The sequence below is a fragment of the Leiobunum rupestre genome, chromosome 1, assembly GCF_980474605.1.
Source record: "Leiobunum rupestre chromosome 1, qqLeiRupe1.1.hap1, whole genome shotgun sequence".
Classification (NCBI taxonomy): Eukaryota; Metazoa; Arthropoda; class Arachnida; order Opiliones; family Sclerosomatidae; genus Leiobunum; species Leiobunum rupestre.
In genome coordinates, this window is record NC_143384.1 from 51,812,717 (window position 1) to 51,884,805 (window position 72,089).

The 72,089-nt window shown below is 31.9% G+C and overlaps 2 protein-coding genes across 5 annotated transcripts; both read left to right on the forward strand.

Annotated features, from left to right (window-relative positions):
* The first annotated feature begins 2,831 nt into the window (after positions 1-2,831).
* On the forward strand, positions 2,832-25,350 carry LOC149963213 (uncharacterized). Its single transcript, XM_090180421.1, has 2 exons — positions 2,832-3,761; positions 20,985-25,350. Exons 1-2 carry the CDS (start codon positions 3,026-3,028, stop codon positions 25,184-25,186), a joined length of 4,938 nt encoding a protein of 1,645 aa, XP_090036547.1. The 5' UTR covers positions 2,832-3,025; the 3' UTR covers positions 25,187-25,350.
* A 2,506-nt stretch (positions 25,351-27,856) lies between these two features.
* LOC149963214 (cyclin-dependent kinases regulatory subunit-like) lies at positions 27,857-30,458 on the forward strand. Of its 4 annotated transcripts, XM_090170512.1 has the most exons (5): positions 28,142-28,226; positions 28,610-28,667; positions 28,765-28,845; positions 29,734-29,861; positions 30,342-30,458. In XM_090170512.1, the coding sequence occupies exons 3-5, from the start codon at positions 28,787-28,789 to the stop codon at positions 30,386-30,388; spliced, it is 234 nt and encodes a 77-aa protein (XP_090026638.1). In that variant the 5' UTR covers positions 28,142-28,226; positions 28,610-28,667; positions 28,765-28,786; the 3' UTR covers positions 30,389-30,458. The 4 variants fall into 4 exon arrangements, with proteins under 4 accessions (XP_090026639.1, XP_090026638.1, XP_090026636.1 ...); XM_090170513.1 differs by lacking the exons at positions 28,142-28,226; positions 28,610-28,667 and adding an exon at positions 27,857-27,884; XM_090170510.1 differs by lacking the exon at positions 28,610-28,667 and having other exon boundaries at positions 28,159-28,273.
* The last annotated feature ends 41,631 nt before the right edge of the window (positions 30,459-72,089 follow it).

Genomic DNA, 72,089 nt, shown 5'->3' on the forward strand with positions numbered 1-72,089 from the left:
ACTAGGTGAAATTTTAATTAACATTATTTTCCCGAATCAGTACTTCGTCATTTCTAAAATAACGGGTCTTTTTCTTCTAGCAGTTTCGATGAAGGTTAAATAATCTTCTTCTTTTCAAGCTACAAAATTAAACTTTCTCGGGCCTTATCTCGGGTCACTTCTCTTGAAAATGAAAGCTTCATTTATTTTTGCCTCGAAAGAGTTCGAATAATGGTGGAGCCTCTTTTTTCTCAACTCTGTCCAAATACTTAAAAATATAACCTCTAATTAAAGATCTCTAGATTCTTTATTTAATCAACTGTATCTAATTTCGCTAAACGACTTCAATTTAGGAGGAAAACTGCTTATTGGCATCCCTGATTAGGTATGCATTTGTTCTCAAAATGTTTCCTTTAACGGCTTCCAAAATTTACATGTTAGTCAAAATTGAAATTTTAAACGTTTTAGCTGCCGTTTATTTTTACAGATAGTATTTAAGTTGCCGACCTGGTTTCTTAGTCAGCACAACCATAAATTTTATCGGATCGTTAAATATTGACTTTCACGAAATTTGCATAGTGAAATATGGACAGTAGTGTAAGAAGTCCGTAATTTCTTTTTGCAAACTGGCCATTGCCCAAAATATTTGTTAACTTACAAGAAAACTCATCTCAAAGATGGTTCATTTATTTGGAAATATTAATAGAAATCACCTAAAATATATTTACCAATCAAGTTTACTGAAAAGCACAGAGCAGCAACAAAAACAAATTTTGTAATAACAAACATTTCGCAATAGTTTCGTGTCGACGAATCTTTTACGATAAAGTTCTTCATATAGCCATTGCACTTTATATAGTACTTCAATTTACGTTTAAATTTATCATTAATAAGGTTATAATATAAGTTTATCTTATCTTCGCATTTAATGAAGCGGCTATAGCCCTGATACTTGATTTTAAAGCATTCCACTTTTGGCAGGTATCAGAGGAATCTCTATCTTGGGAGCCAATGAAGTTTGACTACTTCCGTTATTTCCAGCCATAATTTGAGCTTTTGGGTGTTAAGAGCACCTTGATAAAATATTTAAATTGACGCGAGAGCTTTATAAATTCTCCCCCAGCATGCTTCGTTAACCGAAGTTTTGTGAATTGATAAGAACATTTAGATATGTAATGCACCTTAATGTTTTCGAAGTTCTGGACATTTTCGTTACTTCATCTTTGATACCAGAATATCGGTTTATTTATCTGAAAAGAAATAATCAAAACAAAAAAAGAAGCATTTTCATTTTAAACATGGCTTTGTATAGACAAAATTATATCATAAAAACTCACAACATACTGCAAATCGATTATGTGTATTGTAATGGTGTTCTTTTTTGTTATTCTTTATTGTATACAATGATTTAATTGGATTAAATAAATGGCCAATTGGAAATAGTCGCACAATTATTACCTACTAATTCTACGTTTTTAAAAGAGGTTAAGTAAAACTTAAATGTCAGTTAGGAGGTTGCATTTACTATATATAACAATTTGTTTAAAATTAAATACATTTTTATAATAAAGAACCTTTTTAATTTTTATAATAAAGAACCTTTTTAATTTTTATAACAAAAATAACTATTTATGGTTATTTAACTTGATAATTATTTGTAAAAATAACAAATAGATGGCGAATAAAATTTTATTTATTTATTAGGGTTACAAATAGATGGCGAGCTAAATTTAAATGATTTGTGACGGACACAAAAAAATGGTAGGCCACTAAGCTGGGAACTAAAAATAAACAGACTATTAAGTCCAAGCCATATTAACTAGTTTATGGGTTAACTGCTCTAAACTTAAATGAACTCTCTTATCTATAAAATCTTTGCGGGATAGTAATGACGTACAATAAGCCAATAGAAGATCCAAAGCAAGAAGGCTTGAAAGCGGGGGGGGGGGGGGACTTTTTCCGGATGTTTTAACAATAGTACATTCATAGAGAAAACCACTCACATAGAGTAAACCACTCACATAGAGTAGAAGGACCTTTGGAAGCGCATGAAACATTAATCCTAACGGGCCAGCTTGTTTTCGAGGCGTTAATAAATATAGTCCAAAGAGCGATTATGTTGTGGTTATATTTTTTATAGTATAAACTTACTTACTCCTGCATTACCTTTAGGACAAATTGTTAATTTCACGGCTCGAAAACAAGACATTGCGTAGGAAAAGTGTTCACAATTTCCATGATAGCCTTCCCCTCTATGTGAGTGGGTTACTCTATGCGACCTTTGCAGCATCGAGAAAGATTTTATGACGTCATTCCTGGCAGCTTCTCGGAATGCATAAGCCAGCTTGAATCGAAAAAAGCAAAATTGAAGGCTAAAATTGATGATGACGTCGCCTCTTTCAATTATTGTTCTATTTCTTAAATGTGATGGTCGGAAAACCAAACTTAAGAAATCTTTGATTTTTAAAAAAAATAAAGTTTTATAAAAAAGGAGAAAACGCCAGAAAACAGATTTATCTGACATCGTTACCAAAGGCTAGACAAACATCGTTTTCCTTTGACCGTTTTTGAAGGTAATTTTTATTTCTAGTATAATAAAATTTCATTCACGGTTGCAAACCAATTTATTTCAATTTACCTCAAAACTATATAGTGGTGGTTGAAAAAAGTTACAAAAAATATATTTTTTATTATAACTATATAAGATTCTAAAGGCGGGAATTTTTAAAGATAAAATCTGCCTTTGTTTGCTCATTTAAAAAAATTTCATGTTTTATCGCACCCTTACGCGAAGGCGTACGATTCCGAAAACTTTTCTTTTCTAGTAAACACTTCAAGAGAAATTTTCTTTGGCTTGTCACGTCGTCTCTTAAACGAGATTTACTGACCTTCTTTAAAACCGAACTTTAAGAACTGTTTAAATTTCTTGGAAGTAGCAAAACAGTTCGATTACTTTAAAGAACGTTGTTTTTAGGTTCACACGTATTTCGTTTTCTACCGCAACGGTTGTAATTTTACGATTATTATGAACTAGTGTTGACAAAGAATGTGTGGGCCCAAAATGATATTCTTGACATTCATCTGTCAAGTGTTCTTATTTTACTTTTCCGTGGCGGCAAATGGAGACTGTTGGTGGTCTGGTTGCCAACCGTCTTCTTGGGCAATAAGAGGGTGTCCTGATGGTCTTTCTGAAGCCAAAAGTGAAAGTTGCGAAGAAAAGAATAGCTTGAAGTATTATTGTTGTCCACCTTCTAAGAAAGAAGAAATTGGCTTAACTATAGTGAGAAGTAATTGCTGGTGGTCAGGCTGTCAACCGTCTTCTTGGGCAGTACGAGGATGTCCCGCGAATACCGTACAGAACAAAGAGGAAATGTGTGATGACGGGGATTCTGTCAAATACAGTTGCTGTGATGTTGCTTCTGAAAAACCTGCTAACGATCAAATATCTGATAGTGAAAAAAACGTTTTCCTTTTAGACTTGTCGAACTGTTTTTGGTCCGAGTGTAGGCCAAAAGATAACGATGGTCAGGATCAGGAATGCCCAATAGGAACCGAAGCAATAGACAAGGATAGTTGCGTCGATGAAACGCGAGTAAAATATCATTGCTGTTCTTCTAATACGAATGAGGAAAAAGTCAGCGACGACAATTGTTGGTGGACAACGTGTAAGTCGAAAAATGATTCCTGGAATGGCTGTTATTACAAGGCCGTTGCAGTTAACGTTCGAGAGTGCGATGACGGGAAAAGTGACAAATTTCAGTGCTGCTTCAAAAATGAAAAAGGTAATTCAATTTGATTTAAATATTCGCGTATTCGTTGCCATTTGCATACGTAAATAAAAATATGTACCTATTTTAGTATGTCACGACCTTGGCAAAAATTAAAACAATCATCTAAAGAAAGACACCATAGAGAAAACCACTCACATAGAGTGGAATGCCATGGAAGCGCATGAAACATTTTTCCTAACGGGCCAACTTGTTTTCGAGGCGTTAATAAATATAGTCCGAAGAGCGATTATGTTGTTTGTACATTTTTTATAGTATAAACTTACTTTTGTATACAGATATTGTACACTCTGTTTAAGAAAGTCTTCGAAAGGTTAAAATTTTGCCCTCTTTTTAATTCTGCTAGAAAACTATAATAGATAGCTCGATGAAACCAATTGCAACTATTATATATTTTCCAATATCTTTCGTTATTTATCGGTTTCGTCCACCAAAAATTAATAGCTTTGGCGGGAACCGTCAAAAATCATTTTTGACAACTTCTTAAATATTGGTTCAACGGCACTGACTCACGCGTTTTTGAATTCACAATGAACGGTTCATTTTTAGAAAGTGGAAAAATTAACCCTTTACAACCAACGGTTGAGAAGTTATCGCGTTTACAAACTTTTGTCGAAACTAGGAAACACCTAAAATGCATCAAGCAATTATAAATAACGCAACTTCAACAGCGATCCAACAACATATATTTAATTAAATGCTGGTTTAAAATAGTGCTAACAATTATTATAAACAATTTATAACGCAAATAGCTTTTTAAAAGCTTTAGCGTATAAAAAATGATATTCTTAAAACCACTTGCCAAGTTGTCCTAGAGGTAGGAATTGGTTTTTTTAAACTGACCTTTAATTAAATATTTTTTAATGTTGTTGGATAGCTGTCGAAGTTGTGTTATTAATAATTGTTTGGTGCATTTTAGGTTTTTCCTAGTTGGTTGTAGAGGGATAATTTTTCCACTTTCTAAATATGAAGCGACCATTGTGAATTCAAAAACGCGCGAGTCAGTGCCGTAGAACCAATATTTAAAAAATTGTCAAAAATGGCTTTTGACGGTTTCCGCCAAACTATTAATTTTTGGCGGACGAAACTGATAAATAACGAAAGATATTGGAAAATAAATAATAGTTGCAATTGGTTTCATCGATCTATCTATTATAGTTTTCTAGCAGAACTAAAAAAAGGGCAAAACCTTGTAACCAACAAATTTTTGAAAAATTAGATTTTTACGCATCAGTATTACTAAGGCATGTCCAAAAGTGTTGTAAAAGTTTCAGGTAAAAGTCATAAATATTTTACTATTTATGACTTAAAAAATGGTTTTGGATTTTATAATTTTCGCATTAAAAACCACGTTAAAATCTTATAACTTAGGTTTTGAAAAAGTCAAATACCTCAAAATTACGTTCATGTTGGTTAAAAGGTTTTGCCATGGGACAGCCGCTATATTACCAACTTGCTAGTTTCATGCCTCGAAAACAAGATGTTGCGTAGGAAAAGTGTTAGCCTTCCACTCGATGTGAGTGGGTTACTCTATGGAATGACATTTTCATTAAAAATCTGCGGTATATATATTAAGTTTCAAGCTCCCTTCTTGATCGACTTTCCATTTCAGTCTTAACTATATTTATCGTTTTATTTTAACATCTAAAACGTTTTTACTTCAGTGATTTATTTTTCTTTGTTGATGAATAGATCTTTCACATCAAACAGACATATTACTCTAACAATATAATATGAAGCATTAAAACGTGGATACCACGAAGTAAATTTTACTACAAAGTTCTGCTGAAATGCATATATTTTAGTGTTGACTAAATTTTAAACATCATACTACGAGTGAATAATGAATAATCTTTGATTCCATTCCATTTTTAAATTGATATACATATACAAATTTCACGATTCTTTTTTAAATAATCTAAGAAAAATAATAATTTTATCTATTCAATGATAGTCTTGCTGAAATTAGATGAAAATAATTTTAACAGCCTACATATAAAAGCCGGTCATGCTTTCCAGACCAGGGTGACGGTCACAATTTGGCGCAAAATAAAGAGAATTAATTTGAAGCGCATAAAATTTAAAAAAAAATTATTTTCCTTCGTCTTCTGAAAAAAAAAAATCGTTTCTGTTGGAATGTCTAGTGATAAAATACTGTTTAAAAAGTATTTCCAGAATTTAGCTTTTGGTCTGTATTAACCATATCTCGAACAGGTTTAGAGAGAAGTTGAAAAAGAGTTTTGCGGTCTATTCAGACGCGAACCGCCCTCGAGTAATTTCTTAAAAAATAAGTGTAAAAAAAAAGGCAGAAATGTTGGTTCTTCTAACCGGCAAATTCACTACCGTACTTCTAAGACCAGATAACTGTATAAATATATAATTATGATACATATTTATAATATTAAATATTATGTTATATAATTGTAATATATTATGTTATATAATTGTAATATATTATGTTATATAATTGTAATATTTTATGTTATATAATTGTAATATTTTATGTTATATAATTGTAATATTTTATGTTATATAATTGTAATATTTTATGTTATATAATTGTAATATTTTATGTTATATAATTGTAATATTTTATGTTATATAATTGTAATATTTTATGTTATATAATTGTAATATTTTATGTTTTATAATTGTAATATTTTATGTTTTATAATTGTAATATTTTATGTTTTATAATTGTAATATTTTATGTTTTATTATTCTAATATTTAATATTGTATAATATAATTGTAATATTTAATATTATGTTATATAATTGTAATATTTAATATTATGTTATATAATTGTAATATGTTATATGTTATATAATTGTAATATGTTATATGTTATATAATTGTAATATGTTATATGTTATATAATTGTAATATGTTATATGTTATATAATTCTAATATTTAATGAAATGAAATGTTTTATTTAACGTGCACGTCAACAGTACATAGGTACCTTCTAGGACCTGCACGGGCAATTACATATATTGAAAGAGCATAGTTTAAGTTTTTTAGGAGTTTAAGTACATTGGTCGAAATCTTTGAGGTTTACATACATCAAAGTTACAGAATATTGGTTAAATATACAAGAGTTATAATACATTGGTCGATAAATATTTGTGTTTTACGTACATTAAAAGAACATGGGTTAAATTTAGAGGTCCAAATTATCGGAGGTTTAAGATATCAGAGTATTTACCGGAGAATATGTCAATTTTGTCACTAAATTCATTGCATGTTAACTGAAACCGTATCAAAGGAGATGATTCTTTGGAGTTTTGGAAGGTTATTTTTCGCCTAGCGTTAAATTGTGGTACATGAAAGTTAAGAGAGGGTGTTAGCTCACTTAGATTCGGTTTAAATAGAATCTTTTTTAAAAACAATAGTTCACGTTTGGACGCGTACAGTCGTATGGTTTCCAGACCTAAGTGGTGTAGTAGGAACTCGCGGTCATATGGCAGGCGATATAAGAAATGGGTATGCGCAAGCTCTAAAAATTTATTTTGGATATTTTCGATTTTCTGAATTAAATAACAAGCGCAGCCTCCCCAAGAAAGCATGTCGTACGTTATTTTCGATCTCACGAGACTTATGTATAGAGTTTTGAAACAAGTCATGGAATTTAGTTGCTTTGCTAGACGGAGGGTGGCAAATAGCGTGCGTTTGGCACGCCCAGCCACATTCACTACGTGTTCGCGAAAGTAGAGTCCGGCGTCCAATATTATCCCCAGATCTTTCAGGGTATCGGTACGCGGTATAATCTTGCCGTTGATAGCGTAATTGAACAAACATTTTGTAGTCTTCCTCGTGAATGTCACTAGTTGGCTTTTGGTTTCATTGATCAACAAGTTATTTTTGGCACACCAGGTTGATACTGCAGTAATGTCGCTTTGTAAATTTTCGCAATCTGTACGGGTTTTGATATTTTTGTATAATTTATTATCATCCGCAAATTGTTTGATTTTAGAGTGTTGGGCAACGTACGGTAGGTCGTTCGCGTAAATATTATATAATAAAGGGCCTAGGGAGCTTCCCTGAGGTACACCACAGGTAGTGGGAAAGGAAATGTCGGTGAGGTGACCATTGCATTTGATGATGTTGATGCGATTCTTCAGATAACCCTCTACCCACAGAGAAGCTTTGCCGACTAACCCATACCAATTTAATTTGTGCAATAGGAGCGGGTGTGAAACTCTATCAAAAGCCTTCGACAAGTCGATTGACAGCACGTCTACTTGGCCTTGGTTAAGAACGGGCGGAAATACATCGTTCAAGAACGTGACATGATTCGTTTCGACAGATCGTGACTGCAAAAACCCATGCTGCGTTTCAGAAAAGTTGGGTTTAAACCAATTATAGAGTATCGAATTCATAACCGAGTCAAAGATCTTTGCGAAGCAGCAGAGCAAGGATATGGGTCTATAGTTCTTGACATCTCCCGCGAAACCGTTCTTAAAAATCGGTGACACCGCCACAATCTTCCAAAGAGACGGGAACGTACCCGTTTCCAGGGACATGTTAAAGATGTGGCAAAGGATCGGGGTGAAGATATCAGAGCAGCCCTTTAATATAAATAGTGGGATATCGTCCACCCCAGTCGAATTGGTTAACTTGAGCTTTTTAATAGCGGTTTTTATGTGAGCTTCGGTTATATGCACATGTGATAGAGTGCTAGCTGGGACTATGCTATTAGGAAATTAATAATTAGTAGTATTCGTGATGGTGTCTGATGCAATGTTTTTAAAATTTTCCGAAAATTCTCTCGCTAGGGCAGCGGGGTCGGTCGTGATCTTTGAATTGATTTGAAGAGCGATTTGAGGTGTTTGATTTTTCAGTCTTTTGTTGACGAATGTCCAGAGGTGCTTTGGATTCTTTAAGGATTTCTCATAGGTCGAGTTAGCATGGTGGGTTTTAGCGTGTTGTAACAGTTGTTTTACGTCCTTTCGGAGTTTTTCGTACTCCACTTGGTCCTCCGACCTGCCTAATCGCTTGGATTTGCGGTGGTAATAGTCTTTCTTTTTTAGGGCTTTTATTAGTTCATCTGTAAACCAGTGTGGCAACTTAGTGGTAGCTCTTCCCCTCGTTTTGGGAATGTGAGTTGACATTGCCTTCTGGACTTGGAGTGTAGATCGGTGACCAATCCAGCGAGTTAAGTTCCTTATATAGGCTGAGATAGTCGCCTCGCCGAAATTTATAGGTCTTTTTCGGTTGAGAGCCAGAGTTGGGGATGTTGCTATGATAGGTAATCAATAGTGGAGGATGGGCAGTGTCAATCGGTACTAGATACGTATTGGCTTCCTCGGTGGTAACTAAAGAATTGTTTACCAGTACAAGATCTAGAATCTAATATTGTATAATATAATTGTAATATTTTATATGATATATAATTGTAATATTTTATATGTTATATAATATAATTGTAATATTTTATATGTTATATAATATAATTGTAATATTTAATGTTATATAATTTTAATATTTAATATGTTATATAATTGTAATATTTAACATTTTAATTTTTTACATTAATACAAGACAGTGTATACATTTCTAGATATTTAAACTCCTCAAATAACACATTGATATAATTGATATTTTTATGCCACTGTGTGTACAGCCTTGTTGGTTCGATAAGTAACGGTTGTTGTGCACGTTAAATAAAAGCATTTCATTTCATTGCATTTCATATAATTGTTATATTTAATATGTTATATAATTGTAATATTTAATATGTTATATAATTGTAATATTTAATATGTTATATAATTGTAATATTTAATATGTTATATAATTGTAATATTTAATATGTTATATAATTGTAATATTTAATATGTTATATAATTGTAATATTTAATATGTTATATAATTGTAATATTTAATATGTTATATAATTGTAATATTTAATATGTTATATAATTGTAATATTTAATATGTTATATAATTGTAATATTTAATATGTTATATAATTGTAATATTTAATATGTTATATAATTGTAATATTTAATATGTTATATAATTGTAATATTTAATATGTTATATAATTGTAATATTTAATATGTTATATAATTGTAATATTTAATATGTTATATAATTGTAATATTTTATATAATTGTTATATTTAATATGTTATATAATTGTTATATTTAATATGTTATATAATTGTAATATTTAATATGTTATATAATTGTAATATTTAATATGTTATATAATTGTAATATTTAATATGTTATATAATTGTAATATTTAATATGTTATATAATTGTAATATTTAATATGTTATATAATTGTAATATTTAATATGTTATATAATTGTAATATTTAATATGTTATATAATTGTAATATTTAATATGTTATATAATTGTAATATTTAATATGTTATATAATTGTAATATTTAATATGTTATATAATTGTAATATTTAATATGTTATATAATTGTAATATTTAATATGTTATACAATTGTAATATTTAATATGTTATATAATTGTAATATTTAATATTTTATATAATTGTAATATTTAATATGTTATATAATTGTAATATTTAATATGTTATATAATTGTAATATTTAATATGTTATATAATTGTAATATTTAATATGTTATATAATTGTAATATTTAATATGTTATATAATTGTAATATTTAATGTTATATAATTGTAATATTTAATGTTATATAATTGTAATATTTAATATGTTATATAATTGTAATATTTAATATGTTATATAATTGTAATATTTAATATGTTATATAATTGTAATATTTAATATGTTATATAATTGTAATATTTAATATGTTATATAATTGTAATATTTAATATGTTATATAATTGTAATATTTAATATGTTATATAATTGTAATATTTAATATGTTATATAATTGTAATATTTAATGTTATATAATTGTAATATTTAATATGTTATATAATTGTAATATTTAATATGTTATATAATTGTAATATTTAATGTTATATAATTGTAATATTTAATATGTTATATAATTGTAATATTTAATATGTTATATAATTGTAATATTTAATATGTTATATAATTGTAATATTTAATATGTTATATAATTGTAATATTTAATATGTTATATAATTGTAATATTTAATATGTTATATAATTGTAATATTTAATATGTTATATAATTGTAATATTTAATATGTTATATAATTGTAATATTTAATATGTTATATAATTGTAATATTTAATATGTTATATAATTGTAATATTTAATATGTTATATAATTGTAATATTTAATATGTTATATAATATAATTGTAATATTTTATATGTTATATAATATAATTGTAATATTTAATGTTATATAATTTTAATATTTAATATGTTATATAATTGTAATATTTAACATTTTAATTTTTTACATTAATACAAGACAGTGTATACATTTCTAGATATTTAAACTCCTCAAATAACACATTGATATAATTGATATTTTTATGCCACTGTGTGTACAGCCTTGTTGGTTCGATAAGTAACGGTTGTTGTGCACGTTAAATAAAAGCATTTCATTTCATTGCATTTCATATAATTGTTATATTTAATATGTTATATAATTGTAATATTTAATATGTTATATAATTGTAATATTTAATATGTTATATAATTGTAATATTTAATATGTTATATAATTGTAATATTTAATATGTTATATAATTGTAATATTTAATATGTTATATAATTGTAATATTTAATATGTTATATAATTGTAATATTTAATATGTTATATAATTGTAATATTTAATATGTTATATAATTGTAATATTTAATATGTTATATAATTGTAATATTTAATATGTTATATAATTGTAATATTTAATATGTTATATAATTGTAATATTTAATATTTTATATAATTGTTATATTTAATATGTTATATAATTGTTATATTTAATATGTTATATAATTGTAATATTTAATATGTTATATAATTGTAATATTTAATATGTTATATAATTGTAATATTTAATATGTTATATAATTGTAATATTTAATATGTTATATAATTGTAATATTTAATATGTTATATAATTGTAATATTTAATATGTTATATAATTGTAATATTTAATATGTTATACAATTGTAATATTTAATATGTTATATAATTGTAATATTTAATATGTTATATAATTGTAATATTTAATATGTTATATAATTGTAATATTTAATATGTTATATAATTGTAATATTTAATATGTTATATAATTGTAATATTTAATATGTTATACAATTGTAATATTTAATATGTTATATAATTGTAATATTTAATATTTTATATAATTGTAATATTTAATGTTATATAATTGTAATATTTAATGTTATATAATTGTAATATTTAATATGTTATATAATTGTAATATTTAATATGTTATATAATTGTAATATTTAATATGTTATATAATTGTAATATTTAATATGTTATATAATTGTAATATTTAATATGTTATATAATTGTAATATTTAATATGTTATATAATTGTAATATTTAATATGTTATATAATTGTAATATTTAATATGTTATATAATTGTAATATTTAATGTTATATAATTGTAATATTTAATATGTTATATAATTGTAATATTTAATATGTTATATAATTGTAATATTTAATGTTATATAATTGTAATATTTAATGTTATATAATTGTAATATTTAATATGTTATATAATTGTAATATTTAATATGTTATATAATTGTAATATTTAATATGTTATATAATTGTAATATTTAATATGTTATATAATTGTAATATTTAATATGTTATATAATTGTAATATTTAATATGTTATATAATTGTAATATTTAATATGTTATATAATTGTAATATTTAATATGTTATATAATTGTAATATTTAATATGTTATATAATTGTAATATTTAATATGTTATATAATTGTAATATTTAATATGTTATATAATTGTAATATTTAATATGTTATATAATTGTAATATTTAATATGTTATACAATTGTAATATTTAATATGTTATATAATTGTAATATTTAATATGTTATATAATTGTAATATTTAATATGTTATATAATTGTAATATTTAATATGTTATATAATTGTAATATTTAATATGTTATACAATTGTAATATTTAATATGTTATATAATTGTAATATTTAATATTTTATATAATTGTAATATTTAATGTTATATAATTGTAATATTTAATGTTATATAATTGTAATATTTAATATGTTATATAATTGTAATATTTAATATGTTATATAATTGTAATATTTAATATGTTATATAATTGTAATATTTAATATGTTATATAATTGTAATATTTAATATGTTATATAATTGTAATATTTAATATGTTATATAATTGTAATATTTAATATGTTATATAATTGTAATATTTAATATGTTATATAATTGTAATATTTAATGTTATATAATTGTAATATTTAATATGTTATATAATTGTAATATTTAATATGTTATATAATTGTAATATTTAATGTTATATAATTGTAATATTTAATATGTTATATAATTGTAATATTTAATATGTTATATAATTGTAATATTTAATATGTTATATAATTGTAATATTTAATATGTTATATAATTGTAATATTTAATATGTTATATAATTGTAATATTTAATATGTTATATAATTGTAATATTTAATATGTTATATAATTGTAATATTTAATATGTTATATAATTGTAATATTTAATATGTTATATAATTGTAATATTTAATATGTTATATAATTGTAATATTTAATATGTTATATAATTGTAATATTTAATATGTTATATAATTGTAATATTTAATATGTTATATAATTGTAATATTTAATATGTTATATAATTGTAATATTTAATATGTTATATAATTGTAATATTTAATATGTTATATAATTGTAATATTTAATATGTTATATAATTGTAATATTTAATATGTTATATAATTGTAATATTTAATATGTTATATAATTGTAATATTTAATATGTTATATAATTGTAATATTTAATATGTTATATAATTGTAATATTTAATATGTTATATAATTGTAATATTTAATATGTTATATAATTGTAATATTTAATATGTTATATAATTGTAATATTTAATATGTTATATAATTGTAATATTTAATATGTTATATAATTGTAATATTTAATATGTTATATAATTGTAATATTTAATATGTTATATAATTGTAATATTTAATATGTTATATAATTGTAATATTTAATGTTATATAATTGTAATATTTAATATGTTATATAATTGTAATATTTAATGTTATATAATTGTAATATTTAATATGTTATATAATTGTAATATTTAATATGTTATATAATATAATTGTAATATTTTATATGTTATATAATATAATTGTAATATTTAATGTTATATAATTTTAATATTTAATATGTTATATAATTGTAATATTTAACATTTTAATTTTTTACATTAATACAAGACAGTGTATACATTTCTAGATATTTAAACTCCTCAAATAACACATTGATATAATTGATATTTTTATGCCACTGTGTGTACAGCCTTGTTGGTTCGATAAGTAACGGTTGTTGTGCACGTTAAATAAAAGCATTTCATTTCATTGCATTTCATATAATTGTTATATTTAATATGTTATATAATTGTAATATTTAATATGTTATATAATTGTAATATTTAATATGTTATATAATTGTAATATTTAATATGTTATATAATTGTAATATTTAATATGTTATATAATTGTAATATTTAATATGTTATATAATTGTAATATTTAATATGTTATATAATTGTAATATTTAATATGTTATATAATTGTAATATTTAATATGTTATATAATTGTAATATTTAATATGTTATATAATTGTAATATTTAATATGTTATATAATTGTAATATTTAATATGTTATATAATTGTAATATTTAATATGTTATATAATTGTAATATTTAATATTTTATATAATTGTTATATTTAATATGTTATATAATTGTTATATTTAATATGTTATATAATTGTAATATTTAATATGTTATATAATTGTAATATTTAATATGTTATATAATTGTAATATTTAATATGTTATATAATTGTAATATTTAATATGTTATATAATTGTAATATTTAATATGTTATATAATTGTAATATTTAATATGTTATATAATTGTAATATTTAATATGTTATATAATTGTAATATTTAATATGTTATATAATTGTAATATTTAATATGTTATACAATTGTAATATTTAATATGTTATATAATTGTAATATTTAATATGTTATATAATTGTAATATTTAATATGTTATATAATTGTAATATTTAATATGTTATATAATTGTAATATTTAATATGTTATATAATTGTAATATTTAATATGTTATATAATTGTAATATTTAATATGTTATACAATTGTAATATTTAATATGTTATATAATTGTAATATTTAATATTTTATATAATTGTAATATTTAATGTTATATAATTGTAATATTTAATGTTATATAATTGTAATATTTAATATGTTATATAATTGTAATATTTAATATGTTATATAATTGTAATATTTAATATGTTATATAATTGTAATATTTAATATGTTATATAATTGTAATATTTAATATGTTATATAATTGTAATATTTAATATGTTATATAATTGTAATATTTAATGTTATATAATTGTAATATTTAATGTTATATAATTGTAATATTTAATATGTTATATAATTGTAATATTTAATATGTTATATAATTGTAATATTTAATGTTATATAATTGTAATATTTAATATGTTATATAATTGTAATATTTAATATGTTATATAATTGTAATATTTAATATGTTATATAATTGTAATATTTAATATGTTATATAATTGTAATATTTAATATGTTATATAATTGTAATATTTAATATGTTATATAATTGTAATATTTAATATGTTATATAATTGTAATATTTAATATGTTATATAATTGTAATATTTAATATGTTATATAATTGTAATATTTAATATGTTATATAATTGTAATATTTAATATGTTATATAATTGTAATATTTAATATGTTATATAATTGTAATATTTAATATGTTATATAATTGTAATATTTAATATGTTATATAATTGTAATATTTAATATGTTATATAATTGTAATATTTAATATTACAATTATATAACATATTAAATATTACAATTATATAACATATTAAATATTACAATTATATAACATATTAAATATTACAATTATATAACATATTAAATATTACAATTATATAACATATTAAATATTACAATTATATAACATATTAAATATTACAATTATATAACATTAAATATTACAATTATATAACATTAAATATTACAATTATATAACATTAAATATTACAATTATATAACATTAAATATTACAATTATATAACATATTAAATATTACAATTATATAACATATTAAATATTACAATTATATAACATTAAATATTACAATTATATAACATATTAAATATTACAATTATATAACATATTAAATATTACAATTATATAACATATTAAATATTACAATTATATAACATATTAAATATTACAATTATATAACATATTAAATATTACAATTATATAACATATTAAATATTACAATTATATAACATATTAAATATTACAATTATATAACATATTAAATATTACAATTATATAACATATTAAATATTACAATTATATAACATATTAAATATTACAATTATATAACATATTAAATATTACAATTATATAACATATTAAATATTACAATTATATAACATATTAAATATTACAATTATATAACATATTAAATATTACAATTATATAACATATTAAATATTACAATTATATAACATATTAAATATGTTATATAATTGTAATATTTAATGTTATATAATTGTAATATTTAATGTTATATAATTGTAATATTTAATATGTTATATAATTGTAATATTTAATATGTTATATAATTGTAATATTTAATATGTTATATAATTGTAATATTTAATATGTTATATAATTGTAATATTTAATATGTTATATAATTGTAATATTTAATATGTTATATAATTGTAATATTTAATATGTTATATAATTGTAATATTTAATATGTTATATAATTGTAATATTTAATATGTTATATAATTGTAATATTTAATATGTTATATAATTGTAATATTTAATATGTTATATAATTGTAATATTTAATATTTTATATAATTGTAATATTTAATATTTTATATAATTAATATGTTATATAATTGTAATATTTAATATGTTATATAATTGTAATATTTAATATGTTATATAATTGTAATATTTAATATGTTATATAATTGTAATATTTAATATGTTATATAATTGTAATATTTAATATGTTATATAATTGTAATATTTAATATGTTATATAATTGTAATATTTAATATGTTATATAATTGTAATATTTAATATGTTATATAATTGTAATATTTAATATGTTATATAATTGTAATATTTAATATGTTATATAATTGTAATATTTAATATGTTATATAATTGTAATATTTAATATGTTATATAATTGTAATATTTAATATGTTATATAATTGTAATATTTAATATGTTATATAATTGTAATATTTAATATTTTATATAATTGTAATATTTAATATTTTATATAATTAATATGTTATATAATTGTAATATTTAATATGTTATATAATTGTAATATTTAATATGTTATATAATTGTAATATTTAATATGTTATATAATTGTAATATTTAATATGTTATATAATTGTAATATTTAATATGTTATATAATTGTAATATTTAATATGTTATATAATTGTAATATTTAATATTTTATATAATTGTAATATTTAATATTTTATATAATTAATATGTTATATAATTGTAATATTTAATATGTTATATAATTGTAATATTTAATATGTTATATAATTGTAATATTTAATATGTTATATAATTGTAATATTTAATATGTTATATAATTGTAATATTTAATATGTTATATAATTGTAATATTTAATATGTTATATAATTGTAATATTTAATATGTTATATAATTGTAATATTTAATATGTTATATAATTGTAATATTTAATATGTTATATAATTGTAATATTTTATGTTTTATAATTGTAATATTTTATGTTTTATAATTGTAATATTTTGTTTTATAATTGTAATATTTTATGTTTTATTATTCTAATATTTAATATTGTATAATATAATTGTAATATTTAATATGTTATATAATTGTAATATTTAATATGTTATATAATTGTAATATTTAATATGTTATATAATTGTAATATTTAATATGTTATATAATTGTAATATTTAATATGTTATATAATTGTAATATTTAATGTTATATAATTGTAATATTTAATATGTTATATAATTGTAATATTTAATATGTTATATAATTGTAATATTTAATGTTATATAATTGTAATATTTAATGTTATATAATTGTAATATTAAATGAAATGAAATGATTTTATTTACATCAACAGTGCAGAGTGCGCCAACAAGGATATACACTTTGAAATGCGTAACAAAACATTTTGAGAACATAAAATATAAAATGGAATTTAAACAACACAGTATTGCAGGAGAGATAAACCACCCTACTTCAATTTTAAAATATCAGAATATTTACACGCGAAAATGTCTATAACATCATTGTACGAATTGCAAGTACTCTGCATACGTTGTAAGGGAGATTTAATATTACAATTATTTTTAAAGGTGGTTGGGTTTCTAGTACCATATTGTGGAACGTTAAGATTTAATTTTTCGGTTAAATTGATAAGTTTAAATTTTTTTATTGTGTTGCGTAGAAACAACAGTTCACGCTTATCGGAAAATAATTTCACAGTGTCGAAGTTTAAGTGGTTTAACAAAAAATCGTAATCGTATGGTTTGTTTTTGAGAAAGTACGTATGGGCTAATTCAATGAATTTCCTTTGCACACTTTCTACTTTATTAAAGAGGTAGTCAGCGCAACCTCCCCAGGAAAGAATATTGTACGTTAGTTTTGACCTAACGAGTCTAAGGTAAAGAAGCTTGAAACAACGTACAGAATTAAAGTCTCTTGATAGTTTAAGGACAGCGTATAGCTTTTGAAAAATTAAAGTCTATAGTGCTAAGTGGAGTATTTTTTTTCTAATATCGTAGAATAATTTATTAAAAATGGGATTCAGATAAAGACGTAATTTTAGTGGAATTAATATTTGTAAAGTGTTTCCATAACGGTTTTCAATGGTATTAATTTGTTGAAGATTACTGGCGTAACATAGATCGAAAATAAAATTAGCTTTTTTCTTTGTATAATATGAACAGCGAGAACTATCGTGACGCAGCCAGTCAACCCTTGGTAGATTGAAATCGCTCAAAAGTTTTATTTCATTCTGTAAATACGGTGCATTTTTTTGCTAATGGTTGTTAAATTCTTCAAATAGTTTTGTATCACATTCTGGTGAAAAACAAACGTTGCTAAGTATTAGTGTTTGTTACTGCGTTAATTTTCATATCCAAAAATATGCATTCCAGTATGATTTCTAAATCAGTGCGTCGAATAACAGTGAATGAATTTATAATAGCGATTAAAACTCCTCCTCCGATATTAATTATCAATACTAATATTTAATTTATCCGAACGAAAAATAGAGTAAGAACTCGGGAAATAATCTTGATTAAAATGGGTATTATTAAACCCGGTTTCAGTGATGCGTATAATGTCGAGGTTAGTTAAATTCTACGATAAGTTATTAGTAAGTTATTAGTAAGTTTTTTAATTTCTTCAAATTTGTTTAGGATTTAGATATATTATCCCTTTTAATTATGGACTAATCTACTTTTTCGCGTATTTTATCATCCTTAGTTAAATTCTTACTTGTTCAAAATAAGTCAGATTTAGTGCGAAGGCCTCGCGTATTTTGATATCCAATGCTCTGTTTTCTAGTTATCATTAGTATCCGGATGTTTGAAGTCAAATTTTTGGTCATCGTAGAATTTTTCTTGAAATTCCATAAGGCAATAACCTGGCTATATGTCAGGGTCGCTTAGTCCCAGAAATTCGACATCTTCACAACTGATATGGAATGAAGAGTAGCCCGAGAATTTAGTTTTCAACTTTACGCAACTGATGCTTTTCAAATTTGTTTCTTCAGAGAGGAATACATCTAGGTCGTAAATATCATTATGTTGTTCGCAAATTTAAATTTCGTGTCACTTTCGCCTCATAATTTTTAATCAAAAATTAAAAAAAAACCAGTCTAGACTAGTAGACTAGTATAGAGTAAAAACCCTTTAAAAGTAATGTTTCGATATTTTATTTTTCCGATTTGCGGAAAATTTTCCGCATTTAATTTTTCCAGGAAATTAACAACTCTAATAAAATAAAGTACTGATATTAAGTGAAAATACCGAGACAAGTGGCGTCTGGTTTCTTTTCTTTAGCAACCAAAAGCATCTTAAATTGTTTTTATAAAAGCAGCTTCCAAAAATGAATTTTTTATGTACTTAAAATAGACCCCCTTTTATAGTTGTCAAGAGTCTAAAGTATTCAACTTTACTCGTTACTATAAATTAAATGTCATCATTTTAAAGCATCAATTTCTGAAGTCAATTTACGTAAAACAACTCGGTTTTCGAATGTATTTCTTTAAATGAGTTTCGTTTACACCACAAATATTTCGGGGCTTTTATGTTAACCGACGATTTGAACGTCATTTCCTAATTCTTATAAATAATATTAATTGCTTAAGTTAATTCATATTTATATTTATAACTCTTGTTCAATCAAAAATCTTTTTAACTTAAAATATGGAACTTTCGAAACTAACCCCCAGGTAATAAACATCCGTTGTTTGAATCCTTACAAAACAATCGTCTTTTGTTTACAATTTATTGAAATTATTGAAATTTTTATTCCTACCACTTGAAGCAAGTCCACTTCTGACCCGTTCCTGCCATTAAAAATTTCCTGTCGTCTTAAGTATAAAAGCACTTGTTTGGTTTAGATAATGACGGTTTAGCTCTGGGTTTTTCGACTTCGTGTTCTAAGAATTATTACTCGTATAAAGAATATTTATTTGACTGATAAAAAGATTTTATTTTTAAAAGCGTTTAAATCTACAATTTTTTTTCCAGAAATTTCCTTTCATCCGGTCGACAACACTAAAAAGGACTACAAACAGTACGTTCAAAATTTGCTGAAACCGGACGAAGACCGAATAGTTAAATCAAGTCCTTTAAAATGCGAAGACATTGACAGAACGAGCTCTTTGGTCTTAACCACTGAAAACGAAAACATCGGTGTACCATTTTGCCATTTGTGCCCAAATTTACCATTCCGTAAAAAAATGGGCGTTTTCTTAAACAGAGTTCCATTGACTAGTCATACGAATTCTAATTTTGGGGACTGTTTCGGCGAATGCTTCAACGAAGTAAAATGCCTCGCGCTCAGTTTCGATCACCACTCTAAAATTTGCTATCTTTACAATAGTACGGTGGGACATTTCGTGAAGCAAAATCAATGGACCACGGTCATTAAAAACCAACCAACTGGTGTCATTGGTAAATGGTTATTCAGTCGTCATACCGTATTATCGGGAAAAATTAAAAACAACGTACAAGCAGGGACACTCTTAGAATGTTTACAGATATGCGATACTACAGTAGACTGTAAACACGTTTCGTACAACCTACTAATTGGTGAATGTACTTTACTTAGCAAAGGTGATACTGATTTAAGCTTCGATTATGAATATGGTAACGTGGTTGCCCTCGACCTGGAAAGTGTTCATGATAAATCAGATTTTGAATGGAGATTTAGCAAAGAAGAGGCGTTTAAGAACGAAAATACTGATTACATACCAAATTATCACTCTTCCTCAAATTGTTCCAAACCAAAAGAATATGGTTTAAAATCGTTTTATAACAACAAGTGTCTTACCTCTGGTGGGTTGGGATGTGATTATAAAACCGGATGTACCACTTGTTATTACCCAGAATTATTAAAAGGGTATAGGAGAGATTTACCAATTTGTCGTGATAGTAAAGTCCTGCGCAGAGAAACAGTTAAAGAGAAGTTGAAGGATTGTTTCAGAGATTGCTTGAAAACTAAATCATGTCTCGGTATTAATTTTAGAGAAACTAATTTGAAATGTGAAAAACTTACTGAAACTTTATCCAATATTAATCCGTTAGATCAACGTTATATTCTGCAGTATCCGTTATCATTTGATTCGAATAGAGACCAAATGGAACTCTATGGAACATTTAACTTGCAATATTTGAATAACCTTGACACATTTCAGTCACAAGATATTCTAAACTGTTTTTCGGGTGAAATAAAAAAAGTAGATTTGTCAAACGACGATGACTCGACAGACGTAGCAATGGACACGAATTTCAAGAGTAAATTGCTTAACACCGTAAAGCAAATTGGTCAGTTAATTTTCACGTACTATGTGACTGAAACCAATTCGAGTTACCATGGGATAAAGGGCGTCGTAGATATCATAGAAGAAAAAGCGTCGAATAATTATTTGGAAACAATACCAAATTTTCTTAATATTTCCACTGTTACTACAGCCGAGCTGCCAGAAGAAAATAAAATATATTTAATACCACATTTTTTTGAAAGGACCAATCCAACAACTCAAAGCTTATTGAGATCGATTGGTAAAACTAACGCTTCCCGTACCATGAAATTACAGATATCAAAAAACATCTTAGATAAATCTTTAAAAGATAATACTATCGATAAGCTATCGACAGATAATTGTAATGTTGCTGTAAAATACCAACGCATGGTTCCAGGTCAACATACTTGTTACCAAGAAGAATTGGCGCAACCTTGTTCAATCATGTCTCATTTGGGCTCTTCTGATGAAATTTTAGATTTGTTTAATTGTAAAAATAAAATTGAAAACCCAAGTTGTAATTTTGAATGTGACGTCGGTTTCGATGAACTTCCATTTGAAAACAATTGTAACGGAAGCGAATTCACGTTTTGTAAGAGGCAGGAATGTAAAGATGACTTGTTTCCTTTGATTCAAGTAAAAGTACCCAAGCAAAATATTTTTCCGTCGATAACAAATCTTAAAACTGCCTTTGTTATTAAATTCGACTTTCTTCGAGGGCTGCCCATATGGTCTTTATTTTACCCAAATCAAGTAAAAAGTGGCGAAGTTACTACAAGTAATACAATAACTGAGGTTAACAGTTTCCCTTGCGTATGTAATGAAACCAAATTCATAGAAATTGGTGGTTCGTCAATGCTGACGGTGAATATTGTCCATGGACATCTAATTCCACCAAATGCCGGGTTTAATAGCCAGAAAGCTAAAAAAGCAACTAAGAGCTGTCTCAATATTTTCCCCGAAGACTCGGCTTCAAATGTCATGTGGACTGCGATTGACCGACAAGTTCAATGTTTTGCAAATCGAATTGAATCTTTGGTCTTAACTGGTTTGTGCCACAAAGGCGAAGTAACTTTGAAGAGTAAAAGTATTCCCACTTGCCAATGGAAAATGGTGTGTTACCGCAAACCTGAAAACAAAACGGAGACTGTAGTTGTCGGATTCTTGAGCAACAACGATAACAGAAACACATTATTTGATAAAATGGAACGGTTGTCAACACCTGTTTCTCAGGCTCATATAGAAAGCTTTTTGCAAGTGGTACCAGGATATTCGAACCCATGGATTGAAGGAGGAAGGTACGTTCTCGTTGGGAAAGATTTAAATAAAGATTCGATAACACCGTTGGATTGTTCTTCCGTAAACATTTTGGATGAAACAGAAGCTTTACAATGGGAAAAAAGCATCAGAGGAGCTGAACAGAGTTTCGGGAATGAAGTCAGAGGATGCAGTAAAGTGGAAGCCGAACAAATTGCGCTAAAAGATCGAGTGCAATCGATATTAATGAAAGACCTGGTCAATATAAAAGACGAAGCTAATGTTCAGACAGCTACTAAATGCAGAAAGCGAATTGTTGGCTATTTTCCATCCTGGGGCGAAAGAGAATTTACTGCAACGCAAGCTCGAAGATTAACCCACGTTATTTTTGCATTTCTTAAAATGAACTCCAATGGTTACGTATCACTAGGAAATAATAACGCTTACGGTGACATTGAATCGCAAACGTCACTTAGACGTTTGAAACAAGTGATGACAATCGCCGCTGAAGCGCACCATTTGAAAGTGATGTTTTCAGTTGGAGGGTGGGCGAATTCTCAGTATTTTAGCGACGTATCGGCCTCGCCCACAAAACGACTTAATTTCGTTTCGTCAGTAATCGAGAACCTAGATACGTTTAAATTTGATGGGGTTGACATCGACTGGGAGTTTCCGTTCTACGGAGGATCCTCTCAAGGTGTTCCCGAAGACAAGGGCAATTATATCCTACTTCTAAAAGAACTTAGAACCGCCTTTGACATTCACGCTAAGTTTAATAACAGATTAGATTCTCCATATTTGTTATCCTTCGCCGGAACCGCCGCTCATTGGACGTTACAAAATGGATACGATGTGTTGGAAATGTTAAAATACGCCAATTGGGTTAACGTAATGGCCTACGACTTCTTCGGTCCATGGAGCATACACACCGGCCCCCCTGCACCGCTTTACTTCGCAATGCCTGACGGTTACCCTGGTAAAATCAACGTTGATTGGACAGTTAATAAATACGCTTGTCTTATTAAAGACCCCAGTCGAATGAATCTGGGGATTCCATTCTATGGACGTTATTGGAAAAATGTGGGGGAACCTTTTGACTCCAACTTAGATAGTAGCAAGATGTGGCGACATGCTTATCGCGTAAATGGTACCTTCGAAGGAGGACATGAAAGTTACCGAGATATTCTGAACAAGTACATTCGAAGTCCGAACTATCAAAAAATGTACGATGACAAAGTAGAGGCTCCGTTCGCGTGGAGTGAAACGGAGAAAATATTCTTGGGCTACGAAGACGAACGTTCCATTAAAGCCAAGGTTGATTACGCAGCTAAAAAGAATCTTGGTGGTTTAATGGTTTGGGCAATTGATCAAGACGATGAAGAACTTTCTTTGCTGAAGGCTGTTAGTAATGGTAATCTCTGCGAACGTACTGATTCTGATGACGTTAGTTTGAAGTGTTTAAATGTCACGGAAAAGATATGGTGGAATTCCGAAGACGGCGATGAATTTCACCTTTTATGCGGCCCAACTGCGCCATTATACAAAGGTGTTGCCCCAATCTGCGACCCAGAAGATCCCGGGTACAGTTGCTGTGGTGCTAACGGTATCTGTGGGAGCGGGAAAAAATACTGTAGTTGCGATACCTGTATTGATTTTTCTGCAAAATAGATGTAATTTTCTGTAATATTGATTGTATTTTTTTACATGTTTTGGTTTTAGGGTAAAGGTTTCATTTCGTAGACACGGGACACTTTTTTCAATTTGAAAATTTTCACGAATAATTACGAATGCTTTTTGAGAGTCATGACTTTATCATGAAAATAATAAAATACAATGAATATATAACATTTTCCATGTATTTATTATTTAAATATAAATTTACTTTCCTTTAACTGTAAAAGACACAGACATAAACACATTAACAAATCAGCATATCTTTTATTAAAACACGCTTAACAGTAGTCGTCGTGCTTATCAATTCTCCCTTGTGGAAACTTGTGCTACAGTAACACTATAAAAGGTTTTTAAAATATAGATGTATAAATCTTCCTTTGCGTTATCGTCGTCTAGTAACGTTAGCCAAAATATTTTCTAGCTTCGAAAAAATGTCCTTTTATGATGTCTTAAAACTTAATAGATCAGAAGTACCAATAGTTTGGTTGTACGTTTAACTTTTTATGACGTTAAATGAGCGCCCAAAAGTGGTTTAACACAAATATCCACGTTTCATTTCTTTGCCATCGATAATAATAGTAATATATTGTTGTTTCTTAGAAAAAATACTTTTGTGGAAAATTATCATACGATAAACTACTTTTGAACTTAAGCGCTTTTAAGGCGTGATTTAGGAATAATAAATTTGCAATTTGTCCGAACTGAAAACGTAAAATTACAGGACTATATGCTGTTTGCAATCTGGTTTCGCCCTCCCCCGATCCCCTCTGAAGATGGCGGTATGAAGTTAAAACTAAAGTTGTATCATAAGCCTATCATAGAGTCCCCATAGGTAAAGGTCTAGCATTGAGCCTCATGTATACGGCATTGTCCATGCGAGAAGAAAACATCTAAAATATACTCGTACTTGGTAGAGCAGCCACGCTCGGGTTGCTAAAAGCCACACAAAACGATTCTAAATCTCAAATTTAAACAAGTACCTTCAAAAACACACTCTTATTTCTTATAACCTGTTTTAGGTTCTTATAAATCATTTTTCAAAGATAAGTGTTAATTTTAAGTTTTAAAGATATGTAATTGTGGATAAGCCTTGGCTACGGAGCTAAGCGTTCCCGGCGGAAGTTTCTCCCACATTTTTCTAAGTTCAAAAACGTTCGCGCACGGCTTGTGCGCATTCATCATGCATTTTACGAAATTTATTTCAGAAATGCCTAGTTGAGGACGTAGCCACTAGGAGGTGCAGATTTAGAATACCTACCTCTTAATAACGTCAAAAATTTGCCATAGACCTTTGCTCCTGCTTATCGTTATATATAGATAACGTAAGTAAATTACAAAATATTTTTATTTTCCACTTTTCTATATTATCTGGTCAGGTAAATATAATAATTGTTATTCATGATGTGCGAGGTAATCATTAAAATTAAATATCTTCATCCAAAAGTGAATAATAAACCACCATTAGGGTAAGTATAAAGTCGTATATACTTAAAAGCCCTTTCTTGAACTAGGTTATTGACCCAGTATAGTAACCTTGACTGCCGAGTTTTTGATTTTCTTCACCTTGTAAATCCTACTGAGATCGATGGTACTTTTTAGCTACATGAACACGAAAACTTATTGGGGAATTTTTTGTACAGCACCATTTTTCATTGTGGGGCACTGCAAGTAAGAACATAATTGATTGCAGAGATGGACCATAACGCAACAAAAACCAAACATAGGAACCTTAAGGATTACACCTTCTGTAAATAAAATACGAAGCAGTTCTGCTTATTGCTGGCTCCGCCATTGCCGGTGCAATAGCGTAAGTGACAAAGATAACATTGCGAAGGACAACCTAAAAAAGAGACAAGTAGAAACGCCACCTACCCTATGTATCTTAAATTGTGATTATAAACGTATTTTATCGTCTTTTTGCGAGGTTTTTTAAAAATAAAATTTAGTGTAATTTTGTTCTGTTGTTTTTAATTTGAAGAAGTGAAGTATCTTTGGGCTTTTAACTCCATTACCCCTACACCTGCCCCCAGATGGCACTATCGTTTTACATTAACCCTAATGTCGTTTAATCAGCTGCTGCAAGATTAGTGCCACTACAGAGTTCGATGCAATGAGAATTTGAAGAGGGCTTTCACATTGCTTTTATTTATTTTTTATTCAAAGTAGAAAGGGCTGATTTGAGTCTGAGAAGACCGCGAGCCCGGTGAAGACACCATCTGATTAATCAGGACGAGATATGTGTAACGGCCACGCCAACGGGGGGATACGTGGGGACAGGGGTGGGGACACCCGTGGCGGAAGTATTCCGACCACCCATTGGGGGATTGGTGGTCGTCCTCACACGGCCATCCAGAAACTCTGCCTCCCGGACGCCTGGGATTACAGGAGTGAGCCACTACTCCCGGCCACATTGCTTTTATTGTAGGATTTCTGAATAAAATAAGGATCATTTTACTTTAACGGGTCATGTAATGAAGAAGCTATAGCATTATGTATAGTGAAAATATTTATTTGATAGCGAGTGCCAAATATTAGATACGGTGCCATAGTGCTCCCTCTAGCGATTAATTTTTTCACTGTGTTCCGTTTGGAGACCATAGGGAACAATTATCTCTTCCGAAAATTTAGGCAATTTATAAATTTAAAAAAATGTGAACTTGCTCACTTCCCAATCTCTATAAACTCTGGAAAAGTATCTCAATTTATCAAATTTACTTTTTTTCAATTGATTATTTTTTTATCAAATCTTGCAAGTGCTGTAAAAGTGCATCATAACGAAAGCTGTTTGTATTTAAAAAATAACACTGGGTTAATAAATCTAAGCTCTACCAAAAAAGATTAGATTGCTAATCTTCTAAAAACTGGTGGTCGTGATCAAATAAACAGAAAGATACATGTATAAAAAATTAACAAAACGCTTTGAGGAAAAAATATACGATGACAGAATAGCTTCCAATTTTAACCTTTGGAGTTCAATCAGTGACGTCACTCGGAGAATGGCACAGGGGGCACAAGTCATGCTGTCCCCCTAATGGTATGGTTGCACGTACAGTTTTTTATCCCAAAATTACACTTCATGCAGTAAGTTCTTCTGACCATTTTTAACGCCGAAACGTCTTAAGAACGTTTTAAAGATCTTTTACACTTTTTAATAGATAAACGATTAACTCGGTAAACTTAAATTTTTAATTGCTGGTATTTTTCCGAAATTATTGTCTCCTACCCTATTTGAGTTACTCTCGTTATGTCTAACAATTGTTAGTGAAGTGAGAAAACGTTTTTGGTCTCATCAAAGTGTTAGAGGACGCTGGCGGTGGGGCGCCTAAGAATAACTATAATCCTTAAGCCTTAATTTTGTCATCACAAATAATAGTTCCCATCGGTTGAAATAACGTACTTTTTAATTTAAAATTTCAGAGTATTTATTTTTTCAAACCACTGGTGAGGAGTAAGATATTTACATAATTAGTTTTCGGTAAGTGGCTATTAGCAAAAGGAATGTTTTCGTTAATTTGAAATACCTGTGTTACGAGTAGAATTTAGTGAAATAAGTTTGTCATTATTTGTGTTAGGCTATTTCACCGCCTTGTCTCAATGCCGTCCAACGCCATTCAATATTCGGACCGGTACTACGATGATAACTTTGAATACAGGTACATAAATAAGGTTTACTTCTAATAAAAAATTATGAGGTTTATTCGAAGCTTTCAAGATAAGGAACTTGAGTTTTCACAATGAGGTCATTTTCTAATAAATAAGATCGCTTAAGAAAGGGAAAATATAATATGATAAAAACAAACGTAAACTATTTCCAGGGCAGAATAATTTGTCAAAATCTTTAAATGATGTAAAAAAACACCATACTAATATATTAATTTAAAATTAGAGAAAAACCAGTTAGCCTTGCTTTTTAAATAAAATAGTTTTATGTTAATGAAAATTATCGGTTACTGCCTAACAGTCTTTTATATTATAATTGAACATTCCACGAAGTAAGAAAAGGCAGTAAATTACATAAATACATATCAATGCCAGTAACCCAAAAACTTCCGTTATCTTAGAAAATACACCCAATATTCCCTTTACTTGACGCCAGGTCCTCATACGATTTATCTTTAATCAACGCTTTAAAATTTTCCGCGTCACGCTGCTATCGTGAACTACGAGTTTTGAAATGATAGATGAAAGCGAAAAAATACTCTGAAATTAAATTTTATTTAAACTTTTATTAGTTCTTCGTGTTCATTAATATTTAGATATTTTATACCAATTTCTCTCAGCACATTGACAAAGTAAAGCGAGTTATAAATTGTATCGAATTAAGTTTTATTAATACTTTAAATTTAAAACAGATGATTAAACTAAAATTTTTGGTAAAAATAAAAATTTGATTTAAATTGGTTACTTATTATTTCCAAGAATAACTTTCTAAACACTATTTTACAAAAAACATTTCCGGGAATTTAGTTCATGTTTAAAAATATCATTTTTCTTGTTTCGTTCAAGAAAACTCTTATAATATTTACCCTAAAATTTTTTAGACACGTGATTCTACCAAAAGAATTATCATGTTTGATACCACTACATAGCTTACTAACTGAAACAGAATGGAGGAACTTAGGGGTTCATCAGTCGCCTGGATGGATTCATTACATCATTTTTGAACCAGGTAAAATATTCAGAATTTTTTGGGGTAATATAGTAAAATAGAAGCTTGGAATTTAGATGGTTTAAAACTGCTCATAATTTTTAAATTATATATTTATGCTGAAATAAATTACGTGTCGTTCATGAAGAGTTATGTTTCAAGATTTCCAGAACGATAATAGTTGTGTTAAGTGTATTTACAAAAATGGAAATTTTCAAAAATGGAAATTTACAAAAATTCCCTAACGTTAATTTTTTTATAATTAGTTTTCAATTTAGTAGACACGAAAAATTAAATACTCTGAGTTTAAGCAATTTGCATTCCACTGTTGCAATGTTATCCCTCGGGGTGCAATAGGGATAAAGTGATGGGAGAAAATAAGTAGTTGTTTTAAATTATCATTCGTTATTGCGTAGTTAGAGAAGAATCATGTATGGGACTCAAAAAACGGCGAGAAAATCATCTGCTAATTCCTTTCTTCTTCCGAATTTATTTTTTCAGAGCGAAACATTCTACTGTTCAAACGACCAATTACTCAAGTAGAATAAAGAAAAACCAAGTTAAATAAACATGAGTTAATGTTACTTCTATTGTTATGAATTTGAAAATAAAATATCATTGTTAAAATAAACATAAAATATCATTATTAAAATAAACATATGTTAATGTTACTTCTATTGTTATTAATTTAAAAATAAAATATCATTATTAAAATAAACATAAAATATTATTAAAATAAACATAAAATATCATTATTAAAATAAACATAAAATATCATTATTAAAATAAACATAAAATATCATTATTAAAATAAACATAAAATATCATTATTAAAATAAACATAAAATATCATTATTAAAAATAAATTTAACATCAACAATAGCTCGTAACTATGATTTTTGTAGACAGGTGTCAATATAAACCGGCGAGCCATTTAATCTTCTTTTTAATCAGGCTTTCTGGTGTATTACCCGGGTGATACCAATAATGTCTTTATTAATACTCAGGGAGAATGAATATGTCGAGACTATCGACATACTCGTTGAGGCCCTAACCCCGTCCCGCTAAAGGGGGGGGGGGGAGGAGGCGGTCTTATTTTATTGCGTCCTCGCAGCAGCGTTAATCAGGTCGAAAAACGTAATTTTTAAGAACCAATGAGATTGCAGCATACCGGGGCCCCAAAGGGTGGAATTGGAGAAATGCTAACATTAATCTCGACATATTCATTCTCCCTGAGTATAAATAAGTACATTCTTGACGATAATAATGGTGAAAACCAAAAGTCAAACGGGTTTAAATGAATATATTTCGTGTTTCGCGTTTGATTCGTGAATCTTTCAATTTAATTTCCTAAATTATGTTGTCATGACGATTTACGCGTTAGAAAGGTTTTCTTTCAAATTGATAATGGTCGCCACAACGATTAAACAACTGCCGTGATTTGCACAAAGGCATTAACGACCATTTTTGACATTTTAATGTTTTAGTTTTATCTGGGTAAGTTGGTGGTGCTAATTCTGAATCTGAAATTAGTTTGTTTCTAGCCCTCTTAGGTTTTAAGATATACGCTTGTCACAAAAGCATTATTTCGGTACTTTCACGGAACTACTTCGCAAATAGGCATTAAGCGCCATCCTTTACTTAGCACAAAAGCATTTTATGGGTTTATCCAATCAGCATTAAATGCTTTTGTGCATTTAAGTAATATGAGATTACCTTTAAATAATTTGCGCAAAAGCATTATTGCCTTTGTGAACATTTAAAACTCAAAAAATACCATGCACATCGGAATTTAACTTAAAAAGCGGGGGAAAGGAACTGCTAGTTTCAATAAGGAACTATAAATTTAAAAAGAGCAGAAAAAATACTTCTAGATAGGATATTTTCCAGAAAATTCCGAGGGAAAGTTTTTCATTGATAAAAAAAAGCAACAAAACTGAGTTTTTCTTAAAATGACGTTTTGGTCGTTAATGCCTTTGTGCAAATCACGGCAGACAAGTTGTTTCGTATTATAAGAGTTAAGGGTTTTTTTAAACATTAATTTTGTTAAAACTTGACTTCAGTATCAGCAACAAAATATGATGAATTAACTAAGCAATTAGTAAAATAGCTAAGCTTTTTATTTAATTAAACGACATATTAAGAAAAAGATCACTGTAGAGAACGAGTCGAATTAAATTAATGGAACAGAATAAACTGAGTATTTTTTGCTCGAAAATTCAATTCTTTACCAAAAACTATAATTGGTAGAATATGGAAATTTTAATGGTTCGTTTTTCATCCCGGGTACACAGTTTGTTGAAAACCCATCGATTACTGAATATATGTTCACAATTTTCAAAACTGTTTTTCGGGGCTAGGTGCTAGAGCAAATTTGCCAATGAAAACGTTAGCGAGCTTCATCAAACGTTAAAATATTGTTAGTTCGATTAAAAGGACCAAATTTTCACTGAAAAACACGACATGAAAAATTTTCAATTTGGTAAAATAAAAATCAATAAAAAATTTTTATATTTGACACACTGACTTTTTCGGAAGTAACTTACAGGTATTTTATTGTAAAATTAGAGTTTTTTAATCGGTTTTGTGGTTGTATTTTTCTTAAAACAACGCATTCTTAAGAACAAGGGTTGAAAAGTAAGTTAATCAAATAATTAAAGAAAATAGCAAAGATATTTATGCGATTGTAAATTGGATAATCGATTAATTTCAAGTTTTACAGCATGTAACAACAATGGTTCAGTTACCCCTCATCGGCTGCCACACAAGCTTGAGCTCAATCGATCATGTTATCAAACGTATGTTCGAGCATATTTGGGGGTACTTCACCGCCAGAAATTATAATTCAATGACAAAGATCCTCTTGACCTTGAATACTTTCTTTGATAAATCCCCAAGGGAAAAATTCCAGTGGCGTAAGACCTTGATGCAGTGGCGTAACTAAGAACTCCGCCCCACCCCTGCGAAAAACTTCTCGGAGCCCTTTTAAATAGCACCGATTTTAATCAGAAACGTTTGGGGCCCCCTACTTCTCGGGGGCCCCCTACTTCTCGGGGGCCCCCCGCACCGCGGGGTCTGCTGGGGTGCTATTTACGCCACTGCCTTGATGGTCAATCAATGGCACCTTTCCTGCTGATCCAATGATGAGGGCAATCGTGGTATAGGAAGTTGGTCACGTCTCTGTGATAATGAGGCTGGGCAGCATCTTGTTGGAACCAAAGTCTTCGCTGTTGAGCTAAACGAATGTCATCCCTTTTTTCTGCAAGTCCGTTCTGTAAGAAGAGCAAGTAGTTCTGACCGTTGACATTTCGAGTAAAACATTGTACCAATGAAGCGATTTCCCACGAGTCCAACCCAAACATTTAAGCGTCCAAAGTGCACTTGATGATCATGATGGTGTGGAAATCCCCAGTGATGGTTTTCGTCCTGCCAAAGATCAGTATTTTGATGATTGAAAGGTCTATCTTTTGAAAATGAACATTTATGTGTGAGAAAAATGTAATCGTTGTCAACAGCATTGAGTAGCCAGTTGCCTAAGCCTTGGTGCAGGGTAACTCGATAGGGTGGAAGTGGTTTCTGCGTAATATTTTCAAACTACCAGATTATTTACAATCCAAGTCATCATTTGCTGTGGAAACCCTACTGCGAGTGTATGGGGATTATACGAGTTGCAGGAAGATTGCGGCAAGCAGAGTTCAGCACATAAAACATCCTATCTTACTACCTCGGTACAATCGCTTCATGGAGATCCATAAAATGAACGTAAGGCATCTGCACGCCGTTGCTCAGTTGGTTCATGGTATCATTTCACTAAAAAAACTGGATAGTACGAACGAGAAATGCAATTCGTCACCAAATTAAAAAATGTGTTATCTGTACTAGACAACGAACCAAAACTGTACAACAGATGATGGGTAACTTAAATAAAGCGAGATTTAATTATTGCCCTGCCTTCACCAAAGATGGCGTTAATTACGCAGGATCATTTCAGCTTCGTCTGATAACTCAGAGAAGCAAGACTACAAATAAGGTGTATAATACGCTATTCGTCTGCTTCGTCATAAAAGCGCTGCAACACTTTCCACAGAAGAGGTTTTCCCCCGAGCTCTCCGTTTTTTCACTGAGCTCTTCGGTTTCCCCTTCCATAAAAACTTGTTTAGGTTAACGGTTATAGTGAGTGTAGGGAGCTGTTGGCTCACCTGGCATGAAGGGCTTGCCACCACCCTCCTACGTATTGTAACCCGGTCATCTGAATTAATGGCTTTAAAAGTCGCTTGATGACTTAGACCTAAGGTGGTGCCTTGAGTATTAGCCCAGCTGATTATTTTATTTTAAGCCTTCAAAGCAGCCTTTCCTAGATTAACATTCAGACGTGGAGGGCCTAGTGACATTTAAAGTGACTGCGGGATGAACTTTGTCGGTGTAGCGAAGGAGCTAACGAAATAAGCGAAGTTGATTCAAACTGATCCACGTATTGAAGCCCTTGCTGATCATTTCTCAATTCAATTAATAGCATGGCACTTCAACCATGCTGGTGCACTGCATTTCAGTGGCCTATTAGAATCCGGGTTTAAATCGGTTAAATACCATCTCCGTCGAGTCGTCAGTCAAACCCGTCTAACATATGAAGAGTTTGCTACTATTACTACCCAGGCAATTTCCGCCACTACCCTAGTAGCCTATTGACGTTGGCCCAGCAGCTGTGGTTTTGGTGATGGCCAATGGTGTTGGGCAACTATCAGCTGACCAGTCTAAATGTCCTACTTGGCCAACAGTCGTTTTTAGAGTTGGAAAGTAGTCGCGATTTTACACAAACCAGCATGTGGCCAACACCTGGTTTTTAGGAAAATATTAGGTTCTATAGAGCCAACACCTTAACATCCACTATCCCAACTATTTAACCACCCTCAGCCCAACTATTTAACCACCCTCAGCCCAATAAGAAAAGCACCCTCAGCCAAATAAGAAAACCACCCTCAGCACAATAAGAAAACCACAAAATTTTTTATATATATTGGCTATAGGTAAAATGATTTTATTATGTTAAAATTCAAATCTTTTTTATTTCAAAATTTGAAATCGTTATGTTTATTTTATTTGAACATTTAATGAGATTCACAGTTGAAATCCTCCTCTGAGTTTTCTTTATCCATTTGTTTTTCGGGAAGCTTCTCTCCTTTCTTTGGCCTTTTTTTCCTTTCCTCTCTACCACCGTCTCTGTCACCAGAGTATCTTATCCACTTTTTCATTACACTTTCTATCTCGAACACACTAGAGCCTCTTACGTTCCTTTGTACAGCCCCTGTATACATAATAAAATAAAATTAGCTTAAGTAATACAAATTAACTTTTTGTTTTAATTACCTGTAATAACGTCTTTTGTTTTTAATGTCTGGAAGGCATACTTTCCATTTATTCCTATCCAGTTAAATTGTAAAATTAATTCGTGTGAAAATACAAATTTCAAAATACGTCTGCAGGTGTCACCAAACTTTGTTTCCCCCTAATGTTGATAATTTCAGTACCTAAAACCAATTGGATAAAAAACAATTATAATTAATCCAAATGACAGGAATATAAAAGTTAGGCCTACTGATTTTTTTTTCACTAATTTATCGTCAAGTATGTTTTCCAGAATTTGTAAATCGTCAAACGATTGCAGAGGAAAATTTGGTAACCCCTCTATTTCACAATTTTCTGGTGCATACTGAGACAACTGTTTTTGATTTGATAGTACTTTGTCCAATTTCAAGTTAACGTCACAGAGAATAAATCTCAGAGATTTTAGAAGGGAAATGTTTAAATCTGAAATGTTTAAACTAAATTAATAAATCAATAATTGGTATTTCCAAGAACCATTTGAATTCCTTGAAGGTTGACTAAATGAGTGACATTCATCACCTCTCGTTATTGAGCCTATAAAAAATATTAAATAAATCCTAATAAAATACGGTATGAAAATAATTTACTTTGATGGGAAATTATATTTCTCGTATGTGCTTAAAAATATTTATTTATATTTACTTTTTATAAGGAAAATGCTATTCCATTTAAAATGGTGATCTAAATAAAAAGCCCTTAAATTAAATAAAAAAGTATGCATTTAAAAAAGGCGCGGTTTTTAAGTGTTTGCTCTTAATTGAATCGTTGAAATAAAAATAATTATTTATTGAAAATAATATTTATAGTTCGGTTAGTATTCCTTTGTAATTTTTTTTTAAGAATTTAAATGAAGATTCATTCATTTCATTTCCATGAAAGGTACAGGTTTTGTAGATGGGTAAGCGTTGATATATAATTATGAATTAATTGGTAGAAATTGTTTAAAAATTTTGGTTTGATAATATTATTTTAATTCGAAATATTTGTAGTAGACCATGTTTTTATAAGTGTTTTAATTTAAATAGATCATAGAATAAAACACGTCTGTGAAGTCGGGAAAGACTAGTTTTGGGAATTGGCTTGGTTTTCTCTTGGTCGGGTCAGTGTTGGTTAACGACTGAAAAACCAACTACGACACCTAACCGACTGCGCGACTCTTAGCCAACGCTAAGCCACAAGGTTGGTGCTACTAGGGTAACGTCGGACCCAACGGGTTTCCGAGAGTTTCATATGACTCATGGGCGTTTTCTAATCGGGGAGTCATTCTAAACCTTTCCTGAAACAGGCCACTCTCAGCTAGCCATGTGAAGACTAAATCGATGGCAGTTACTTCAGAAATCAGGCCCGTACATAGGGGGGGGGGCGCCAGGGGATGCTCAGCGCCCCCAAATGAGTACTTGAGCATCCCCAATCCGACCGACCCAAAAACATCGATTGCTCAATTACCGAAAAATATGATCTAAAATATTTGTATATTAAAGACCTGATATAACATAACATCTGTTACATGCATTTTTGTATATAAAATGTATTTAAATATTTTTAATAAAATATTATGTTTTCAAAGGAATAAAAATTGATAGTTTAAAAAAATAACACAATAAACCAAATGTTGGCATATAATTTCATAGGTGGGGAGATAAAAATGACTCAAGGCAGCACCCCCAAAAAGAATTTTAGCGCCCCCGAGTTTTGGCGGCTGTGTTACGTGAATACATCACAAGACTACAACAACGTCCAAAATGACTCCACTGAGAAAAAAAGCGTCCTACTGGATTATGTTCACTTAAATGTGTTGTTCTCCTTCTTATTCATTTGGTTATATCCTCGTTCATTTAAACCCGAGGGCAGATCACTAGCATGATAAAAATGATTAAAATTATTAAAATTATTAAAACTTTTAAAATTAATAAATTGAATAAAATGATTAAATTAATATTAAAATGAAAAATTTAATAAAATGATTAAATTAATATTAATATGATTAAATTGTGATTAAACAGATAATAATAATCATGATTATTAGGCCACTCTAAAGCTTTGTGATCTGCCCTTCTTTTTAACCTCTCAGGCCGGCCCCGGCAACCTCTCCCCACCCCATTTAAAACTCCCATCAATAAATACATGGAAGGCGGACTATTCGTTTTATTTTATGAACAGCAACTTGACGTACCTCAATATATGTTTCGCTTCTGGTACCGTTAGCGGTTACAAATTCCAGAAAAATATCCAAGCATCTCAGAGGAATCTAGGACTACTTACAACAAGTACACACGAGCACACACTGGCGCCAAAGAAAAGAGATCGAGGTACCGATGGAAGTCGTGGCTTAGCTAGCTCGCCATATTATTTTTGGTAAATAAAAAAAAAAACAGCACCACTTTAGGCCTAAGCCATCAAGCGATTATTTAAGAAAACAATTCAGGTGGCCGGGTTACAACGCGTAGGAGGGGGGTGGCCAGCCCTTCATGCCACGCGAGCCAACAGCTCCCTGCACTAACTAATACCGTTAACCTCAACACGTATTAATGGAAGGATAAACTTAAGAGATCGGGTGAAAACCCCTTAAACCAGTGGAAAGAGAGCTTGCAAACTCAAAGCGGAAGGAGCCATTCCGAGTTTACACCCAGTGCCACACAAGCCGGGATCGAACCCGGCTCCTCTTGTTGCTAGACGAAAGTGTTAACCACTCCGCCATCCCACCAACTGAAGGATGCTTCATTTAAGAATCTCATACTTTAAATTGTCCTTTAAGCTATATACGTACATTGTAATAAGCGTTACCTTTACTTTTAAAGACAAAATATGTTTTAGAAGACCAAGCTCTCTAAAGATGACAAAAGCAATTAAGTGAAGGGTGAGATTGAGCTCCTTAATCGCTGCCGCCAGCCTTGTGAGAAACCTGGTAGCACAGCATTGTTTCAGTAAAAGTAGGTTCACAACACACTTTAGGGTCGTTCGGTAAAACCCGCTGTTTTAATCAGAAGCGTTTAAAAAGCGTAAGAGAAAGAAATACAGAGGGACAAGGCAATCGAAATTCCCATGAACGCTTGAGAAAGATATATTGATTGTACATTTTCTAAAAGCAGAAAAGACTATTGTAAGAAAACCTCAAACGATAAAAAGAAGAGTTATAAGAGGCAGCGAGAACCTTGGAATACTAACAATCGCCTTTTGTTGAATGCAAAATAAACAATAAATTTAACCGTAAATTGAATTTTGTAGTCGATTATGAAAAAATAAATACCTTCTTATGCTTCTGAAATATATTCGTAGGTGTCACTAGTTAACTATCTCGTTTCGATGACTAATCGATAACATTTTGACAGATACGCTTAGCTCTTGCTAAAAATTATCGATTAGTCTTTAAAACCAAATGATGAATTACCGTACTACATGTAGTATATAATTGTTTGAAGGAAAATAATTTACTATATTTAGTTCGGGTTTTTTAAATCAAAAACATAAAGAGAAATAGCAAATCAACCGATTCTATTTATCTGGTTACTTAAGCCCTAGTTTTTTCAGATAATTTTATAACTAAAGCAACGTCTATTGACTGGAAATATTTTAAAGCCTTGTTAAATCTAGAATGATTCCTACATTTTCTTTACTAGAAATTTAAAAAAAACACAATATTTGACATATCGCATTTTATAAAAACACGATTCATAGATATTATTTTTAATAATATAAAATATAATTATAATAATTTTAGTAATATGTATTTTGCCAATATATGAAAAAAGGTGATTCGTGTGAGCCGTTAAATGTTTATATTTGTTTGGGTTTGTAAACATTCCGTAACTATAGCAACTGACGGTCAATATACATGTTATGTAATGTACGGATAGATAAATCAATAATGATATACCCTTTCTTTGTAACATTCGCTATTCAACACACGATTCTAAACGTGTCCAATAAATCCTCTTTACCGGCAGCAAAACGTAAGGACAATGTATCAATGGCTGTTTTTTGTTATGATGATACTAATTGTTTTAAAAGAACTACCTACATTTTCCATAAGATCTACTACTAATTTTGTATTTTATCAAGTGGAAATTTAATATTGTAAATTATAATCGAAAGGTGGCCGCGAAGTGTTGTTTAATAAGCAAATATATTTTATGGATTTCAGAATGTAGAGCCCAGCATTGCAAATATCGATTTCAAATATTTGACGTTGCGTTTTCCCTGCAGTTGGGAATATTAACGAAATTATCTCGAAAGACAATAATTTTACTTTCGTGAATTAATAAAACATATTATTGAAAAATTATGGTAGTAAAATTAGGCCAAGGGAAAAATTAAATTTAAAATTAAAATATATAAATAAAACCAACCTAATAACAGCAAAAATAAATGCTTCTTTAATTTTTTTTTTTTCAAATAATTAGCCAAAACGTCGATTGTTTCAATATTGCGAAGCTAGCTTACCAGTAACCGATTTACTGAAGGTGGGGCTCTGGGCAGATTTTGGTGGTGGCCTTTGTAAGGAAAGCATAAAAACGCAAAACTTGTCCCGAAGAAAAATCCATAGTTTGGTGGGGGCCCATATGACAGCGGCTAGTAGGCCTAGTCCTTAATCCGAAACTGTAGCTTACATTTTAATGACATATATACACATTTAATAAAATATAAAAGTTAAATAAAACTTCTGGTTTATATAAAACAATTTAGAGAGATAAATGAGAAACCTTTAGACTCAAAAGGAGTAAAGTAGTCAAAACGAAGCCTTAAGGTTGATTGCATTAACATGGCAAGAATATCAAAAATGATATTGGCAGACAGAGGGAAATTTGGCAATGGCGGCGCAAATCTTTTGTTTTACGAAAATGTTTTTAAATAAAATCAATTTTCTTAAAAAAATTAATGTTATTTAACTATGAGAGCTGAATCGTTTTAATTGTTGATTAATGGTTTATTCTGTATTGTGTGCCAAATTACATAAGGAAATTATAACGATATTCTTTAAATGTAAAACCATATTAAATTTAAAAAATCAATCGAACACAGACATTTATTACGTGTCTTTAAATCCCTTTAAAAAAATACATTTTGGTAAAGAACATGTTACTAATTGCTTGAAGTGTCTTAAAGAAGGAAATGTTCTATACTAAATAATAAACTATTAAAATCAAACGTCGAGTGAAGGGAAGGGACGATCTTGACCAGTGATTCTAAATAAATATCAGTGAATTGGTTTCAATTTGTGAATTTGTTTAGAATAATATGCTATTAGGCTACCACCAATAAGTGATAGTAAATAAAACCAATTTACGTGTAACAATTTGTTATGGTGTAGGCCAGTAGTGATTCCAGTGCTTCAAAGTTAAAAGTCAAGTTTCAAAATAAAAATAAATTTTAAATGGTCTTTGATATATCAAAAATTCCACTTTTTTTGCATTAATGAAACATTGCTTAATTTTGTATAAAAAGATTAAAGCGTTTTAAGGAGGTTTGAAAAAAGGAGGTTGCAGTAAAATGTTTATTAATAAAGCTATTTTACAGTAGCACGGCGCGAAGTCATATGCCAGCTGTCATCTGATAATCTTAAATTTTTTACACTTAATTTTTTTCCAGTAATTGAAAAGAAATAAGAAGAAAATGAGATGTTTTATGCTTTCATTTGTCGTTATTTTTCTTGTATTGAACAATTCAAGTGTTGCTTTTGGTAAAGCTAATATTTTTGAAAGTAAGTCTAAATTTCTTCTCCGACGTTTTCTAATTTACAATATTTTTATTTGGTCAAAATCCACGAAAGCAAAATGATCACTGCACCACCACATGTTCTTCCGGCAGCATAGTAAATTATATTTAATTACATTAAAATGATTAACATTATTTCATTAATAAATTAGTTAAAGCGTAACCAACGTTTTAAAACACTACAATCCAATGTTTTCTACACTACATGAACCTCAAGAGTTAATTTTCGCTGACAATATTACGAATTGCCAGACCATAAATTGAAACCTTGTATAATAGAGGGAGCTTTCATATTAGGGATAATGTTTTCCTGTTTAACTTACAGATATAACGACTTTGCTTAAATTTTGGCACTAAGCGAGTCGATATGCTCGATTTCCACATCGCACACTCGCAGTGGCCAATAACTGAAGATATTTTTTGTGATTTGTAGAATGTGAAGAAAACAGCGACTGCAATCAAACCCAGTGTGCTGGTATTGGAACTAGCAGTGTAACTTGCTATTCGCTCTCTCGAATTATGGGCGACAGCTACTGCCTTTGCAAATGTAGCTTCGGCAGGGAAATGTACGGATCTATGAACTACAGAGACAACGATTACATGCCTTATTCGGAAATGGATTCAGATTCGGACTTCGATGACCATCTCGTGGTTCGCGACGAAGAAAGCAGGAACAACAAGAATCAAAAGGTAATAAAGAGCGATTGTTCGAAGCTCAAGTGCCCATTTGATGGAGTTTCTTCGTGCTACAAATACTACAACGTGCCACTTGAACTAGAATATTGCAAATGCCCTGATCCTTAATTTTCGAAAATTCTCACGAACAGGTTTATGCAATTTAAATTTAATGATAAAACATTTTGTTAGTAAACTAACAAGTTAATCACCTAATATTTTGTCATTTTCTAAACCACATTTCTGTTAAATATTTGAAATAAATAGTATAACTTCCTAACTTTTATAATGGGACACGCACAACATAACACTTCAAATTATTCATGAATAACATTCTATGTTAGAAAAAAAATATTATCAACTCAGACTTAACGTGTTTACAAATATGAGTGCACCAAATTACGTTTTGTTTTTATTAAAATACATAAAACCATCTAATTATAACTTTTTAACAACCAAAATAATGTTATAAGAAAATAAATAATAATCTCAGATCAAAAGTGTGAACATATGTGTGCACGAATTTGTAAAATTTTAAAATTTGAGCTACTGTAAAAATTAATTTTTCAAATTAGCACAAATAACAAAATTAATAAAATTGAATAATTGTTAAATATAGCATTGCAATTTTTTTAAAAGTGATAATGAGAGATGTCTACATCGTTTAATTTGGTATTTTGTATTAAGTAATTTTATCCATGAATACACAACTGTGTGTAGCATTTACCTTTAAAACAGAGCCACCTAGTGGTTAACGTGACATGCTGAATTTGTGTGCGCTTCACAAATATTTGGTGTCTTGCAATGGCAAAAATTCTGCTTGCAGATGAACATTATCCACTTAATGAATTTCTCACGTACGCTGCTATGCGGCTTTATCTACACTTAAAATAAGCGTGACCAAAATCATTATTTAGTGGTTTAGTTCCTTAAGCTATTCACTCGTTTGATTGGTGAACCTTTTGCGACTACAGAGTTTACTCTTATAAACGAAATTCACGTAAAGCAGTTCAATAACATTGCTTTTACAGAATTCTTTTTCTTGATATTTTTAAAGTATTTACCAATTTTGTATGTTTCCACAAAATATACGCACTTTATCAACATTGTCGTTTACTTTCATTTGGATTAATTTAATTTTAGGGTTAAGCAATTAACACATATAAATTATATGTAATGATTAATAACAGGTTTCAACTAAAATTTTTCGTAGAGAGTGAGGTCTTCTATTCAAATACTTTTAAATTAAAAACACTTCCTTGGTTATTTTTTTTTATTCAAAGAAGAAGGGCTGATTGAGTCTGAGAAGACCGCGAGCCCGGCGAAGACACCATCTGAGTAGTCAAGGCGAGATATGTGTAACGGCCACGCCAACAGGGGGATACGCGGGGACAGAGGTGGGGACACCCGTGGCGGAAGTATTCCGACCACCCGTTGGGGGATTGGCGGTCGTCCTCACACGGCCATCCACAAACTCCGCCTCCCGGACACTTCCTTGGTTATATAAATTTAAATCTTACACAATTTATTAAAAATGGTGGATTTCACAGCTTAAATCTTTTTTAGTACTTATTCTATTTGGCTAAATTTTTATAAAGTTAATATTATTTTCGAAATTTATCGTCATATTAAAAAAATACTGAAATCTACAATAAATAACAGCCGAGTAAGCTTAAATTTGGTGGAATCCAAGAATATACGAAATGTAATTTTAATGTATGTCTCCTTAACTACAAACATTAATAAATATCTCAGTAAATTGACAAATTGGCTCTCATTAAATGTTGATAAGATTCAGTACATCGTCTTTACTAACCGTGGAAAACCTCTAGACGATGCCAATATTCAAATTACCATCGAGGGTAGAATTCTGATTAAGGTTAATGAATATAAGTATATTGGTGTCTAGTAAAATTAATCCTTCGTAATCAAAGATTATATTGGTGTCTGGCTAGACAGTCACTTATCCTTTTCCAAACAGGCTGATAGTATTTGTAAAACCTTGGCGAGAGTCTGCGGCTCTCTTTATTTCAACAAAAGGTCTATCCCTAGACGTATTTAATTAGAAAACTATAGACTCTTAAACACGCCTTCCCAATCGACAACTATTACCTTACAGTCTACGGGGAGGGTGAAGAAAAAACTGGTTTCGGGGGGATGAAATTTCTGCGGTAGAGGGCTTTCTCGTTAGTTGTCTGTACGATAATGGAGGGGCCCAGTAAACGTTTCTAAAAAGAGTGTATAACGCACTGTTCAACTCATCTCTGACCTATGCCATTGGTATCTGGGGTAACACTACTAAGCAAAACCTACAACGTATACATATACAACAAAAACGAGCATTACACTCGATATTTAATTTACCCTTTCGAGCTTCTAACCAGGACTACTTTAATAATTTCAAGATTAAGTCGGTCTATAATTTATTCGATTATAATTGTATTCTTCTCATATACAAAGAACTTGTTTTCGCTAAAGGTTCTGGTTGAAACTTTTAAACGTAATAATTGTTTAGTTATTCCCTTATGTAAAACGTTTAAAAAATTAACATCTATTTTTTATTACGGAGCTAAGCTCTACTATTCTATTGATCATAGTGTTCAGAATAAAAAAGCCTAAATACCTTTAAGAATAGAATTTAAAACTATATATATTCGAGTATGGGCTCTACCTAGAGTTTTTTACACTGTTTTGATTAAAATTATAAATTTTGTTAAATACAAAAAGGAAAAAAAAACATTTGCTACATAAATTTTGATTACGGAACAGAATCCGACCGGACAAAATCCCCCCGTCAAAATCACTCCGGACAAATTTTCCCCGCTGTTGGACAAAATCTCCCCGCTCTTGGACAAAACCCCCAGCTCTTGGACAAAACCCCCTCGATTTTTCAGTACGATATATAAAAATTTTCTATTAAGCGATATTTCAAATTTGACCTAACCTAATCTAATCTAACGCACCCAACCCAACCCAACCCAACCCAACCCAACCTAACCTTACCGTACCTTACCCAACCGACAGCGGGGGGATTTTGTCCGACAGCGGGGGGATTTGTCCAGGGGATTTTTAGGGGGATTTTGTCCTGGGGTATTTTGTTCAGGGGGATTTTGTCTCATTACCATTAATTTTACCTCTACACTTGTTAATAATTTATCACATTATCTTGACCTATACCTCATTGTCTGTAATGCTTTTTTTGTAAGGGTCACAACTTCCCATGTAATATCTCGAAGAAATGGATTTTAATAAATTGATTGAATTGAATTGATTGAATAGAATTGAAATAAATGTAAACATGGGATTATATAAATAATTATATATTTCGAGAACTAAAAATATTGAATTCGGATTTTAGCATTTTCTACTAAATACATCAATGGGATTCGAAATAAATAATAAAAAAAAACTTGGGTTAAGGTCAAAGGTCAATGATTTTAGATGTCAAGGATCAAATGTTTAATATTTCTAAAAGTATGTAAGTAACACGCAAGAAAATGTTTTTCAATTAAGGTTGGTTCCATTAAAACGGTATAATTTTTCATTAATTACTTGCTTAATTCAGGGGTCAAGGCAATTTTTGACATTTTTTGCAATTTTTTAATGTCTAATATCTTAAAAACTATTCATCGAATGCCAAACATATTTTGGGAATCGGCTGTTTCGCCAAAAAGAACCCCAACAACGAATTTTAAAAGAAATTTAACTGGGTAGAGTTGACACAGTGTGACCATTTCTCGCGGAATGACAGATACTTGAATAAATATTTTGATGACCTTTAATTATGAACCCATTTTCCGTTAAACTAAAAAAACAATATTTCGGCAAAATGAGCGTAAAGTTAACCATATCAAAGATTCTCCGTCCCTGAAATAATATACAATGATATAAATATACTATTTGTGAATGTATGAAGCCTAGCATAAGGTTTACGGCATTGTCCATGCGAGAAGAAAATTAACGCACGACGAAAGGGCAGTAGCGCCATCTTCTTTTCCAAAATTTCTATATCTGAAATATTATATTACTTGGTAGAGCAACCACGCTCGGGTTGATAAATGCGACAAAACGCGTCTAAATCTCACATTTGAAAAATTATACCTTCAAAAACGGAACTCTTTTTTCTAATAGCCAGTTTTAGGTTCTGATGAATCATTTGGAAAAGATAAGTGTTATTTTAAGTTTTAAAGCGTAAAAATTGTGAATAATCTAAGTCTAATTATATCATAATCAAAATAAAATAATACGAACGATTTTTTATTGTAATGGTAAAAGTCTTCTCACTTACCATTTATTTCAGGAATGGCGACAACATCGAAACTTTTACCCCTTACAAAAGAAATTGCAAACCTAAACATCTACGTACATTATTTCTCAGCTCACCATATTTTTCAAATTAAAGAAATCATATTAGATAAGATTAAAAACAATTTGCACCATAATGCACTACCCTTTACAAATTTTGCACCACGACGGTTTTTGGAAATATTTACATTTGAAACTCGGCGAAGCAAGTTGGTTTTAGCTCATTAATTTCTTAAATTCCAGGTTTTAAGTAGCCTAACGCCTTTGATCAATTATGCACCGTATGGCACAATTTAAAAAAAAAGCACTCTAACGGCTTTAAGGACATACCGCCCTAAAATTGGGTGTGCCAAGTTAATGATGGCTCGCCACGAACGTATTTACAAAATAAAAATAGGTTATCGCGTTTAAAATATGTGCACCAATGTTTAGCGCTTTGTTAAAATTGACACCAAATAGGTTTAGGATATAACATTCTTAACTCGGCGGTCAAGTTAATAGTATCTTGACATGAAAGAAAGGTCCGTGACTGGATGGCGCAGTTTGTAAACCCTCGGTTAAGATCGATTTCAAATGATTAATAATGGTCAGAGCTTATGTCAGAGATTAATAGTATAGAATGGTTATACCTCGAACAATGATACATGTCAGTTGTCTAAAATCGCGTAGGTTATTCCACTGTTTTGGTAGTTATTTCAGCCGTTTAAAGACCGCCAGTATTTGAAGGTCAAAAAATATTAATCAAGGAACATGAAAAATTGTTTAAAGAATCAGCGGGAAATTGGCTGTATTATATTTCGATCTGCGATATATTGATAAAATCTTCGTATAAACACCGTAACAACTCTATTTAAAGCCTTTGAGGGTAGATGTTTATAGCCTAAATCGAGATTTATTTGATCAGTTATTATATTCTTTTATATAATACGCAAGACTTTTCATAATTTATTATATACCTACTTCCACTTGTATTAATTTTTGACCATATTTTAAACGAACATAACCTTTTACTCAGAATGCAATTTTCCTGAAACAAAACTGCTGAAAATACGAGTTAAAAAGGAAATATACTTTTTAATTTGTGAGCATTGTAGATTTAAATGTTATATTTTAAAAAAGGTGTAACTTTACCATTTCAAGATCACCGAAATCCTGTCGTTTTTCTTGTTTAGGTTATCGTTTATTTCCCATTTTTGTTTCGTGTATAATCATAACAGCATATGTTTATGATCGACTAGTCAGAAAGTTTTTGACATGTTCAATTTGTAGGAGGAGGGGATAAAGACATGAGATTTTTTAAGGAGGTAACTAAATTATTTCACGTGACACGTAAAGGCCAATAAAAGGCTGTGTATAAATTTTAATAAACCAATAGAATGGCGTTTTTCAATAATTATGTTAATTATATTTCTGTACAATTATCGCTAAAGACCTCTAGTGCAATAACTCTGCGTGAGGAAATTGTCTAGTTGAAACGAAAAGCACTAGTCAAAATGAAGTTTTGACTTGCCTAAAATTTATTTTGACATGTATAAATTGTGTGGAGTTAGGTAAAAACATGACTCCTCCCAGCTACGCCCAAAGGAAGCAGCCAATTTCTAATGGTTGAATAAATAATTAGCTTAAATCGTCAATGTTATATTGGCGGAAACGTTATATGGGATTAGGTGAATTAATAGCCAATCAATGGTAACGGAAAAGCACTAGTCAAAAACGTTTGCCATGTCCAAAAGTGTTGCTTGTGACGTTATGTTTCTAGTGTGCACGTAAATGAAAGAGTATGGTGGGTGGTACCCAAATTTTGTAAATAATTAGGAGAATCCGAATATCGATGGTACAACTTTAGGGGGCGCGTCTGAGGGGCGGTAGCCCACCCAATAGTTTTATAGGGATTAATAATAGGTAATTAATTAACTAATTAAATAATTATTATTGAAATGCTTTTGAAATTACATATATACACTAATTACCACCCTGGTTAAGCAAAACCTAATATATGTTAGGTATTTTAGATAGGGGCTGCTATATACTCCGCCCCTTCGCATATTTGAAGTTAACTCAGTTTTGGAACTAAACCACGTGATGTAGGGTATCAAATTAAAGCTTAAAACCTCAAGACGAACACTATGTAAACTACAATAACCCTGGGTGTATTTATGCAAAGTATTAAAGATAGGGGACGCGTCAAACCATAACCCCAGATACTTTGATGTCGCCGTTTGGAATATAGGTTATCAAATGAAAGCTTATTACGCCAAAACTTATAATGTATAGAGAGCAGGCTCAGAGGGTGTAAGTTAAGGCAATTTTTCAGGTTATAAAAGGGTTTTTTATTACAGAAAGAAATATTTATTTAGCTATTTTAATACAACAATGGTTAAATATATTTGTTATCACATTTTTAAAGAAATGCACATTTTTAAAAGGGAATACACCTTTTAAAACGAAAGTTCCGTTTCACTGTCATCATCTTCACTAGAAGCTTCTAGGTCTTCGACATTTTAATTTTCTATGTACGAATTGTCACAGTTTTCTGGGTCGCCCCCACACGCGCACATTTCAGTACATCTAATTCGAGGAGCGTGTGAAGCACATTTACAGGGGGGTTTGCAACGGCCACGTTCATAATTGTACTTAATAAAATCCAAAACGTCCTCTGGAGAACAAGGAAGGTCGCGCAGAACTGGTTGATAGTTACCATCATGAACGAACCTCCCGTAATTATCTGGGGGTGATAATCGGGGTAATGCTTTGATAATGCGCCCTACGTATTGCAAGTCTCAATGCTCAGATTGATCGTTCGGTAGGAGAGAATCCAAGTAGTGGTAGAACCGCGATGCGTGTAATTTCTTTGGTATTATACGCAAAGGAATTGTGTGCGGACCAAGTGAGCCCATGGTCTAAACCATCTTGTTTTCCACTACCTATTCTTGATAGAATCCACATGAAATCCAAAAAAATATTTTAACTAAGAACTTGATCTCAGTTTGATCAAAATTGGTTTGATCCAATAGCATTGGATCCAAATTTCGATCCAAGCTAATTTGATCAAATAAAATTGTATCAAATTTGGATCCAAAAAATCTTTTAACTAAGAATTGAATCCAAGTTTGATCTAAATTAATTTGATCAAATAAAATTGTATCAAATTTGGAACCACTTGATATTTCGCCGGGACACTTTCTTGGAATCGTATATGGAAACTTGTACCGTGTCGTCATCTACCGCCAGCGGTTAGAAACACTTAGAATAACTTAAACCGGTGGCTTAAATATATTATTTCTAAAATAGATGACGGCAACGTATAATGATAAATGACAGCCGCCGTAAGTGTTTCTAGAAAGTGGTCCCAACCGAGACACCATAGCAGATATCAATTGAGTGTTCAAGAATCTAGAGTATATATTCATAACTCAATGGTATAAACATAATTATATAAGGCGATAGGAGATTAGATGACCACTTTCTATGTCTGGCGAGACCGCCAGAACAATATCGATCTCAGTTAATACATTTTTATTTCAATGGTTAAATTTATCGAATTGGCAACATTTTGATAAAACTCTACAGCATAGAAATCAGAATGTAACTAGAACGATTTTTGCAATGTACCACCCGCCGATTTGAAACTGGCGGATTAGTCAGTAACGCCCAAGGTTAGTAAAAATGCTCTAAAAGGTAGCCTCGTTTGGGTGGTTTTGGTTTACGCGTCGTCTTATTTTAAGTCTGTTCCCTGTCTTCTACACTCTAGTCGGTTCTCTAATAGTTAGCCTTCTCAAAGTTACAGTGACGTCACTCGGTTCTGGCCAATTACATTTGTTAGTTTTATTTAATCTACCATCTAAGCGGAACCAGGGGTAAAAACAAAGGATTTGGGTGGGGATATAATTCATTGTTTTTGTGAATTTTTGTTATATTTACCACAATTATTTTCGTTTACCGCGTTTTGAGCACTTGGAGATATCGTAGGTTTCCTAGGTTTTTGGCCGGAAAATAAGCTTTTCATTATAGTACCTTATCGTTTCTTGGCATGATTATGTAAGATATTTTTCCACGAAGTTTGGCGATGCTATTGTCCTTATGGCAACAATTAATTGTCAATTGTGCTTAACTGTGAGTTACTCTCCCGGCTAAGTGAAAAGTGTAGTATCTGCTGTTAATGTGGTTTAAGTATAATTCATGCCACTAAAATTACCTTGTTTTCAAAGTATTGTTTACCGCCCAGATTCCGTACTTTGAATGCTGGTCCCAGTCGTTATCCAATTATCATAGGATTAAGAGCTGATCCAAATATAATTGGATCCCGACCGGATTAAAGTATCTTTGGATCAAAAGCTGTTCCAAAACTATTTGTATCCAGACCGGATCCAAATCTCTTTGAATGCCAACTGGATCCAATTATCATAGGATTAAGAGCTGATCCAAATATAATTGGATCCCGACCGGATTAAAGTATCTTTGGATCAAAAGCTGTTCCAAAACTATTTGTATCCAGACCGGATCCAAATCTCTTTGAATGCCAACTGGATCCAATTATCATAGGATTAAGAGCTGATCCAAATATAATTGGATCCCGACCGGATTAAAGTATCTTTGGATCAAAAGCTGTTCCAAAACTATTTGTATCCAGACCGGATCCAAATCTCTTTGAATGCCAACTGGATCCAATTATCATAGGATTAAGAGCTGATCCAAATATAATTGGATCCCGACCGGATTAAAGTATCTTTGGATCAAAAGCTGTTCCAAAACTATTTGTATCCAGACCGGATCCAAATCTCTTTGAATGCCAACTGGATCCAATTATCATAGGATTAAGAGCTGATCCAAATATAATTGGATCCCGACCGGATTAAAGTATCTTTGGATCAAAAGCTGTTCCAAAACTATTTGTATCCAGACCGGATCCAAATCTCTTTGAATGCCAACTGGATCCAATTATCATAGGATTAAGAGCTGATCCAAATATAATTGGATCCCGACCGGATTAAAGTATCTTTGGATCAAAAGCTGTTCCAAAACTATTTGTATCCAGACCGGATCCAAATCTCTTTGAATGCCAACTGGATCCAATTATCATAGGATTAAGAGCTGATCCAAATATAATTGGATCCCGACCGGATTAAAGTATCTTTGGATCAAAAGCTGTTCCAAAACTATTTGTATCCAGACCGGATCCAAATCTCTTTGAATGCCAACTGGATCCAATTATCATAGGATTAAGAGCTGATCCAAATATAATTGGATCCCGACCGGATTAAAGTATCTTTGGATCAAAAGCTGTTCCAAAACTATTTGTATCCAGACCGGATCCAAATCTCTTTGAATGCCAACTGGATCCAATTATCATAGGATTAAGAGCTGATCCAAATATAATTGGATCCCGACCGGATTAAAGTATCTTTGGATCAAAAGCTGTTCCAAAACTATTTGTATCCAGACCGGATCCAAATCTCTTTGAATGCCAACTGGATCCAATTATCATAGGATTAAGAGCTGATCCAAATATAATTGGATCCCGACCGGATTAAAGTATCTTTGGATCAAAAGCTGTTCCAAAACTATTTGTATCCAGACCGGATCCAAATCTCTTTGAATGCCAACTGGATCCAATTATCATAGGATTAAGAGCTGATCCAAATATAATTGGATCCCGACCGGATTAAAGTATCTTTGGATCAAAAGCTGTTCCAAAACTATTTGTATCCAGACCGGATCCAAATCTCTTTGAATGCCAACTGGATCCAATTATCATAGGATTAAGAGCTGATCCAAATATAATTGGATCCCGACCGGATTAAAGTATCTTTGGATCAAAAGCTGTTCCAAAACTATTTGTATCCAGACCGGATCCAAATCTCTTTGAATGCCAACTGGATCCAATTATCATAGGATTAAGAGCTGATCCAAATATAATTGGATCCCGACCGGATTAAAGTATCTTTGGATCAAAAGCTGTTCCAAAACTATTTGTATCCAGACCGGATCCAAATCTCTTTGAATGCCAACTGGATCCAATTATCATAGGATTAAGAGCTGATCCAAATATAATTGGATCCCGACCGGATTAAAGTATCTTTGGATCAAAAGCTGTTCCAAAACTATTTGTATCCAGACCGGATCCAAATCTCTTTGAATGCCAACTGGATCCAATTATCATAGGATTAAGAGCTGATCCAAATATAATTGGATCCCGACCGGATTAAAGTATCTTTGGATCAAAAGCTGTTCCAAAACTATTTGTATCCAGACCGGATCCAAATCTCTTTGAATGCCAACTGGATCCAATTATCATAGGATTAAGAGCTGATCCAAATATAATTGGATCCCGACCGGATTAAAGTATCTTTGGATCAAAAGCTGTTCCAAAACTATTTGTATCCAGACCGGATCCAAATCTCTTTGAATGCCAACTGGATCCAATTATCATAGGATTAAGAGCTGATCCAAATATAATTGGATCCCGACCGGATTAAAGTATCTTTGGATCAAAAGCTGTTCCAAAACTATTTGTATCCAGACCGGATCCAAATCTCTTTGAATGCCAACTGGATCCAATTATCATAGGATTAAGAGCTGATCCAAATATAATTGGATCCCGACCGGATTAAAGTATCTTTGGATCAAAAGCTGTTCCAAAACTATTTGTATCCAGACCGGATCCAAATCTCTTTGAATGCCAACTGGATCCAATTATCATAGGATTAAGAGCTGATCCAAATATAATTGGATCCCGACCGGATTAAAGTATCTTTGGATCAAAAGCTGTTCCAAAACTATTTGTATCCAGACCGGATACAAATCTCTTTGAATGCCAACTGGATCCAATTATCATAGGATTAAGAGCTGATCCAAATATAATTGGATCCCGACCGGATTAAAGTATCTTTGGATCAAAAGCTGTTCCAAAACTATTTGTATCCAGACCGGATCCAAATCTCTTTGAATGCCAACTGGATCCAATTATCATAGGACTAAGAGCTGATCCAAATATAATTGGATCCCGACCGGATTAAAGTATCTTTGGATCAAAAGCTGTTCCAAAACTATTTGTATCCAGACCGGATCCAAATCTCTTTGAATGCCAACTGGATCCAATTATCATAGGATTAAGAGCTGATCCAAATATAATTGGATCCCGACCGGATTAAAGTATCTTTGGATCAAAAGCTGTTCCAAAACTATTTGTATCCAGACCGGATCCAAATCTCTTTGAATGCCAACTGGATCCAATTATCATAGGATTAAGAGCTGATCCAAATATAATTGGATCCCGACCGGATTAAAGTATCTTTGGATCAAAAGCTGTTCCAAAACTATTTGTATCCAGACCGGATCCAAATCTCTTTGAATGCCAACTGGATCCAATTATCATAGGATTAAGAGCTGATCCAAATATAATTGGATCCCGACCGGATTAAAGTATCTTTGGATCAAAAGCTGTTCCAAAACTATTTGTATCCAGACCGGATCCAAATCTCTTTGAATGCCAACTGGATCCAATTATCATAGGATTAAGAGCTGATCCAAATATAATTGGATCCCGACCGGATTAAAGTATCTTTGGATCAAAAGCTGTTCCAAAACTATTTGTATCCAGACCGGATCCAAATCTCTTTGAATGCCAACTGGATCCAATTATCATAGGATTAAGAGCTGATCCAAATATAATTGGATCCCGACCGGATTAAAGTATCTTTGGATCAAAAGCTGTTCCAAAACTATTTGTATCCAGACCGGATCCAAATCTCTTTGAATGCCAACTGGATCCAATTATCATAGGATTAAGAGCTGATCCAAATATAATTGGATCCCGACCGGATTAAAGTATCTTTGGATCAAAAGCTGTTCCAAAACTATTTGTATCCAGACCGGATCCAAATCTCTTTGAATGCCAACTGGATCCAATTATCATAGGATTAAGAGCTGATCCAAATATAATTGGATCCCGACCGGATTAAAGTATCTTTGGATCAAAAGCTGTTCCAAAACTATTTGTATCCAGACCGGATCCAAATCTCTTTGAATGCCAACTGGATCCAATTATCATAGGATTAAGAGCTGATCCAAATATAATTGGATCCCGACCGGATTAAAGTATCTTTGGATCAAAAGCTGTTCCAAAACTATTTGTATCCAGACCGGATCCAAATATCTTTGAATGCCAACTGGATCCAATTATCATAGGATTAAGAGCTGATCCAAATATAATTGGATCCCGACCGGATTAAAGTATCTTTGGATCAAAAGCTGTTCCAAAACTATTTGTATCCAGACCGGATCCAAATCTCTTTGAATGCCAACTGGATCCAATTATCATAGGATTAAGAGCTGATCCAAATATAATTGGATCCCGACCGGATTAAAGTATCTTTGGATCAAAAGCTGTTCCAAAACTATTTGTATCCAGACCGGATCCAAATCTCTTTGAATGCCAACTGGATCCAATTATCATTGGATTAAGAGCTGATCCAAATATAATTGGATCCCGACCGGATTAAAGTATCTTTGGATCAAAAGCTGTTCCAAAACTATTTGTATCCAGACCGGATCCAAATCTGTTTGAATGCCAACTGGATCCAATTATCATAGGATTAAGAGCTGATCCAAATATAATTGGATCCCGACCGGATTAAAGTATCTTTGGATCAAAAGCTGTTCCAAAACTATTTGTATCCAGACCGGATCCAAATCTCTTTGAATGCCAACTGGATCCAATTATCATTGGATTAAGAGCTGATCCAAATATAATTGGATCCCGACCGGATTAAAGTATCTTTGGATCAAAAGCTGTTCCAAAACTATTTGTATCCAGACCGGATCCAAATCTCTTTGAATGCCAACTGGATCCAATTATCATAGGATTAAGAGCTGATCCAAATATAATTGGATCCCGACCGGATTAAAGTATCTTTGGATCAAAAGCTGTTCCAAAACTATTTGTATCCAGACCGGATCCAAATCTCTTTGAATGCCAACTGGATCCAATTATCATTGGATTAAGAGCTGATCCAAATATAATTGGATCCCGACCGGATTAAAGTATCTTTGGATCAAAAGCTGTTCCAAAACTATTTGTATCCAGACCGGATCAAAATCTCTTTGAATGCCAACTGGATCCAATTATCATAGGATTAAGAGCTGATCCAAATATAATTGGATCCCGACCGGATTAAAGTATCTTTGGATCAAAAGCTGTTCCAAAACTATTTGTATCCAGACCGGATCCAAATCTCTTTGAATGCCAACTGGATCCAATTATCATAGGATTAAGAGCTGATCCAAATATAATTGGATCCCGACCGGATTAAAGTATCTTTGGATCAAAAGCTGTTCCAAAACTATTTGTATCCAGACCGGATCCAAATCTCTTTGAATGCCAACTGGATCCAATTATCATTGGATTAAGAGCTGATCCAAATATAATTGGATCCCGACCGGATTAAAGTATCTTTGGATCAAAAGCTGTTCCAAAACTATTTGTATCCAGACCGGATCCAAATCTCTTTGAATGCCAACTGGATCCAATTATCATAGGATTAAGAGCTGATCCAAATATAATTGGATCCCGACCGGATTAAAGTATCTTTGGATCAAAAGCTGTTCCAAAACTATTTGTATCCAGACCGGATCCAAATCTCTTTGAATGCCAACTGGATCCAATTATCATTGGATTAAGAGCTGATCCAAATATAATTGGATCCCGACCGGATTAAAGTATCTTTGGATCAAAAGCTGTTCCAAAACTATTTGTATCCAGACCGGATCCAAATCTCTTTGAATGCCAACTGGATCCAATTATCATTGGATTAAGAGCTGATCCAAATATAATTGGATCCCGACCGGATTAAAGTATCTTTGGATCAAAAGCTGTTCCAAAACTATTTGTATCCAGACCGGATCCAAATCTCTTTGAATGCCAACTGGATCCAATTATCATTGGATTAAGAGCTGATCCAAATATAATTGGATCCCGACCGGATTAAAGTATCTTTGGATCAAAAGCTGTTCCAAAACTATTTGTATCCAGACCGGATCCAAATCTCTTTGAATGCCAACTGGATCCAATTATCATAGGATTAAGAGCTGATCCAAATATAATTGGATCCCGACCGGATTAAAGTATCTTTGGATCAAAAGCTGTTCCAAAACTATTTGTATCCAGACCGGATCCAAATCTCTTTGAATGCCAACTGGATCCAATTATCATAGGATTAAGAGCTGATCCAAATATAATTGGATCCCGACCGGATTAAAGTATCTTTGGATCAAAAGCTGTTCCAAAACTATTTGTATCCAGACCGGATCCAAATCTCTTTGAATGCCAACTGGATCCAATTATCATAGGATTAAGAGCTGATCCAAATATAATTGGATCCCGACCGGATTAAAGTATCTTTGGATCAAAAGCTGTTCCAAAACTATTTGTATCCAGACCGGATCCAAATCTCTTTGAATGCCAACTGGATCCAATTATCATAGGATTAAGAGCTGATCCAAATATAATTGGATCCCGACCGGATTAAAGTATCTTTGGATCAAAAGCTGTTCCAAAACTATTTGTATCCAGACCGGATCCAAATCTCTTTGAATGCCAACTGGATCCAATTATCATAGGATTAAGAGCTGATCCAAATATAATTGGATCCCGACCGGATTAAAGTATCTTTGGATCAAAAGCTGTTCCAAAACTATTTGTATCCAGACCGGATCCAAATCTCTTTGAATGCCAACTGGATCCAATTATCATAGGATTAAGAGCTGATCCAAATATAATTGGATCCCGACCGGATTAAAGTATCTTTGGATCAAAAGCTGTTCCAAAACTATTTGTATCCAGACCGGATCCAAATCTCTTTGAATGCCAACTGGATCCAATTATCATAGGATTAAGAGCTGATCCAAATATAATTGGATCCCGAACGGATTAAAGTATCTTTGGATCAAAAGCTGTTCCAAAACTATTTGTATCCAGACCGGATCCAAATCTCTTTGAATGCCAACTGGATCCAATTATCATAGGATTAAGAGCTGATCCAAATATAATTGGATCCCGACCGGATTAAAGTATCTTTGGATCAAAAGCTGTTCCAAAACTATTTGTATCCAGACCGGATCCAAATCTCTTTGAATGCCAACTGGATCCAATTATCATAGGATTAAGAGCTGATCCAAATATAATTGGATCCCGACCGGATTAAAGTATCTTTGGATCAAAAGCTGTTCCAAAACTATTTGTATCCAGACCGGATCCAAATCTCTTTGAATGCCAACTGGATCCAATTATCATAGGATTAAGAGCTGATCCAAATATAATTGGATCCCGACCGGATTAAAGTATCTTTGGATCAAAAGCTGTTCCAAAACTATTTGTATCCAGACCGGATCCAAATCTCTTTGAATGCCAACTGGATCCAATTATCATAGGATTAAGAGCTGATCCAAATATAATTGGATCCCGACCGGATTAAAGTATCTTTGGATCAAAAGCTGTTCCAAAACTATTTGTATCCAGACCGGATCCAAATCTCTTTGAATGCCAACTGGATCCAATTATCATAGGATTAAGAGCTGATCCAAATATAATTGGATCCCGACCGGATTAAAGTATCTTTGGATCAAAAGCTGTTCCAAAACTATTTGTATCCAGACCGGATCCAAATCTCTTTGAATGCCAACTGGATCCAATTATCATAGGATTAAGAGCTGATCCAAATATAATTGGATCCCGACCGGATTAAAGTATCTTTGGATCAAAAGCTGTTCCAAAACTATTTGTATCCAGACCGGATCCAAATCTCTTTGAATGCCAACTGGATCCAATTATCATAGGATTAAGAGCTGATCCAAATATAATTGGATCCCGACCGGATTAAAGTATCTTTGGATCAAAAGCTGTTCCAAAACTATTTGTATCCAGACCGGATCCAAATCTCTTTGAATGCCAACTGGATCCAATTATCATAGGATTAAGAGCTGATCCAAATATATTTGAATCCCGACCGGATTAAAGTATCTTTGGATCAAAAGCTGTTCCAAAACTATTTGTATCCAGACCGGATCCAAATCTCTTTGAATGCCAACTGGATCCAATTATCATAGGATTAAGAGCTGATCCAAATATAATTGGATCCCGACCGGATTAAAGTATCTTTGGATCAAAAGCTGTTCCAAAACTATTTGTATCCAGACCGGATCCAAATCTCTTTGAATGCCAACTGGATCCAATTATCATAGGATTAAGAGCTGATCCAAATATAATTGGATCCTGACCGGATTAAAGTATCTTTGGATCAAAAGCTGTTCCAAAACTATTTGTATCCAGACCGGATCCAAATCTCTTTGAATGCCAACTGGATCCAATTATCATAGGATTAAGAGCTGATCCAAATATAATTGGATCCCGACCGGATTAAAGTATCTTTGGATCAAAAGCTGTTCCAAAACTATTTGTATCCAGACCGGATCCAAATCTCTTTGAATGCCAACTGGATCCATATATCATAGGATTAAGAGCTGATCCAAATATAATTGGATCCCGACCGGATTAAAGTATCTTTGGATCAAAAGCTGTTCCAAAACTATTTGTATCCAGACCGGATCCAAATCTCTTTGAATGCCAACTGGATCCAATTATCATAGGATTAAGAGCTGATCCAAATATAATTGGATCCCGACCGGATTAAAGTATCTTTGGATCAAAAGCTGTTCCAAAACTATTTGTATCCAGACCGGATCCAAATCTCTTTGAATGCCAACTGGATCCAATTATCATAGGATTAAGAGCTGATCCAAATATAATTGGATCCCGACCGGATTAAAGTATCTTTGGATCAAAAGCTGTTCCAAAACTATTTGTATCCAGACCGGATCCAAATCTCTTTGAATGCCAACTGGAAACAATTATCAGAGGATTAAGAGCTGATCCAAATATAATTGGATCCCGACCGGATTAAAGTATCTTTGGATCAAAAGCTGTTCCAAAACTATTTGTATCCAGACCGGATCCAAATCTCTTTGAATGCCAACTGGATCCAATTATCATAGGATTAAGAGCTGATCCAAATATAATTGGATCCCGACCGGATTAAAGTATCTTTGGATCAAAAGCTGTTCCAAAACTATTTGTATCCAGACCGGATCCAAATCTCTTTGAATGCCAACTGGATCCAATTATCATAGGATTAAGAGCTGATCCAAATATAATTGGATCCCGACCGGATTAAAGTATCTTTGGATCAAAAGCTGTTCCAAAACTATTTGTATCCAGACCGGATCCAAATCTCTTTGAATGCCAACTGGATCCAATTATCATAGGATTAAGAGCTGATCCAAATATAATTGGATCCCGACCGGATTAAAGTATCTTTGGATCAAAAGCTGTTCCAAAACTATTTGTATCCAGACCGGATCCAAATCTCTTTGAATGCCAACTGGATCCAATTATCATAGGATTAAGAGCTGATCCAAATATAATTGGATCCCGACCGGATTAAAGTATCTTTGGATCAAAAGCTGTTCCAAAACTATTTGTATCCAGACCGGATCCAAATCTCTTTGAATGCCAACTGGATCCAATTATCATAGGATTAAGAGCTGATCCAAATATAATTGGATCCCGACCGGATTAAAGTATCTTTGGATCAAAAGCTGTTCCAAAACTATTTGTATCCAGACCGGATCCAAATCTCTTTGAATGCCAACTGGATCCAATTATCATAGGATTAAGAGCTGATCCAAATATAATTGGATCCCGACCGGATTAAAGTATCTTTGGATCAAAAGCTGTTCCAAAACTATTTGTATCCAGACCGGATCCAAATCTCTTTGAATGCCAACTGGATCCAATTATCATAGGATTAAGAGCTGATCCAAATATAATTGGATCCCGACCGGATTAAAGTATCTTTGGATCAAAAGCTGTTCCAAAACTATTTGTATCCAGACCGGATCCAAATCTCTTTGAATGCCAACTGGATCCAATTATCATAGGATTAAGAGCTGATCCAAATATAATTGGATCCCGACCGGATTAAAGTATCTTTGGATCAAAAGCTGTTCCAAAACTATTTGTATCCAGACCGGATCCAAATCTCTTTGAATGCCAACTGGATCCAATTATCATAGGATTAAGAGCTGATCCAAATATAATTGGATCCCGACCGGATTAAAGTATCTTTGGATCAAAAGCTGTTCCAAAACTATTTGTATCCAGACCGGATCCAAATCTCTTTGAATGCCAACTGGATCCAATTATCATAGGATTAAGAGCTGATCCAAATATAATTGGATCCCGACCGGATTAAAGTATCTTTGGATCAAAAGCTGTTCCAAAACTATTTGTATCCAGACCGGATCCAAATCTCTTTGAATGCCAACTGGATCCAATTATCATAGGATTAAGAGCTGATCCAAATATAATTGGATCCCGACCGGATTAAAGTATCTTTGGATCAAAAGCTGTTCCAAAACTATTTGTATCCAGACCGGATCCAAATCTCTTTGAATGCCAACTGGATCCAATTATCATAGGATTAAGAGCTGATCCAAATATAATTGGATCCCGACCGGATTAAAGTATCTTTGGATCAAAAGCTGTTCCAAAACTATTTGTATCCAGACCGGATCCAAATCTCTTTGAATGCCAACTGGATCCAATTATCATAGGATTAAGAGCTGATCCAAATATAATTGGATCCCGACCGGATTAAAGTATCTTTGGATCAAAAGCTGTTCCAAAACTATTTGTATCCAGACCGGATCCAAATCTCTTTGAATGCCAACTGGATCCAATTATCATAGGATTAAGAGCTGATCCAAATATAATTGGATCCCGACCGGATTAAAGTATCTTTGGATCAAAAGCTGTTTCAAAACTATTTGTATCCAGACCGGATCCAAATCTCTTTGAATGCCAACTGGATCCAATTATCATAGGATTAAGAGCTGATCCAAATATAATTGGATCCCGACCGGATTAAAGTATCTTTGGATCAAAAGCTGTTCCAAAACTATTTGTATCTAGACCGGATCCAAATCTCTTTGAATGCCAACTGGATCCAATTATCATAGGATTAAGAGCTGATCCAAATATAATTGGATCCCGACCGGATTAAAGTATCTTTGGATCAAAAGCTGTTCCAAAACTATTTGTATCCAGACCGGATCCAAATCTCTTTGAATGCCAACTGGATCCAATTATCATAGGATTAAGAGCTGATCCAAATATAATTGGATCCCGACCGGATTAAAGTATCTTTGGATCAAAAGCTGTTCCAAAACTATTTGTATCCAGACCGGATCCAAATCTCTTTGAATGCCAACTGGATCCAATTATCATAGGATTAAGAGCTGATCCAAATATAATTGGATCCCGACCGGATTAAAGTATCTTTGGATCAAAAGCTGTTCCAAAACTATTTGTATCCAGACCGGATCCAAATCTCTTTGAATGCCAACTGGATCCAATTATCATAGGATTAAGAGCTGATCCAAATATAATTGGATCCCGACCGGATTAAAGTATCTTTGGATCAAAAGCTGTTCCAAAACTATTTGTATCCAGACCGGATCCAAATCTCTTTGAATGCCAACTGGATCCAATTATCATAGGATTAAGAGCTGATCCAAATATAATTGGATCCCGACCGGATTAAAGTATCTTTGGATCAAAAGCTGTTCCAAAACTATTTGTATCCAGACCGGATCCAAATCTCTTTGAATGCCAACTGGATCCAATTATCATAGGATTAAGAGCTGATCCAAATATAATTGGATCCCGACCGGATTAAAGTATCTTTGGATCAAAAGCTGTTCCAAAACTATTTGAATCCAGACCGGATCCAAATCTCTTTGAATGCCAACTGGATCCAATTATCATAGGATTAAGAGCTGATCCAAATATAATTGGATCCCGACCGGATTAAAGTATCTTTGGATCAAAAGCTGTTCCAAAACTATTTGTATCCAGACCGGATCCAAATCTCTTTGAATGCCAACTGGATCCAATTATCATAGGATTAAGAGCTGATCCAAATATAATTGGATCCCGACCGGATTAAAGTATCTTTGGATCAAAAGCTGTTCCAAAACTATTTGTATCCAGACCGGATCCAAATCTCTTTGAATGCCAACTGGATCCAATTATCATAGGATTAAGAGCTGATCCAAATATAATTGGATCCCGACCGGATTAAAGTATCTTTGGATCAAAAGCTGTTCCAAAACTATTTGTATCCAGACCGGATCCAAATCTCTTTGAATGCCAACTGGATCCAATTATCATAGGATTAAGAGCTGATCCAAATATAATTGGATCCCGACCGGATTAAAGTATCTTTGGATCAAAAGCTGTTCCAAAACTATTTGTATCCAGACCGGATCCAAATCTCTTTGAATGCCAACTGGATCCAATTATCATAGGATTAAGAGCTGATCCAAATATAATTGGATCCCGACCGGATTAAAGTATCTTTGGATCAAAAGCTGTTCCAAAACTATTTGTATCCAGACCGGATCCAAATCTCTTTGAATGCCAACTGGAAACAATTATCAGAGGATTAAGAGCTGATCCAAATATAATTGGATCCCGACCGGATTAAAGTATCTTTGGATCAAAAGCTGTTCCAAAACTATTTGTATCCAGACCGGATCCAAATCTCTTTGAATACCAACTGGATCCAATTATCATAGGATTAAGAGCTGATCCAAATATAATTGGATCCCGACCGGATTAAAGTATCTTTGGATCAAAAGCTGTTCCAAAACTATTTGTATCCAGACCGGATCCAAATCTCTTTGAATGCCAACTGGATCCAATTATCATAGGATTAAGAGCTGATCCAAATATAATTGGATCCCGACCGGATTAAAGTATCTTTGGATCAAAAGCTGTTCCAAAACTATTTGTATCCAGACCGGATCCAAATCTCTTTGAATGCCAACTGGATCCAATTATCATAGGATTAAGAGCTGATCCAAATATAATTGGATCCCGACCGGATTAAAGTATCTTTGGATCAAAAGCTGTTCCAAAACTATTTGTATCCAGACCGGATCCAAATCTCTTTGAATGCCAACTGGATCCAATTATCATAGGATTAAGAGCTGATCCAAATATAATTGGATCCCGACCGGATTAAAGTATCTTTGGATCAAAAGCTGTTCCAAAACTATTTGTATCCAGACCGGATCCAAATCTCTTTGAATGCCAACTGGATCCAATTATCATAGGATTAAGAGCTGATCCAAATATAATTGGATCCCGACCGGATTAAAGTATCTTTGGATCAAAAGCTGTTCCAAAACTATTTGTATCCAGACCGGATCCAAATCTCTTTGAATGCCAACTGGATCCAATTATCATAGGATTAAGAGCTGATCCAAATATAATTGGATCCCGACCGGATTAAAGTATCTTTGGATCAAAAGCTGTTCCAAAACTATTTGTATCCAGACCGGATCCAAATCTCTTTGAATGCCAACTGGATCCAATTATCATAGGATTAAGAGCTGATCCAAATATAATTGGATCCCGACCGGATTAAAGTATCTTTGGATCAAAAGCTGTTCCAAAACTATTTGTATCCAGACCGGATCCAAATCTCTTTGAATGCCAACTGGATCCAATTATCATAGGATTAAGAGCTGATCCAAATATAATTGGATCCCGACCGGATTAAAGTATCTTTGGATCAAAAGCTGTTCCAAAACTATTTGTATCCAGACCGGATCCAAATCTCTTTGAATGCCAACTGGATCCAATTATCATAGGATTAAGAGCTGATCCAAATATAATTGGATCCCGACCGGATTAAAGTATCTTTGGATCAAAAGCTGTTCCAAAACTATTTGTATCCAGACCGGATCCAAATCTCTTTGAATGCCAACTGGATCCAATTATCATAGGATTAAGAGCTGATCCAAATATAATTGGATCCCGACCGGATTAAAGTATCTTTGGATCAAAAGCTGTTCCAAAACTATTTGTATCCAGACCGGATCCAAATCTCTTTGAATGCCAACTGGATCCAATTATCATAGGATTAAGAGCTGATCCAAATATAATTGGATCCCGACCGGATTAAAGTATCTTTGGATCAAAAGCTGTTCCAAAACTATTTGTATCCAGACCGGATCCAAATCTCTTTGAATGCCAACTGGATCCAATTATCATAGGATTAAGAGCTGATCCAAATATAATTGGATCCCGACCGGATTAAAGTATCTTTGGATCAAAAGCTGTTCCAAAACTATTTGTATCCAGACCGGATCCAAATCTCTTTGAATGCCAACTGGATCCAATTATCATAGGATTAAGAGCTGATCCAAATATAATTGGATCCCGACCGGATTAAAGTATCTTTGGATCAAAAGCTGTTCCAAAACTATTTGTATCCAGACCGGATCCAAATCTCTTTGAATGCCAACTGGATCCAATTATCATAGGATTAAGAGCTGATCCAAATATAATTGGATCCCGACCGGATTAAAGTATCTTTGGATCAAAAGCTGTTTCAAAACTATTTGTATCCAGACCGGATCCAAATCTCTTTGAATGCCAACTGGATCCAATTATCATAGGATTAAGAGCTGATCCAAATATAATTGGATCCCGACCGGATTAAAGTATCTTTGGATCAAAAGCTGTTCCAAAACTATTTGTATCTAGACCGGATCCAAATCTCTTTGAATGCCAACTGGATCCAATTATCATAGGATTAAGAGCTGATCCAAATATAATTGGATCCCGACCGGATTAAAGTATCTTTGGATCAAAAGCTGTTCCAAAACTATTTGTATCCAGACCGGATCCAAATCTCTTTGAATGCCAACTGGATCCAATTATCATAGGATTAAGAGCTGATCCAAATATAATTGGATCCCGACCGGATTAAAGTATCTTTGGATCAAAAGCTGTTCCAAAACTATTTGTATCCAGACCGGATCCAAATCTCTTTGAATGCCAACTGGATCCAATTATCATAGGATTAAGAGCTGATCCAAATATAATTGGATCCCGACCGGATTAAAGTATCTTTGGATCAAAAGCTGTTCCAAAACTATTTGTATCCAGACCGGATCCAAATCTCTTTGAATGCCAACTGGATCCAATTATCATAGGATTAAGAGCTGATCCAAATATAATTGGATCCCGACCGGATTAAAGTATCTTTGGATCAAAAGCTGTTCCAAAACTATTTGTATCCAGACCGGATCCAAATCTCTTTGAATGCCAACTGGATCCAATTATCATAGGATTAAGAGCTGATCCAAATATAATTGGATCCCGACCGGATTAAAGTATCTTTGGATCAAAAGCTGTTCCAAAACTATTTGTATCCAGACCGGATCCAAATCTCTTTGAATGCCAACTGGATCCAATTATCATAGGATTAAGAGCTGATCCAAATATAATTGGATCCCGACCGGATTAAAGTATCTTTGGATCAAAAGCTGTTCCAAAACTATTTGTATCCAGACCGGATCCAAATCTCTTTGAATGCCAACTGGATCCAATTATCATAGGATTAAGAGCTGATCCAAATATAATTGGATCCCGACCGGATTAAAGTATCTTTGGATCAAAAGCTGTTCCAAAACTATTTGTATCCAGACCGGATCCAAATCTCTTTGAATGCCAACTGGATCCAATTATCATAGGATTAAGAGCTGATCCAAATATAATTGGATCCCGACCGGATTAAAGTATCTTTGGATCAAAAGCTGTTCCAAAACTATTTGTATCCAGACCGGATCCAAATCTCTTTGAATGCCAACTGGATCCAATTATCATAGGATTAAGAGCTGATCCAAATATAATTGGATCCCGACCGGATTAAAGTATCTTTGGATCAAAAGCTGTTCCAAAACTATTTGTATCCAGACCGGATCCAAATCTCTTTGAATGCCAACTGGATCCAATTATCATAGGATTAAGAGCTGATCCAAATATAATTGGATCCCGACCGGATTAAAGTATCTTTGGATCAAAAGCTGTTCCAAAACTATTTGTATCCAGACCGGATCCAAATCTCTTTGAATGCCAACTGGATCCAATTATCATAGGATTAAGAGCTGATCCAAATATAATTGGATCCCGACCGGATTAAAGTATCTTTGGATCAAAAGCTGTTCCAAAACTATTTGTATCCAGACCGGATCCAAATCTCTTTGAATGCCAACTGGATCCAATTATCATAGGATTAAGAGCTGATCCAAATATAATTGGATCCCTCCCGGATTAAAGTATCTTTGGATCAAAAGCTGTTCCAAAACTATTTGTATCCAGACCGGATCCAAATCTCTTTGAATGCCAACTGGATCCAATTATCATAGGATTAAGAGCTGATCCAAATATAATTGGATCCCGACCGGATTAAAGTATCTTTGGATCAAAAGCTGTTCCAAAACTATTTGTATCCAGACCGGATCCAAATCTCTTTGAATGCCAACTGGATCCAATTATCATAGGATTAAGAGCTGATCCAAATATAATTGGATCCCGACCGGATTAAAGTATCTTTGGATCAAAAGCTGTTCCAAAACTATTTGTATCCAGACCGGATCCAAATCTCTTTGAATGCCAACTGGATCCAATTATCATAGGATTAAGAGCTGATCCAAATATAATTGGATCCCGACCGGATTAAAGTATCTTTGGATCAAAAGCTGTTCCAAAACTATTTGTATCCAGACCGGATCCAAATCTCTTTGAATGCCAACTGGATCCAATTATCATAGGATTAAGAGCTGATCCAAATATAATTGGATCCCGACCGGATTAAAGTATCTTTGGATCAAAAGCTGTTCCAAAACTATTTGTATCCAGACCGGATCCAAATCTCTTTGAATGCCAACTGGATCCAATTATCATAGGATTAAGAGCTGATCCAAATATAATTGGATCCCGACCGGATTAAAGTATCTTTGGATCAAAAGCTGTTCCAAAACTATTTGTATCCAGACCGGATCCAAATCTCTTTGAATGCCAACTGGATCCAATTATCATAGGATTAAGAGCTGATCCAAATATAATTGGATCCCGACCGGATTAAAGTATCTTTGGATCAAAAGCTGTTCCAAAACTATTTGTATCCAGACCGGATCCAAATCTCTTTGAATGCCAACTGGATCCAATTATCATAGGATTAAGAGCTGATCCAAATATAATTGGATCCCGACCGGATTAAAGTATCTTTGGATCAAAAGCTGTTCCAAAACTATTTGTATCCAGACCGGATCCAAATCTCTTTGAATGCCAACTGGATCCAATTATCATAGGATTAAGAGCTGATCCAAATATAATTGGATCCCGACCGGATTAAAGTATCTTTGGATCAAAAGCTGTTCCAAAACTATTTGTATCCAGACCGGATCCAAATCTCTTTGAATGCCAACTGGATCCAATTATCATAGGATTAAGAGCTGATCCAAATATAATTGGATCCCGACCGGATTAAAGTATCTTTGGATCAAAAGCTGTTCCAAAACTATTTGTATCCAGACCGGATCCAAATCTCTTTGAATGCCAACTGGATCCAATTATCATAGGATTAAGAGCTGATCCAAATATAATTGGATCCCGACCGGATTAAAGTATCTTTGGATCAAAAGCTGTTCCAAAACTATTTGTATCCAGACCGGATCCAAATCTCTTTGAATGCCAACTGGATCCAATTATCATAGGATTAAGAGCTGATCCAAATATAATTGGATCCCGACCGGATTAAAGTATCTTTGGATCAAAAGCTGTTCCAAAACTATTTGTATCCAGACCGGATCCAAATCTCTTTGAATGCCAACTGGATCCAATTATCATAGGATTAAGAGCTGATCCAAATATAATTGGATCCCGACCGGATTAAAGTATCTTTGGATCAAAAGCTGTTCCAAAACTATTTGTATCCAGACCGGATCCAAATCTCTTTGAATGCCAACTGGATCCAATTATCATAGGATTAAGAGCTGATCCAAATATAATTGGATCCCGACCGGATTAAAGTATCTTTGGATCAAAAGCTGTTCCAAAACTATTTGTATCCAGACCGGATCCAAATCTCTTTGAATGCCAACTGGATCCAATTATCATAGGATTAAGAGCTGATCCAAATATAATTGGATCCCGACCGGATTAAAGTATCTTTGGATCAAAAGCTGTTCCAAAACTATTTGTATCCAGACCGGATCCAAATCTCTTTGAATGCCAACTGGATCCAATTATCATAGGATTAAGAGCTGATCCAAATATAATTGGATTCCGACCGGATTAAAGTATCTTTGGATCAAAAGCTGTTCCAAAACTATTTGTATCCAGACCGGATCCAAATCTCTTTGAATGCCAACTGGAACCAATTATCATAGGATTAAGAGCTGATCCAAATATAATTGGATCCCGACCGGATTAAAGTATCTTTGGATCAAAAGCTGTTCCAAAACTATTTGTATCCAGACCGGATCCAAATCTCTTTGAATGCCAACTGGATCCAATTATCATAGGATTAAGAGCTGATCCAAATATAATTGGATCCCGACCGGATTAAAGTATCTTTGGATCAAAAGCTGTTCCAAAACTATTTGTATCCAGACCGGATCCAAATCTCTTTGAATGCCAACTGGATCCAATTATCATAGGATTAAGAGCTGATCCAAATATAATTGGATCCCGACCGGATTAAAGTATCTTTGGATCAAAAGCTGTTCCAAAACTATTTGTATCCAGACCGGATCCAAATCTCTTTGAATGCCAACTGGATCCAATTATCATAGGATTAAGAGCTGATCCAAATATAATTGGATCCCGACCGGATTAAAGTATCTTTGGATCAAAAGCTGTTCCAAAACTATTTGTATCCAGACCGGATCCAAATCTCTTTGAATGCCAACTGGATCCAATTATCATAGGATTAAGAGCTGATCCAAATATAATTGGATCCCGACCGGATTAAAGTATCTTTGGATCAAAAGCTGTTCCAAAACTATTTGTATCCAGACCGGATCCAAATCTCTTTGAATGCCAACTGGATCCAATTATCATAGGATTAAGAGCTGATCCAAATATAATTGGATCCCGACCGGATTAAAGTATCTTTGGATCAAAAGCTGTTCCAAAACTATTTGTATCCAGACCGGATCCAAATCTCTTTGAATGCCAACTGGATCCAATTATCATAGGATTAAGAGCTGATCCAAATATAATTGGATCCCGACCGGATTAAAGTATCTTTGGATCAAAAGCTGTTCCAAAACTATTTGTATCCAGACCGGATCCAAATCTCTTTGAATGCCAACTGGATCCAATTATCATAGGATTAAGAGCTGATCCAAATATAATTGGATCCCGACCGGATTAAAGTATCTTTGGATCAAAAGCTGTTCCAAAACTATTTGTATCCAGACCGGATCCAAATCTCTTTGAATGCCAACTGGATCCAATTATCATAGGATTAAGAGCTGATCCAAATATAATTGGATCCCGACCGGATTAAAGTATCTTTGGATCAAAAGCTGTTCCAAAACTATTTGTATCCAGACCGGATCCAAATCTCTTTGAATGCCAACTGGATCCAATTATCATAGGATTAAGAGCTGATCCAAATATAATTGGATCCCGACCGGATTAAAGTATCTTTGGATCAAAAGCTGTTCCAAAACTATTTGTATCCAGACCGGATCCAAATCTCTTTGAATGCCAACTGGATCCAATTATCATAGGATTAAGAGCTGATCCAAATATAATTGGATCCCGACCGGATTAAAGTATCTTTGGATCAAAAGCTGTTCCAAAACTATTTGTATCCAGACCGGATCCAAATCTCTTTGAATGCCAACTGGATCCAATTATCATAGGATTAAGAGCTGATCCAAATATAATTGGATCCCGACCGGATTAAAGTATCTTTGGATCAAAAGCTGTTCCAAAACTATTTGTATCCAGACCGGATCCCAATCTCTTTGAATGCCAACTGGATCCAATTATCATAGGATTAAGAGCTGATCCAAATATAATTGGATCCCGACCGGATTAAAGTATCTTTGGATCAAAAGCTGTTCCAAAACTATTTGTATCCAGACCGGATCCAAATCTCTTTGAATGCCAACTGGATCCAATTATCATAGGATTAAGAGCTGATCCAAATATAATTGGATCCCGACCGGATTAAAGTATCTTTGGATCAAAAGCTGTTCCAAAACTATTTGTATCCAGACCGGATCCAAATCTCTTTGAATGCCAACTGGATCCAATTATCATAGGATTAAGAGCTGATCCAAATATAATTGGATCCCGACCGGATTAAAGTATCTTTGGATCAAAAGCTGTTCCAAAACTATTTGTATCCAGACCGGATCCAAATCTCTTTGAATGCCAACTGGATCCAATTATAATAGGATTAAGAGCTGATCCAAATATAATTGGATCCCGACCGGATTAAAGTATCTTTGGATCAAAAGCTGTTCCAAAACTATTTGTATCCAGACCGGATCCAAATCTCTTTGAATGCCAACTGGATCCAATTATCATAGGATTAAGAGCTGATCCAAATATAATTGGATCCCGACCGGATTAAAGTATCTTTGGATCAAAAGCTGTTCCAAAACTATTTGTATCCAGACCGGATCCAAATCTCTTTGAATGCCAACTGGATCCAATTATCATAGGATTAAGAGCTGATCCAAATATAATTGGATCCCGACCGGATTAAAGTATCTTTGGATCAAAAGCTGTTCCAAAACTATTTGTATCCAGACCGGATCCAAATCTCTTTGAATGCCAACTGGAACCAATTATCATAGGATTAAGAGCTGATCCAAATATAATTGGATCCCGACCGGATTAAAGTATCTTTGGATCAAAAGCTGTTCCAAAACTATTTGTATCCAGACCGGATCCAAATCTCTTTGAATGCCAACTGGATCCAATTATCATAGGATTAAGAGCTGATCCAAATATAATTGGATCCCGACCGGATTAAAGTATCTTTGGATCAAAAGCTGTTCCAAAACTATTTGTATCCAGACCGGATCCAAATCTCTTTAAATGCCAACTGGATCCAATTATCATAGGATTAAGAGCTGATCCAAATATAATTGGATCCCGACCGGATTAAAGTATCTTTGGATCAAAAGCTGTTCCAAAACTATTTGTATCCAGACCGGATCCAAATCTCTTTGAATGCCAACTGGATCCAATTATCATAGGATTAAGAGCTGATCCAAATATAATTGGATCCCGACCGGATTAAAGTATCTTTGGATCAAAAGCTGTTCCAAAACTATTTGTATCCAGACCGGATCCAAATCTCTTTGAATGCCAACTGGATCCAATTATCATAGGATTAAGAGCTGATCCAAATATAATTGGATCCCGACCGGATTAAAGTATCTTTGGATCAAAAGCTGTTCCAAAACTATTTGTATCCAGACCGGATCCAAATCTCTTTGAATGCCAACTGGATCCAATTATCATAGGATTAAGAGCTGATCCAAATATAATTGGATCCCGACCGGATTAAAGTATCTTTGGATCAAAAGCTGTTCCAAAACTATTTGTATCCAGACCGGATCCAAATCTCTTTGAATGCCAACTGGATCCAATTATCATAGGATTAAGAGCTGATCCAAATATAATTGGATCCCGACCGGATTAAAGTATCTTTGGATCAAAAGCTGTTCCAAAACTATTTGTATCCAGACCGGATCCAAATCTCTTTGAATGCCAACTGGATCCAATTATCATAGGATTAAGAGCTGATCCAAATATAATTGGATCCCGACCGGATTAAAGTATCTTTGGATCAAAAGCTGTTCCAAAACTATTTGTATCCAGACCGGATCCAAATCTCTTTGAATGCCAACTGGATCCAATTATCATAGGATTAAGAGCTGATCCAAATATAATTGGATCCCGACCGGATTAAAGTATCTTTGGATCAAAAGCTGTTCCAAAACTATTTGTATCCAGACCGGATCCAAATCTCTTTGAATGCCAACTGGATCCAATTATCATAGGATTAAGAGCTGATCCAAATATAATTGGATCCCGACCGGATTAAAGTATCTTTGGATCAAAAGCTGTTCCAAAACTATTTGTATCCAGACCGGATCCAAATCTCTTTGAATGCCAACTGGATCCAATTATCATAGGATTAAGAGCTGATCCAAATATAATTGGATCCC

Coding starts and splice junctions, on each gene's coding strand:
- LOC149963214 (XM_090170510.1), top strand. CDS start 28,224: ATGGTATGGTTGCACGTACAGTTTTTTATCCCAAAATTACACTTCATG. Junction 28,274..28,764: donor CCAAAATTACACTTCATGCA/GTAAGTTCTTCT, acceptor TATTTGTGTTAG/GCTATTTCACCGCCTTGTCT. Junction 29,862..30,341: donor TTACATCATTTTTGAACCAG/GTAAAATATTCA, acceptor TTATTTTTTCAG/AGCGAAACATTCTACTGTTC.
- LOC149963213 (XM_090180421.1), top strand. CDS start 3,026: ATGTGTGGGCCCAAAATGATATTCTTGACATTCATCTGTCAAGTGTTC. Junction 3,762..20,984: donor CTGCTTCAAAAATGAAAAAG/GTAATTCAATTT, acceptor TTTTTTTTCCAG/AAATTTCCTTTCATCCGGTC.